The sequence below is a fragment of the Salvelinus namaycush genome, chromosome 2 (assembly GCF_016432855.1).
Source record: "Salvelinus namaycush isolate Seneca chromosome 2, SaNama_1.0, whole genome shotgun sequence".
Taxonomy (NCBI): Eukaryota; Metazoa; Chordata; class Actinopteri; order Salmoniformes; family Salmonidae; genus Salvelinus; species Salvelinus namaycush.
Window position 1 is genome coordinate 80,478,192 of NC_052308.1, and position 72,089 is coordinate 80,550,280.

At 45.2% G+C, this 72,089-nt stretch overlaps 1 protein-coding gene and 1 pseudogene across 2 annotated transcripts; both read left to right on the plus strand.

The window, feature by feature from the left end:
- The first annotated feature begins 10,504 nt into the window (after positions 1–10,504).
- Positions 10,505–35,941, plus strand: LOC120019976 (perforin-1-like). 2 transcript variants are annotated; one of them, XM_038963392.1, is made up of 7 exons: positions 10,505–10,610; positions 19,066–19,419; positions 19,515–19,754; positions 21,609–21,825; positions 22,302–22,610; positions 32,395–32,588; positions 34,315–35,941. In XM_038963392.1, the coding sequence occupies exons 2-7, from the start codon at positions 19,073–19,075 to the stop codon at positions 34,751–34,753; spliced, it is 1,746 nt and encodes a 581-aa protein (XP_038819320.1). In that variant the 5' UTR covers positions 10,505–10,610; positions 19,066–19,072; the 3' UTR covers positions 34,754–35,941. The 2 variants fall into 2 exon arrangements, with proteins under 2 accessions (XP_038819320.1, XP_038819329.1); XM_038963401.1 differs by having other exon boundaries at positions 10,605–10,719.
- Positions 11,748–11,876, plus strand: LOC120028585 (annotated as a pseudogene).
- Positions 35,942–72,089: the final 36,148 nt, after the last annotated feature.

The following is a 72,089-nucleotide window of genomic DNA, read 5'->3' on the forward strand; positions in this document are numbered from 1 at the left end:
CAGGTCAAGTTCTGGGGGACTAGATTGTAACCAGGTCAACTCTGGGGGACTAGATTGTAACCAGGTCAAGTTCTGGGGGACTAGATTGTACCCAGGTCAAGTATTATTTTTTACTTTTGAAGAGAAAAAGAAAAGTTTGGATCAAATATATAATTTGCTTTTGACCTTCTAATAACCAAACCCGTGTGTAACAGAAGTCATAATGAAAGTGAAAACATATGGTATCTCTCTACGCACGCACGCACGCACGCACGCACGCACGCACGCACGCACGCACGCACGCACGCACGCACGCACGCACACACGCGCACACACACATACACAGCAGTCTGGACTACATTACTGGATTTGAGGTCGAGGTAGACAGTTTCTGTTCTATAAAAAATAAAATATATATATTTAACTAGGCAAGTTAATTAAGGACAAATTCTTATTTTCAATGAGGGTCTACCAAGAGGCAAAAGGCCCCCTGTGTGGATGGGGGCTTGGACAAGAAGACATCACGATAAGAGAGACACAACAACACTACATAAAGATAGACCTAAGACAACACAACATGGTAGCAACACACGACAATACAGCATGGTAGAAGAACAACATGGTAGCAACACAATGTGGCAGCAGCACAACATGGCAGCAGCACAACATGGTAGCAACACCACATGGCAGCAACACCACATGGCAGCAACACCACATGGCAGCAACACCACATGGCAGCAACACCACATGGTAGCAGCACAACATGGTAGCAACAAAGTGTCTACTGTTTCTGTTTTTTCCAAGAGTTTTGCCGCACCTGTCCCTGACGCCGCACCTTCCAATTGGAGTGATTGTTCCCGCCCAAGCTCGAAAATCGAGTTGTCCGGGCTCTTAGCCTAGCTTGCTTTCTATGCTTCAAAAGCTATGCTCACATTGGCAGTAGGGTCCATGTAGTTAATGAAGTTGGGATACATGTTCGACAGAAACATCCTGTTTCAGTGAGCATGCCAAAGTAAGCTGAATGAAGCCTATGATAGTAGGCTTGTGGGTGTTCATTCCGAGCTTGTTGACATTGTTAGCCAACGAGCGGTCGTGTTTGCGAGTCGCAGAACTACTGATTTCTATTTTCAAAGCTGTGGCAAGTATAGCGTAGTCGTTTTGCATGTGTTACTGTTCCAGACGGATTCACCTTGTCATGTGTCTGTTGAAGATTCGCTTCATCAGGTAAAGCCTGTCCGTATTCGTAGCATTAGGGTTGCCATCCATGGCATCCTCTATGTCTGATAAGAATGTCTCAGTGTCGTTTGGCTTTCCTGGAACGGGGTCAAAGATGCAGAAGTTTTTGACGATTTTGTCAAGGTGATCCCGCCAAGTGAGCGGGGAACATCTGCACCCTCCTGTGGGGAATTGTGGGCCGAAAGGCCAAGAGGAAAAGCCAAGCTTTGGTTTTGTAGGCGTGGAGGTGCCATGTTACTATGGGCCGAATGGCCAAGAGGAAAAGACCGAGGGACCCCTAAGAGAGGTGAAGTCTGAAATCTCCTGTCATCTACATTCCTTCTTACCCTGAGCTCCGGTTGTGAGCTAGGTTTCTTGGTTGGGTAGTCCCGCGATAACGCGTGACTGTTCTGGAATTCCTCCAGATGGTACCTATGGGTGATATTCTGCTGCATCGCAGAGTCCACCTGGGAGCCTAGGGTATTTATTTTAGACACGTGACTGTTCGCACTTGCTCCGTTTGGCCTCATACTTACAGTGGGGCAAAAAAGTATTTAGTCAGCCACCAATTGTGCAAGTTCTCCCACTTAAAAAGATGAGAGAGGCCTGTAATTTTCATCAATGGTACACTTCAACTATGACAGACAAAATGAGAAAAAAAATCCAGAAAATCACATTGTAGGATTTTTAATGAATTTATTTGCAAATTATGGTGGAAAATAAGTATTTGGTCAATAACAAAAGTTTATCTCAATACTTTGTTATATACCCTTTGTTGGCAATGACAGAGGTCAAACGTTTTCTGTAAGTCTTCACAAGGTTTTCACACACTGTTGCTGGTATTTTGGCCCATTCCTCCATGCAGATCTCCTCGAGAGCAGTGATGTTTTGGGGCTGTTGCTGGGCAACACGGACTTTCAACTCCCTCCAAAGATTTTCTATGGGGTTGAGATCTGGAGACTGGCTAGGCCACTCCAGGACCTTGAAATGCTTCTTACGAAGCCACTCCTTCGTTGCCCGGGCGGTGTGTTTGGGATCATTGTCATGCTGAAAGACCCAGCCACGTTTCATCTTCAATGCCCTTGCTGATGGAAGGAGGTTTTCACTCAAAATCTCACGATACATGGCCCCATTCATTCCTTCCTTTACACGGATCAGTCGTCCTGGTCCCTTTGCAGAAAAACAGCCCCAAAGGATGATGTTTCCACCCCCATGCTTCACAGTAGGTATGGTGTTCTTTGGATGCAACTCAGCATTCTTTGTCCTCCAAACACGACGAGTTGAGTTTTTACCAAAAAGTTCTATTTTGGTTTCATCTGACCATATGACATTCTCCCAATCTTCTTCTGGATCATCCAAATGCTCTCTAGCAAACTTCAGACGGGCCTGGACATGTACTGGCTTAAGCAGGGGGACACGTCTGGCACTGCAGGATTTGAGTCCCTGGCGGCGTAGTGTGTTACTGATGGTAGGCTTTGTTACTTTGGTCCCAGCTCTCTGCAGGTCATTCACTAGGTCCCCCCGTGTGGTTCTGGGATTTTTGCTCACCGTTCTTGTGATCATTTTGACCCCACGGGGTGAGATCTTGCGTGGAGCCCCAGATCGAGGGAGACTATCAGTGGTCTTGTATGTCTTCCATTTCCTAATAATTGCTCCCACAGTTGATTTCTTCAAACCAAGCTGCTTACCTATTACAGATTCAGTCTTCCCAGCCTGGTGCAGGTCTACAATTTTGTTTCTGGTGTCCTTTGACAGCTCTTTGGTCTTGGCCATAGTGGAGTTTGGAGTGTGACTGTTTGAGGTTGTGGACAGGTGTCTTTTATACTGATAACAAGTTCAAACAGGTGCCATTAATACAGGTAACGAGTGGAGGACAGAGGAGCCTCTTAAAGAAGAAGTTACAGGTCTGTGAGAGACAGAAATCTTGCTTGTTTGTAGGTGACCAAATACTTATTTTCCACCATAATTTGCAAATAAATTCATAAAAAATCCTACAATGTGATTTTCTGGATTTTTTTTCTCATTTTGTCTGTCATAGTTGAAGTGTACATATGATGAAAATTACAGGCCTCTCTCATCTTTTTAAGTGGGAGAACTTGCACAATTGGAGGCTGACTAAATACTTTTTTTGCCACACTGTAACTGTCATGGTTTGCAAGGAGAGGTCTCGAGTGCGGAGCAAGAGATTCCGTGATGCGATGTCCTCCTTTTGCTCAGAGGTCACTTTTTCCAACTTTCTCACCTGGGAATTTCTCATCGTTCATTAAATCAGTGACTTCAAGGAGTTCTGCTGTTTGTCATCCAACTTGGTCATTGTGTTCATTAACTGATCGTCTTTGGTCTGCAGCTTTTGGAGTAAAACATTATTGCTTTGAGTGGTTTCATTCAAAACTGTTTGCAGGGCGGCATCAATTTGCTTGCCCCTGTTTTTAGCTTGCTTGTCAGATTCATCTAGTTTGTATGGACTTCATTGTATTTATTTTTGGCTAAAACAATTTGTTCCTGTAGAATATGGACTTGGTCAAAAGTTTGTTCACATTCTTTGTCATAAGTGTTAGCCAGGTCTTTCAATTGATCTGTTCTCCAACGCAGTTCCTCGATGAGCAGCATTTTGTATTTTTCGTCTTTTATCGCCAACTTCCTGGTTCTCTCCACCTGTCCCATCATCTCCACAGCTTCCTGCTCGTGCCTCTGCTGGGCACTGAGGTATTGGACCATTGTCCGTCTCTGCTGGTGGGCATAGTTTAGGGCCAAACTGGAGAGAACCTTCACAAGACCTGTGCCTGATGGTCTATTTTGGAGGGCGTCTGTCGCAATTTCTGCAGTTTTTTCAGCCCTTTGGCATAGTAAGGATTTGCATCGCTGCTGAGGTCAGAGATCAATCTTCCGTGGGTGAGGGTTCACTTGTTAGCGGGGGAATGGGTGGCAACTGTGAGAACAAAATTGCAAGATTATGATCTAATGCTATAATTGCGTCAAATGGTTGTTTTATGCAACATAATAGAGGGTTCTTATAACTCTATTGTGGCTGTGTGAACTGAAAGTTGTCCAAAAAAAACATTGCTGCACTTCTGAAGTTTGCAAAAGTGCACTCGGATGTTCCACAGCACTACTGGCAAAATATTCTGTGGACAGATGAAACTACAGTTGAGTTGTTTGGAAGGAACACACAACACTATGTGTGGAGAAAAAAAGGCACAGTACACCAACATCAAAACCTCATCCCAACTGTAAAGTATGGTGGAGGGAGCATCATGGTTTGGGGCTGCTTTGCTGCCTCAGGGCCTGGACAGCTTGCTATCATCGACGGAAAAATTAATTCCCAAGTTTATTAAGACATTTTGCAGGAGAATGTTAGGCTATCTGTCCGCCAATTGAAGCTCAACAGAAGTTGGGTGATGCAACAGAACAACGACCCAAAACACAGAAGCTTCAACAGAAGAAAATATGCCTTCTGGAGTGGCCCAGTCAGAGTCTTGACCTCAACCCGATTGAGATGCTGTGGAATGACCTCAAGAGAGCAGTTCACACCAGACATCCCAAGAATATTGCTGAACTGAAACAGTTTTGTAAAGAGGAATGGTCCAAAATTCCTCCTGACTGTTTTGCAGGTCTGAGCCGCAACTACATAAAACGTTTGGTTGAGGTTATTGCTGCCAAGGGAGGGTCAACCAGATATTAAATCCAAGGGTTCACATACCTTTCCCACCCTGCACTGTGAATGTTTATATGGTGTGTTCAATAAAGACAGGAAAACGTATTATTGTTTGTGTGTTATTAGTTTAAGCAGACTGTGATTGTCTTGTTGTGACCTAGATGAAGATCAGATCAAATTTTATGACCAATTTATGCAGAAATCCAGGTATTTCCAAAGTGTTCACATCATTTTTCTTGCCACTGTATTCTTACCTCTTTGTTGATTGATATCCATTGAATTTTGTCCATTTTCTGTTTTGGAAAATTTGCACAGATATGAAAAGATAGATGGTAGATGGCATCATAAAACAATATTATGTTTTTTCAGGGGTGATCAGCTTGAATATTGCAGAATGTAATCCAAATAATGTAATTGTCTGCATCATTTCCAATTCTCAATTGAGGAGATCTTTACATGTTTCAGTTATGTACCTGCACCTGCTGTCCTTCCAAATTCAAATTCAAATGTTCCAGTTGGGCAGTTAGGTTCCTGCAAGAACCCCCACCAACTAAGGAGGTTCCTCAATGAAGCCCACCTCCTATGGGGTTCTTGGGAGAACCTTTTGGGGGCAATCTTCAGTGCCAAGGATCTTAAAACTTCTTGTCAATAGGGGGGCGCCATTTCGACTTTGTAAAAATTCGTTCCCAAATTAAACTGCCTCGTACTCAATTCTTGCTCGTACAATATGCATATTATTATTACTATTGGATAGAAAACACTCTCTAGTTTCTAAAACCGTTTGAATTATTTCTCTGAGTGAAACAGAACTCATTCTGCAGCACACTTCCTGTCAAGGAGTGAGATTTCTGAAATCGAGGTCTCTGTTTTAGGGTCAGTTTATAAATTCCCATGTAAGCTATGGGGCTACATGCACTGCATACGCCTTCCTCTAGATGTCAGTAAGCGGTGAGAATTTGAATGGAGTGGATTGCACCATCTGGGGCACTATAAAAGCCCGTGGAACGGAAGGTCCGTTCTTTTCAACGGGGCGCCTGGCGCAGGAGGGACATCACAATGGCGTCCTGAAAAGCTTTCGTTTTAGCAGTTCTATATCTCCGGCTCTGATTTAATTTGATTTTTGTCTTAAAAACTTCATAAGGTAGTTAATTTAAACCGACTTATAGCAGTTTATATTAGTTTATTGCGATTTTCTGGATATTCTTTGTCACGCGCTATCACGAGTTGGACACCTCTCTGGCACATAGCTAGCGTTAGCTGCTAATTCTACAGGAGAAGAGGACATCTTTCAACCAAAAGACGATTGTTCTGGAGAAAGGACACCTTGCCCAAGATTCTGATGGAAGCTCGTCAAATAGTAAGAAGTCTTTATGCTGTTAATTCGTATTTATGTTGACAAATGTTAAACAATAATTCCGCCATGATTTTCGGTGCGGTCTCGCTTTAGCGCACGCTGTATGCGCAGTAACGTTAATTTTAAAAATCTAACACAGCGGTTGCATTAAGAACTAATGTATCTTTCATTTGCTGTCCAACCTGTATTTTTTAGTCAAGTTTATGAATAGTTAATGATTAGATTAGGTGCCTCTCCAAGATGGCGCCGGACAGATTGCTTGAAGTTTGGCCACTACTCACATTGTATAACCACGATTTGTGCCGCTACATATGCACATTTTCGAACAAACCCTATATGCATTGTGTAATATGATGTTACAGGACTGTCATCTGAAGAAGTTTATGAAGGTTAGTCAAAAATTATATATCTTTTGCTTGCTTGTTACGATCGCTAACCTTTGCTGCTGGTAAATGGTGTTGTGTTTCTGGCTATTGTGGTAAGCTAATATAATGCTATATTGTGTTTTCGCTGTAAAACACTTAAAAAATCTGAAATATTGGCTGGATTCACAAGATGTTTGTCTTTCATTTGCTGTACGCTGTGTATTTTTCAGAAATGTTTTATGATGAGTATTTAGGTAATTCACGTTGCTCTCTGAAGTTATTCTAGTCGCTTTGGTGAGAGTTGTGATGGTGGCTGCAATGGTAAACTATGATTTATACCTGAAATATGCACATTTTTCTAACAAAACATATGCTATACAATAAATATGTTATCAGACTGTCATCTGATGAAGTTGTTTCTTGGTTAGTGGCAATTTATATCTTTATTTGGTCGAATTTGTGATAGCTACTGATGCAGTAAAAAAATGGTGGAGTAAAAAAAGTGGTGTCTTTTGCTAACGTGGTTAGCTAATAGATTTACATATTGTGTCTTCCCTGTAAAACATTTTAAAAATCAGAAATTATGGCTGGATTCACAAGATGTGTATCTTTCATCTGGTGTCTTGGACTTGTGATTTAATGATATTTAGATGCTAGTATTTACTTGTGACGCTATGCTAGGCTATGCTAGTCAGCTTTTTTACTGATGGGGGTGCTCCCGGATCCGGGATTGGGAGGAATTAGAGGCTAAGGTTCTTTGAAGAACTTTGAAGATCTTTAAAAAAACCATGTTGAACCCTTAAGTTTTTTAGTGTATGTCATATTGTGAATACATCTGGTGGCGATCACGCATCTGGATGCATTCGTGACTCTATTCTACACTCTATTCCACACTCTATTCTACACTCTATTCTACACTCTATTCTACACTCTATTCTACACTCCATTCCACACTCTATTCCACACTCTATTCTACACTCTATTCCACACTCTATTCCACACTCTATTCCACACTCTATTCCACACTCTATTCCACACTCTATTCCACACTCTATTCTACACTCTATTCTACACTCTATTCTACACTCTATTCTACACTCCATTCCACACTCTATTCTACACTCTATTCCACACTCTATTCCACACTCTATTCCACACTCTATTCCACACTCTATTCTACACTCTATTCTACACTCCATTCTACACTCCATTCTACACTCCATTCTACACTCTATTCCACACTCTATTCCACACTCTATTCCACACTCTATTCCACACTCTATTCCACTCTATTCTACACTCTATTCTACACTCTATTCTACACTCTATTCCACACTCTATTCCACACTCTATTCCACACTCTATTCCACACTCTATTCCACACTCTATTCCACACTCTATTCCACACTCTATTCTACACCCTATTCTACACCCTATTCTACACTCTTAGAAAAAAGGGTTTCAAAAGAGTTCTTTGGCTGTCCCGATTGGAGAACCCTTTTCGGTTCCAGGTAGAACCCTCTTTGGTTCTACATAGAACCCTCTGGGGAAAGAGTTCTACATGGAACCTGATAGGTTTCTACCTGAAACCAAAAAACGTTATTTAACCTTTACTTAACACCCATCCCGGATCCGGGAGCATCCTCATCAGTAAAAGCTGACTAGCATAGCGCCACAAGTAAATAATAGCATATAAATATCATGAAATCACAAGTCCAATACAGCAAATGAAAGATAAACATCTTGTGAATCCAGCCATCATTTCCGATTTTTAAAATGTTTTACAGCGAAAACACAATATGTATTTCTATTAGCTAACCACAATAGCAAAAGACTCAACCGCATATTTTCACCATGTTTCTACCGCATTAGGTAGCTATCACAAAACTGACCAAATAGAGATATAATTAGTCACTAACCAAGAAACAACTTCATCAGATGACAGTCTTATAACATGTTATACAATAAATCTATGTTTTGTTCGAAAATGTGCATATTTGAGGTATAAATCATAGTTTTACATTGCAGCTACCATCAAAAATATCACCAAAGCAGCCAGAATAATTACAGAGAGCAACGTGAAATACCTAAATACTCATCATAAAACATTTATGAAAAATACATGGTGTACAGCAAATGAAAGATAAACATATTGTGAATCCAGCCAATATTTCCGATTTTTTAAGTGTTTTACAGCGAAAACACAATATAGCATTATATTAGCTTACCACAATAGCCAAACACACAACCGCATTTATTCACCGCATAGATAGCATTCGCAAAAACCAGCAAAAGATATAAAATGAATCACTAACCTTGACCAACTTCATCAGATGACAGTCTTATAACATCAGGTTATACAATACACTTATGTTTTGTTCGAAAATGTGCATATTTTGAGCTGCAAACCGTGGTTATACATTGTGAATATGTAGCATCGATTCACCAGAATGTCCGGAGCTATTTTGGACACTCATCTAATCTGACCAAAGAACTCATCATAAACTTTACATAAAAATACTTGTTGTATGGCAAATGAAAGATACACTGGTTCTTAATGCAACCGCCGTGTTAGATTTTTAAAAATAACTTTACCATAACAGACAGCTTGCGTTATTGCGAGACAGCGCCCGCCAAAACGGCAGAGAATAGGAATCAACATTTTCCACAGAAATACGAAATAACATCATAAATTGTTCTTACTTTTGCTGAGCTTCCATCAGAATCTTGTACAAGGAGTCCTAGGTCCAGAATAAATCGTTGTTTGGTTTTAGAATGTCCTTTTCTCCTGTCGAATTAGCAACCTTAGCTAGCCATGTGGCGCGAACATGCCCATCTTCTCTCGGTGCAAAGAACGGAAAACTCCAAAAGTCCCGATAAACGTTGAATAAACTGATACAACTCGGTTGAAAAAAACTACTTTATGATGTTATTATCACATGTATCAAATAAAATCAGAGCCGGAGATATCCGCCGTGTATACCGAACGCTTTTCAGAAGCCAATGTCGACGTACTTCGCGCACCAGAGAAGACAAAGTCATTTCCAGACCTGTCACTCCAAAAGCTCTTGTTCGGCCTCAGATCAAGCTAGACACCCCATTCCACCTTCCACTGCCTGTTGACATCTAGTGGAAGGCGTATGAAGTGCATGCATATCGATAAATATTAGGCAATTGAATAGGCAGGCCCTGGAACAGAGCATCGTTTTCAGATTTTTCCCTTCCTGTATGGAAGTTTGCTGCAAAATTAGTTCTGTGTTACTCACAGATATAATTCAAACAGTTTTAGAAACTTGAGAGTGTTTTCTATCCAATAGTAATACTAATATGCATATTGTACGATCTAGAATAGAGTACGAGGCAGTTTAATTTGGGCATGATTTTTTTCCAAAGTGAAAACAGCGCCCCCCTATTGACAAGAAGTTTTAAAGGCTTTTCCAATAGCACCTTTTTTTCTAAGACTGTATGTGCACAGAAATTACGATCAGCTTTTTTAAGGTCGTATTTTGTAACTTAGCCAGCCATGTTGTCATAGAAAACGCTTTCAAATAATGGATGACATTTTCCATTAATATTCTTTTCATGTTACTGAATGTATCAAGAATATTTTTACATTTAGTTATCAAAAGAATGTGGTGAAAAGTAAATGTAAAGGTAAAATGCACATAAAATCAATAGTATAATGTTTGGATTCAGTCTTAAATGTTTTCTCCTCACCTTTAGTTTAATAATTTTCCCATAATCTCCAACGGTTCCATTTTGATTGGTTATGCATTTACTTTCATTATTATTCTGTAAAAAACATTTAAATTTAGCTCTATTATTATAGGCCAATTTCCAACAGTGTAAAGGGTTAAGGACTCTAGCTTTAGGAACGTTTTCTGGGAAAGTTGGTCATAGTCAGAAAGTCAGCTGTTCTGTGTTAAAGTCCATCCCTGGTAGTAGAGAAAAACAGACAGACAGAGAGGAGGGAGAGACAGACTTCATCACTGACTCCAGATCTGAGGACAAACTGAAGAACCACTCACACAAATTCAAACAGGTTGTATAGAGAAGTAGACAGACAGAGAGGAGGGAGAGACATGCTTCATCACTGACTCCAGATCTGAGGACAAACTCGGCTGAAAAACCACTCACACAAATTCAAACAGGTGAGTGGATTTAAAGCCTTTAATGACAAGGTTTAGATTCAGAGGAATCTTTGTCAGATTTCCGACTTCACAGATTTAATTTGTGTTTTTTCACATCACAGTTGTGCATTTCAATTCAATCCAAAATCATTCGAGTGGTGTGACTTTTAAATGTCACTAGCCTATTAACCAAACAAAGGTTTGGCAGTTGTCAGGATAATGGTAAAATGCTAAATATTTCACCTAATCATTGTCTTTTGGTTCAACAGGTGTGTGTGTGTTGTTGAGAAGACTATGTAATCCCAATGATAATTCATAATAATGAGATTCTGTAATTTTAATAATAAGTAATAATACTAATAATATAATTGTTATTCTGTAATTCTGGAGACATCCTGTGGAGAAGTTATAAGACCAGCAGAAAGTCTGTTTTTTAGACTTCTGCCAAGAGTAGGGAGATAAGATTTTCTTGCCAATGAACTTTAGTGGGACTGTTGAAATCCACAAGGACACACAAACTCAAGGTCACACAATGCCCACACAGGCTAATGGCCACATACCCACGCAGTATATATAAACACACAGAATTACATGCACCCCCCCCCCCCCCCCCCCAGCGATGAGCCAAGGTCACACACACTCAAGGTCACACAACGCCCACACAGGCTAATGGCCACATACCCACGCAGTATATATAAACACACAGAATTACATGCACATTTACACGCACGAACAATGGTTGTATGTCGACAGACAAACGGCATCTCAGGGGAAAACATAGGTTCTGGAAAGCCCTTATACTAAATACACACACTCTGACACACACCTATCACAAAAAAAACATACAAATACAGAATACTGAAGGGTTAATGAACAAGTGATTGAGTTATTAAATACGTGAATGAATGATTCAATACATGAATGAGATATTAAATACATGAATGAGTGAATAAATACATGAATGAGTGATTAAATACTCACACACTCACCCCCCCACACAGCGGTGAGACAAGGTCGTAATTCAGGGAGGAAAATGGGGTAGAAAATACACTTGTGGTCATACCACCCTGAACACGTCTGACCTCGTCTGATCTCGTCTGACCTCGGTGGCTGAGCAGGGTCGGGCCTGGTTAGTACTTGGATGGGAGACCACCTGGGAATGCCAGGTGCTGTAAGCTCAAAACAATACATTTATAAAATACATGAATGACCAGAAGTAAAGTAGGAAATAATTTTTGTAGAAAATAATATTTGTTGTTCGATGGGGACGGGACCGGGACCGGGGAGCTTTCACTGAGAGATTATACTGTGGAAGCTCTTGAGTCAGATACAGGGGTCTACACAGTCTACGCAAAAGGAGCTGACAGATCAAATCAAATTGTATTGGTCACATATATACGTGTTTAATTAGCAGATGTTATTGCAGGTGTAGAGAAATGCTTGTGTTTCTAGCTCCAACAGTGCAGTAATATCTAACAAGTAATATCTAACAAGTAATATCTAACAAGTAATATCTAACAATTTCACAACAATCCAACACAAATCCAAAGTAAAGGAATGGAATTAAGAATAGCAATGTCAGAGCGGCATAGACTAAGATACAGTAGAATAGAATACAGTATATGAAATGAGATACGTAAACATTATTAAAGTGACCAGTGTTCCATTATTAAAGTGACCAGTGGTCCATTATTAAAGTGACCAGTGTTCCATTATTAAAGTGACCAGTGTTCCATTATTAAAATGACCAGTGTTCCATTATTAAAGTGACCAGTGTTCCATTATTAAAGTGACCAGTGTTCCATTATCAAAATGATCAGTGTTCCATTATCAAAATGATCAGTGTTCCATTATTAAAGTGGCCAGTGTTCCATTATTAAAGTGGCCAGTGTTCCATGTATTAAGTGACCAGTGTTCCATTATTAAAGTGGCCAGTGTTCCATTATTAAAGTGACCAGTGTTCCATTATTAAAGTGGCCAGTGATTTCAAGTCTATGTATATAGAGCAGCCGCCTCTAAGGTGCTACTGATGGCTTTTTAACAGTCTGATGGCCTTGAGATAGAAGCTGTTTTTCAGTCTCTCGGGTCCCAGGTTTGATGCACCAGTACTGACCTCGCCTTCTGGATGATAGCGGGGTGAACAGGCAGTGGCTCGGTGGTTGTTGTCCTTATATTTTACAACATTGGGCTAATTTTACAACATTGGGCTAATGAAAAAAGTCGAGTGGAGTTCCCCTTTAAATGTATAAAACTCACTAAATGGAGATTGTAACCTCTGAAAACCTTGTACCTTACTTGTATAAATATTAGTCACATACTGTAAATTATGTTTTGTGGTGTCAGGATTTCATGTTATTAGTGTATTGAGTTCTTGAGGTAATATGATGAAACTAGCTTGCTAGCATTTACAGGCTTCGGTTTTCCATGTATATTTAGAGGTTGGACGTTGGCACGTTGGGCGCACAGATTGGTGTCACCTTGTTATTAAGTATGTGTTACACCTGTACTGGCTTGTCATCTCGTTGGTCAGAAGGTTTTTCAACTGTGCTGGCTTGTCATCTCATTGGTCAGAAGGTTTTTCAACTGTGCTGGCACAGGTGATATTGAAGAGCAGCTGGCCCAGTGCTTCAGTAGGCTTGAGAGATGGAGGGTTAACCTTTAGTTGGCTTGAGAGATGTGGAGGGTAACCTTTAGTTGGCTTGAGAGATGTGGAGGGTTAACCTTTAGTTGGCTTGAGAGATGTGGAGGGTTAACCTTTAGTTGGCTTGAGAGATGTGGAGGGTTAACCTTTAGTTGGCTTGAGAGATGTGGAGGGTTAACCTTTAGTTGGCTTGAGAGATGTGGAGGGTTAACCTTTAGTTGGCTTGAGAGATGTGGAGGGTTAACCTTTAGTTGGCTTGAGAGATGTGGAGGGTTAACCTTTAGTTGGCTTGAGAGATGTGGAGGGTTAACCTTTAGTTGGCTTGAGAGATGTGGAGGGTTAACCTTTAGTTGGCTTGAGAGATGTGGAGGGTTAACCTTTAGTTGGCTTGAGAGATGCGGAGGGTTAACCTTTAGTTGGCTTGAGAGATGCGGAGGGTTAACCTTTAGTTGGCTTGAGAGATGCGGAGGGTTAACCTTTAGTTGGCTCTCCCTATTTCTTCCTGGTTTTCGTTTTGCTCCACTTTTTGGTTTGCTTCCTTTTTATGTTTGGTGTGGGTTTTATTTTGTTTACCTTAAGTTTGGTGTGGGGTTTTATTTTGTTTACCTTAAAACTTCTTGTCAATATGGGGGCGCTGTTTCCACTTTGTAAAAAATCGTGCCCAAATTAAACTGCCTCGTACTCTATTCTAGATCGTACAATATGCATATTATTATTACTATTGGATAGAAAACACTCTCAAGTTTCTAAAACCGTTTGAATTATATCTGTGAGTAAAACAGAACTCATTTTGCAGAAAACTTCCTGATAGGAAGTGAAAAATCTGAAATCGAGGCTCTGTTCCAGGGCCTTCCTATTCAATTGCTTGAAATCTATGGATATACATGCACTTCATACGCCTTCCACTAGATGTCAACAGGCAGTGGGAGGTGGAATGGGGTGTCTAGCTTGATCTGAGGTCGAACAAGAGCTCTTGGAATGACGTGACCACAATTTCCTTTGTCTACCAAGGCGCGGGAAGGACATCAGCATTGGCTTCTGAAAAGCGTTCCGTATAGACGGCTAATATCTCCGGCTTTGATTTTATTTGATACATGTGATAATATCATCGTAAAGTATGTTTTTTCAATATAGTTTTATCAGATTATTCAACGTTTATCGGGAGTTTTGGAGTTTTCCGTTCTCTGCGTTAGGTGAAGATGGACATCTTCGCGCCACTTGGCTAGCTAAGGTTGCTAATTCGACAGGAGAAGAGGACATTCTAAAACCAAACAACAATTTATTCTGGACCAAGGACTCCTTGTACAAGATTCTGATGGAAGCTCAGCAAAAGTAGGAACCATTTATGATGTTATTTTGTATTTCTGTGGAAAATGTTTAGTCCTATTTTCCGCCCTTATTGCGGGCGCTGTCTCGCTATAACGTAAGCTGTTTGTTATGGTAAAGTTATTTTTAAAAATCTAACATGGCGATTGCATTAAGAACTAGTGTATCTTTCATTTGCTGTCCAACATGTATTTTTTAGTAAAGTTTATGATGAGTTCTTTGGTCAGATTAGGTGACTGTCCAAAATATCTCCGGATAATTTGGTGAATCGATGCTACATATTCACAACGTATAACCACGGTTTGCAGCTCAAAATATGCACATTTTCGAACAAAACATAAGTGTATTGTGTAACATGATGTTATAAGACTGTCATCTGATGAAGTTGGTCAAGGTTAGTGATTAATTTTATATATTTTGCTGGTTTTTGCGAATGCTATCTATGCGGTGAATAAATGCGGTTGTGTGTTTGACTATTGTGGTAAGCTAATATAATGCTATATTGTGTTTTCGCTGTAAAACACTTAAAAAATCTGAAATATTGGCTGGATTCACAAGATGTTTATCTTTCATTTGCTGTACACCATGTATTTTTCATAAATGTTTTATGATGAGTATTTAGGTATTTCACGTTGCTCTCTGTAATTATTCTGGCTGCTTCAGTGCTATTTGTGATTGTAGCTGCAATGTAAAACTATGATTTATACCTCAAATATGCACATTTTCGAACAAAACATAGATTTATTGTATAACATGTTATAAGACTGTCATCTGATGAAGTTGTTTCTTGGTTAGTGACTAATTATATCTCTATTTGGTCGGTTTTGTGATAGCTACCTATGCGGTAGAAAAATGGTGAAAATATGCGGTTGAGTTATTTGCTATTGTGGTTAGCTAATAGAAATACATATTGTGTTTTCGCTGTAAAACATTTTAAAAATCGGAAATGATGGCTGGATTCACAAGATGTGTATCTTTCATTTGCTGTATTGGACTTGTGATTTCATGATATTTATATGCTAGTATTTACTTGTGGCGCTATGCTAGGCTATGCTAGTCAGCTTTTTACTGATGAGGATGCTCCCAGATCAGGAATGGTGATGAAGTAGAGGTTAAGTTTGGTGTGGGTTTATATTTTGTTTACCTTAAGTTTGGTGTGGGGTTTTTATTTTGTTTACCTTAAGTTTGGTGTGGGGTTTTATTTTGTTTACCTCTTCTTGGGCAAATTTAGTGGGTGCTCATAGTGGGTGTCTATTTGGTCCCAGTTGTTGTTGATTGTCAACTTCCAGTGGACACCTCCATGAGTGTCTTTCAGAACCCCTCCTAGAACCCCAGCTGTTTCGTTTTGGTTGTCAGTGACTCTTTGTTAGTTTCCCCTTCTGTTTGAGCGACACGTTTTGGATTCTTGCGGGGGAACGTAACAAAATGGAGGCTCGTCCGGGATACTGTTTCCTCTAATCACCTAGTTGAAGCTCTCCCATGCCCAGATATTTTAGTGTTAAAAAATGTAACGGCTGTCCTCGCTGACAGAAGGAGAGGACCAAAACGCAGAGTGGTTAGTGTTCATTATTTACTGAAAGTCAACAAAACACTTCAAAATACAAAACAACCAAGACAAAACCGAAACAGTCCTGTGTGGCACAAAACCTGACACAGGAACAAACACCCACAAAACACACGTGAAACCCAGGCTGCCTAAGTATGATTCTCAATCAGGGACAACGATTGACAGCTGCCTCTGATTGAGAATCATACCCGGCCGAACACAAACATCCCAACATAGAAAATCACACACAGACAAACCCACCCAACTCACGCCCTGACCAACTAAATAAATACAAGACAAAAGAAAACAGGTCAGGAACGTGACAAAAAAAATAATTGGTAGAGTTTCTGTCACTGACATCCAACTGCCCAGAGGGGTTATAAGATAAGAGGAATCATTTTGAAAGTTGCATAAACACACAGGCTAATAATAAAATAAAATCATGGACTTTAAATTAGAAGCATTTTTTGAAAACTCTACATGGGAGATTCTAGATAAATGTACAAAGGCGATTCTGCTCGTCATTGCAAAGCATTATGACATCAAAGCTGCACATGCCCATTCGAAAGCAGTCGTCCAACTGATTTGGTTGAGGAGAAAATCCTTCCAGAGAGGGATGATGATAGAAAGGGTCCAACGGGTGGTAGAGTTCACCCCGTAGACATGCAACTGAGGTAGAACTAAAGGTCAAATGGCAAACTGAAATTAGAGTTGATCACCAGGAAAGGGAAAGAGAATGTGAGGAGAGATTGGAGCAACAGAAATTAAAACTTCAGCAGATGGAAAGGGAAAGAGAACGTTCAACCAGACTAGAACAAGAAGAATGTGTGCATGCCATTTGATTAAAAGAGATGGATCTGGAAGCGCGACGAAAGGAGATAGATCTGGAAGTACTCTGAATCAAGTCAGGCTATCCTGCACCCTCAACAGAGTTTGATCTTGGATGGGAACAGCCGACTTGTACCGCCTTTCAAGGAAAAGGAGGTGGCGTGTATTTTACTCTGAGTGGATTTCCACATCCCAAAAACGGGATATTTAGTCACTGCTCTTCCAAAGTGTTCTTGTGGGAAAAGCTCAGAAAATGTACACCACTTTATCTCTTGACCAGAGTTCAGATTAGCTCAGAAAATGTACTCCGCTTTACCTCTTGACCAGAGTTCAGATTATGACAGTAAAGCTGTAAAGCTGATATCCTGATTTTGATTGGTGGTGTGGTTCTCAAGAGGTATTAAAGACCTTGAGGATTTAAAGACACTCGAGCAGTTCAAGAATTGCCTTCATGAAGGTGTTGCTACCTAAAACGACCTTCTCAAACAAAGCACTCAGTAGTTATCCACACCCCCTAGCCTACCAGTGAAGGGGGTGACATTCATTTTGGGAAATGATTTGGCTGGAGGGAAGGTCGTGCCAAATCCTGTCATTTGTAAGAAATCCAGAGTAGAGGAAACTGATGAGTTATCAGAAATGTACCCTAGAGTGTTCCCAGCGTTACACGTGCTATGTCTAAGAAAGTTGCAGGGAGAAAGTTTGTACAACCCACAAAGTCTAGTGTTGAGGAGGATGTCAGCGATCCCACTATGTTCTATCTGTCTGAGACGTTTATGTGTGATCCTGTTTCGGTCAATCCCCTGAGTTGACCTCTCCTTTCAAAACACCATAGGTGAGTGAGTTTGTAGGACCACTGAAAGAAGTGAGGTTCGCAAAAGTTGATACTGCAAAAATCTTATATCTCCCTCACTAACTGCGGAGAAGTCGGTGGAAACCGGTAGTGATCTTCTGCCTGTGGCCACTACCGTCACCATTGACTATAGTCTTCCTTGAGAGCATAAGGAAAGCCCAATAGACCCTTTACCTGTCGGACAGCTGAGCAACTCAGAGATTCTGGAAAACATTGATGTATTTTTTGCACACCTTCCTCCCAAGGATAAAGGCAACATTGTTGCACTGCTTTTAGAATATCAGGGTTCATTCTCAGATGTGCCAACTCAAACATTGACGTTGGGGAGTCTGCCCAAACCAAACAACATACCTATCGAGTGAATCCTGAAAAGAGAGAGAAACTCCGCAGTGAGGATGAGTTCATGCTTGAGCACAGAATTGTACAACATGGCAACAGTCTGTGGAGTTCACCCTGTATATTAGTACCTTGAACACGAAAACAAATCTGTTGCAGCACCTTAGCGTTATATTAGCACCTAAGGAGGATGGGTCTCTGTGCTTTTGTTCCGATTTTTGGAAACTCAATGCCATTACTAAGTCGGACTCATACCCTTTGCCCAGGGTCGATGATTGTGTTGGTGCTGCTAAGTACACTAGCAAGTTCAATATGCAGAAGGGATATTTGCAGGTCTCTCCGAACGTGCCAAAAATGTCCTGCATTTGTCACTCCTGATGACTTTTCCTACCTTCTACCTTGTCCTCGGGGACATCCTTCATCTCCCTTTCAGTTTTCTGGAACCCTTTTTGTCTCTGCTAGCTGCTCCGGATTTCCGTCGTCCATTTGCTTTGTACACTGATGCCAGCGATGTAGGAGCAAGGGCTGCTTTGTCATTACAGGGTATTGATGAGAATTTTTTTTATTTAATCAATTTTGGAAAGAGGCTGTAACGTAACAAAATGTGGAAAAAGTCAAGGGGTCTGATTACTTTCCGAATGCACTGTATATAGCGCTTTCATTTCAAGTCACAAAGTGCTTCACATCATGGAGTTTAAACAGCCTCTTTCTCCTTCTCTCTCCCCACACCTCTCACTTTCTCTCATCCCTTCTGTCTCTGCCATTTTCTTCCCCACTCCTCTCATACTCGCTCTCCTCCTTTTTCTCTCTCTCTCTACTCCCTCGCCTCCCTCCCTTTAGTTCAGTAATGCCCTTATCAGCCCCTCCCCTCTTCTCCCTTCCTCTTCTCCTTCTCCTTTCTCAACTGGACTCCGCCCTCACCTGTCGTACTGCCAGCCAATCCCAGTGTGACTCCGCACCCTTTGTCCCCGGTCACAACCTGGCAGGGGAGGGGTTTGACGTGGTGACCCTGAAACGTAAAGGGGCCTACCTGATCGACCTGAAGACCTACCTGTCCCCCAGTAAAACCTGTACACTGTGTAGTAACCCCCTACAGGGGGACAAGCTGCAGAAAATACCCCTGTCTGTTGTAGACTGGAGGCCCTACAGCCACTGTACTGAGGATATCTCCAGCCACTCTCATGCCTCTGTCAGGTGAGTAGGATGGTTTCTGACTGTTTACTTGATGGAAATTGGACAGAAACTCTCCTCTGCTCTCCTCACCTATCCTCTCCTCTTCTCTCCTCCAGTAACCTGGCACAGTCCACTACCAACGAGATCTCTACAAAATGGAAGGGGGGTTTGAGTAATGAGGCGAAGGTGTCTGTAAGCGTACCTGTGGGACCGGTGATTGTGAGTGTGGCGAAGGATGTGGGCGCTAGCATAGAGATGGGAGGGTCCCAGTCTGATGTAGCCATCTTTGCCACAACCAAGACCAAAGAGGACCGCCACTCTTTCTTCTCACAGAATCTCTGCTGCCGTCACTACAGGTAAAAATAACAATAATGATTTGTTCAACTTTTATAGCGCTTCCCTTACAGATGCAACATTTCACATGTGATCTTATGTGATCACATGTGACACAAAAAAACGAAACAAAATGTGAAAACAACATGATTTCATGTGATTTTTTTTTTTACAACATGGGGATGCAAAATGTAAAAATGACAACATTTGAGCTACACAAAAACCTCCAGGGGACCATTCAACAGCATCCCAAGGACGTCCTAAAAACGTCCTCGGGGACATCCCTGGAACAAACCAGGAACTAGGCAGTACCTCCAGGGGAACATGACAAAATGTTCTGAGAACATCCCAAAAAAACATCCTTGCGTCCCTGGAAAAAAACTGAGAATTTACTGTGCTGAGTATATAAGATATATTTCCAGAATGGTAGTGGCCAGACCGAAGCCACTCCTCAGTAAAAGGCACATGACAGCCCGTTTAGAGTTTGACAAAAGGAACCTAAGTTTTCTCAGACCATGAGAAACAAGATTCTCTGGTCTGATGAAATCAAGATTGAACTCTTTGGCCTGAATGACAGGTGTCACGTCTGGAGGAAACGTGGCACCATCCCTACGGTGAAGCATGGTGGTGGCAGCATCATGCTGTGGGGATGTTTTTCAGTGGCAGGGACTTGGAGACTAGTCAGGATCGAGGGAAAGATGAACGGAGCAAAGTACAGAGCAATCCTTGATGAAAACCTGCTCTAGAGCGCCCAGGACCTCAGACTGGGGCGAAGGTTCACCTTCCAACAGGACTACGACCCTAAGCACACAGCCAAGGAGTGGCTTCAGGAAAAGTCTCTAAATGCCCTTGAGTGGCCCAGCCAGAGTCCAGACTTGAACCCGATCAAACATCTCTGGCAAGACCTGAATATAGCTGTGCATCGACGCTCCCCATCCAACCTGACAGAGCTTGAGAAGATCTGCAGAGAAGAATGGGAGAAACTCCCCAAATACAGGTGTGCCAAGCTTGTAGTGTCATACCCAAGAAGACTCGAGGCTGTAATCGCTGCCAAAGGTGATTCAACAAAGTACTGAATAAAGGGTCTGAATATATATGTAACTGTGATATTTCAGGGTTTTTTGTATACATTTGCCAACATGTCTAAAAAACAGTTTTTGCTTTGTCATTATGGGCTATTGTGTTTAAAACAATTTTATCAATTTTAGAATAAGGTTGTAATGGAAATGGAAAAAGTCAAGGGGTCTGAATATTTTCATTTTTTTTGTAAGTTGAAAACATTATGTTAAAAGTTCTGTTAATGTTTCATAGTGACTAACAGGGCATCTCGAGAAAATGTGAATCCACATGTGAAAGGTTATGTGTAAAAATCCACATCTGAAGTGTTCAAAAAACACACGGTTTCACATGATTTCACATGTGAAATTGTATCTGAAAAAGAAAGTTGAGCAAAATGTGGAATTTTCCCATGTGTGAAATCATGTGAATTTTCCCATGTGAAATCATGTGAATTTTCCCATGTGAAATCATGTGAATTTTCCATAAGGGTCTTCATTTCATAAAGGCTTTGTTCACACTGTCACCTCAGTTCCGATGTCTTGGCATATCAGATACATATCTGATCTTTTCCCCAATGTGTGAACTGCAACAACAAAAAACACAATGAATCTGATCTTTTGGGTTCCGATTTGTAACACATTCAAGTTTAAGTGGTTTTTCTGTATGTGACCTGCTGTTACCGCGACACCCACCAAAATGTTGAAAGGACCATTGCTTCTGTATGCGATAGTCTGAGAAAGGGTCAACCAATTGTAGATCAAGGTCGTCTCTGTGTCGTATTTTAATTCACATCTGATATGCTAATTCCTGTGTTCCAGTTATCGCACGCCAAACACTCCAACTCTCAGTGATGAGTTCCGTAAGGACATTGATCGTCTGGACTCATACTCTAAGACCTCTAAGGCCCAGTACCGCCGGCTCATAGACACCTATGGGACTCACTACATCCGCCAGGTTGACCTGGGAGGCCGGCTGACGATGACCACAGCAATACGCACCTGTCAGGCTTCACACAGTGGCCTCTCTACAAACCAGGTGACTTACTTAGTCTCAATGCCTGCTGTAATAGAGGACATTTTCCATTAAAGGAAGCTACAGGAATTCAAACAGCAATCTGTAACCATTACGTACCACCAGATCCGTATACTGTTAGAGCAGGGCTCTTGAACGCTGTTCCTGGAGAGATACCCTCCTGTACGTTTACATCTATATAATCCAGGTTTCTCCAACCCTGTTTTTTTGAGAACTATCCTCCTGTAGGTTTTCGCTCCAACCCCAGTTGTAACTAACCTGATTCAGCTCATCAACCAGCTAATTATTAGAATCAGGTGTACTAGATTAGAGCAATAACCTACAGCACAACATTTTTTGTAACTATTTCTAGAAGTTCAGTTACATTCAGAAAATTCCATTGATTAATATTGCCCACGTAGCAAATGCATCACAGTCTTTTATGGAAGAAACCTTAAAGACAACTCTCTGAATATATGGCTCTGTATTCCTTCTCTCAGGTGGAATCCTGCTTGTCCAGGGGCTTCCAGATAAATGTTGGGATGTCAGTTTCCTCTACCGTCCAAAGTTGCTCCAAGGTTCTGGACAACCGTGACTCAAAGACCTCCTACAGCTCTAGCTTCCTCAGCCACCACACCAAGGTGGTGGGAGGCTCTGGTTGGCCGGGGGAGCTGTCACTCAACCGTAACGACTCAGTGGGGTTCCATAGTTGGATGAGAACCTTGAAGAACTTCCCGGACGTAATCTACTATTCTCTAACGCCTCTGCACCTGCTCATACCCAACACGGCTGTCCAGCAGGGAGTGAAGGTAGCCTTTGGTTGTTGATATATTTCCCTCAAATTCATTACTGGACCTTGAAGCCAGTTCCACAGCTTTTTTTCTTTCTTGCCCTCCAATCAGGGACTGATTTAGACCTGGCACACCAGGTGGGTGAAATACTAAGGTCCGGACATACACATTTTTCTAGGTGGCAAAGGTCTGGCTGGATATTGTCATTTTTCGGTCTGTAACAAACCCCCAGCCATGCAACCCCAAAGTGCTCACATCCCTGTTGTTGGCGCAGAGAACATTTTGCAGTTTTAAAGCAGATTTCCTGCCATTCTACACATCTTGTCATGTCTTATGTGTGTTCAAGTGTTACCTGTGACGGGGCCCCCTGGGACCCTCTGGGGGTTGAGGCATAAATACACAATGAGTAACGATAACATGGCTATATACAGGGGGTACCAGTACAGAGTCAATGTGCAGGGGTATGAGGTAACTGAAGTAGATGTGCACATATAAGTAGGGGTAACTAGGCAACAGGATTGACAACAGATAATAAACACAGCATATGTAAATGTGTTAATTAATCAAATGGCCTATTTACATTACCCCCCATGGACTATTTACATTGACCTCCCCCCATGGACTATATACATTGACCCCCCATGGACTATTTACATTGACCCCCCCCCATGGACTATTTACATTGACCTCCCCCCATGGACTATTTACATTGACCCCCCATGGACTATTTACATTGACCCCCATGGACTATTTACATTGACCTCCCCCCATGGACTATTTACATTGACTCCCTCGTTGACTATTTACATTGACCTCCCCCCATGGACTATTTACATTGACCTCCCCCCATGGACTATTTACATTGACCTCCCCCCATGGACTATTTACATTGACCCCCCATGGACTATTTACATTGACCCCCCTATGGATTATTTACATTGACCTCCCCCCATGGACTATTTACATTGACCTCCCCCCATGGACTATTTACATTGACCTCCCCCATGGACTATTTACATTGACCCCCCATGGACTATTTACATTGACCCCCCCATGGACTATTTACATTGACCTCCCCCCATGGACTATTTATATTGACCCCCCATGGACTATTTACATTGACCTCCCCCCATGGACTATTTACATTGACCTCCCCCCATGGACTTTTTACATTGACCTCCCCCCATGGACTATTTACATTGACCTCCCCCCATGGACTATTTACATTGACCCCCATGGACTATTTACATTGACCTCCCCCCATGGACTATTTACATTGACCCCCCTATGGACTATTTACATTGACCTCCCCCCATGGACTATTTACATTGACCTCCCCCCATGGACTATTTACATTGACCACCCCATGGACTATTTACATTGACTCCCCCATGGACTATTTACATTGATCCCCCCTCCATTTATTTTTACACTGCTGCTACCTGCTGTCTGTTATCTATGCATAGTCACTTTACCCATACCTACATGAACAAAGTACCTTGACCAACCTGTTCCCCTGCACATTGACTCGATATCAGCACTTTTGTCTTGCTGACCTTGAGATGTTGTTGTCCTGGTTCCACAATGCCAGGTCACTGACCTCCTCCCTATAGGCTGTGTGGTAAACCGCAGGGTGTTGGGTTGAGTGTGCAGAGATTAACGGAGAGACAGGGAGGTTTTAGTCCACAAACACAACTTTACTAGGCCATAAAATAAACATAACAAAGAAAATCACTTAGGTTTGGCTCGGTCCTTCTTCTCAGCTTCGGCTCTGTGTCGGTCTGTCCCGGTTCTCTCTCGCGGTGTGCCACAGTCCTCCTTTTATGTGGCCTCCACGGCTGGTTGGCACTTTCCCCTAATTACCTCTGATATCCGTGTAGGGGTGCCCAGCTTGTGTACTCCCAGCAGAGGGAGTCAACGTCGCATCACGTACCTCCCCTCTATTACCCCCCCGGGTTAGACCTCCTGGGATACCCAGGAGGGAGGTATGCTCAGGGCTAGGTTTGCATCCCTCCTGGGGAGGGCGTCCCCATTGCCGTACTGGGCCCCCGACCTGTGGATGATGGAGAAAGAGAATCATTCTAAGGACAGGAACCAGGGGTGACACGGTCATTCGTGTCCTTGCCTCTTGCCATCAACATGGGGGCATGGTCTCCTCTTCCTCCCGAGGACGTAATACTTGAGGGTGTCCAGTGCCCACTTCATGGCAAGGCACTCCTTCTCGACAATCGAGTACAACTTCTCTCTCAGGAGGAGCTTCCTGCTGACATACATTATTGGGTGCTCCTCGCCTTCCTGCTCTTGGGACAAAACGGCCCCTACCCCTGTGTCAGACGTGTCTGTCTAGACCAGGAGGTTTATTGAGAAGTCCGGGGTGACGAGTACCGGGTGCAAACATAGGGCATCCTTCAGGGCCTGGAATGCTGCCTCTGTGTCCTCCGTTCATCGCACCATCTGGGGTAGTCGTGCCTTAGTTATGTACCAATCAACTGTAGTAGCCTGCTAACCCCAGGAATGACTACACCTGCCCCTTGGTTCGGGGGACCGGCCATTCCCTAATGGCAGCGATTTTCTTTTTTCTTGGGGCTTCACATTTTCCCTCCCGATCTGATAGTCCAGGTACTCCACCTCGGCGTAGCCCGGCTTGCACTTGTGGGGGTTCACGGTCAGACCTGCATCCCTTAGCGCATCTACAACTGCCTGTAACCTACAAAGATGGGACTCCCAACTGTCACTGTGCACAATTATGTCATCCAAATAGGCAGCCGCAAACTCACTGTGCGGCCGCAAGATGCGGTCCATGAGTTGCTGAAAGGTCGCTGGTGCCCCGTGGAGCCCGAAAGGAAGAACCCGGTAGTGGTATAGCCCCACCGGGGTGTAGAAGGCCGTCTTCTCCTGGGAGGCCGCTGCCAGCGGCAACTGCCAGTACCCCTTCTTCAAGTTTCGGTACCAGCACTATAGGGCTAGACCACCCACTGTGGGACTCCTCCAGTACCCCCATCTCTAGCATTGTCGTCACTTCCCACTGGACCGCCATCCTCTGGGCTTCTGGTATCCGGTATGGCCGTTTACGCACTTTTTCTCCCAGACGTGGTGTTCTTCGGCTTGCAAGCATTTTTCCTCCAAACATAACGATGGTCATTATGGCCAAACAGTTCTATTTTTGTTTCATCAGACCAGAGGACATTTCTCCAAAAAGCTCGATCTTTGTCCCCATGTGCTGTTGCAAACCGTAGTCTGGCTTTTTTATGGCGGTTTTGGAGCATTGGCTTCTTCCTTGCTAAGCAGCCTTTCAGGTTATGTCGATCGATATAGGCCTCGTTTTACTGTGGATATAGATACTTTGTACCTGTTTCCTCCAGCATCTTCACAAGGTCCTTTGCTGTTGTTCTGGGATTGATTTGCACTTTTCACACCAAAGTTTGTTTATCTCTAGGAGACCGAACGCTTCTCCTTCCTTAGAGGTATGACGGCTGCGTGGTCCCATGGTGTTTATACTTGCGTACTATTGTTTGTACAGATGAACGTGGTACCTTCAGGCATTTGGAAACTGCTCCCAAGGATGAACCAGACTTGTGGAGGTCTACCAATTTTTTTCTGAGGTCTTGGCTGATTTCTTTTGATTGTCAAGCAAAGAGGCACTGAGTTTGAAGGTGGCCTTGAAATACATACACAGTTACACCTCCAATTGACTCAAATTATGTAAATTAGCCTATCAGAAGCTTCTAAAGCCATGACATAATTCTCTGGAATTTTCCAAGCTGTTTATAGGCACAGTCATCTTAGTGTATGTAAACTTCTGACCCACTGGAATTGTGATACAGTAAATTATAAGTTAAATAATCTGTTTGTAAACAATTGTTGGAAAAATGACTTGTGTCATGCACAAAGTAGATGTCCTAACCGACTTGCCAAAACTATAGTTTGTTAACAAGAAATTTGTGAAGTGGTTAAAAAACGAGTTTTAATGACTCCAACCTAAGTGGATGTAAACTTCCGACTTCAACTGTAGTTGCCCAAGCTACAAGAGAAAATAACTAGGTACTCAAATCAAATTTTATTTGTCACATGTGCAGAATAGAACAGGTGAAATGCTTACTTACAAGTCCTTAACCAACAAAGCAGTTCAATAAATATATATTTACTATATTTATAGTTTATTTACTAAATAAATGAAAGTTTAAAAAATCTATCAAAAAGTAACACAAGAAAATGACATAACAATAAGGAGGCTATATACAGGGGGTACCGGTACTATATACAGGGGGTACCGGTACTATATACAGGGGGTACCGGTACTATATACAGGGGGTACCGGTACTATATACAGGGGGTACCGGTACTATATACAGGGGGTACCGGTACTATATACAGGGGGTACCGGTACCGAGTCAATAAGGAGGCTATTTACAGGGGGTACCGGTACTATTTACAGGGGGTACCGGTACAGAGTCAATAAGGAGGCTATATACAGGGGGTACCGGTACAGAGTCATTGTGGAGGCTATATACAGGGGGTACCGGTACAGAGTCAATGTGGAGGCTATATACAGGGGTACCGGTACAGAGTCAATGTGGAGGCTATATACAGGGGGTACCGGTACAGAGTCAATAAGGAGGCTATATACAGGGGGTACCGGTACAGAGTCATTGTGGAGGCTATATACAGGGGGTACCGGTGCAGAGTCATTGTGGAGGCTATATACAGGGGGTACCGGTACAGAGTCATTGTGGAGGCTATATACAGGGGGTACCGGTACAGAGTCATTGTGGAGGCTATATACAGGGGGTACCGGTACAGAGTCAATGTGGAGGCTATATACAGGGGGTACCGGTACAGAGTCAATGTGGAGGCTATATACAGGGGGTACCGGTACAGAGTCAATGTGGAGGCTATATACAGGGGGTACCGGTACAGAGTCAATGTGGAGGCTATATACAGGGGGTACCGGTACAGAGTCAATGTGGAGGCTATATACAGGGGGTACCGGTACAGAGTCATTGTGGAGGCTATATACAGGGGGTACCGGTACAGAGTCAATGTGGAGGCTATATACAGGGGGTACCGGTACAGAGTCATTGTGGAGGCTATATACAGGGGGTACCGGTACAGAGTCAATGTGGAGGCTATATACAGGGGGTACCGGTACAGAGTCATTGTGGAGGCTATATACAGGGGGTACCGGTACAGAGTCATTGTGGAGGCTATATACAGGGGGTACCGGTACAGAGTCAATGTGGAGGCTATATACAGGGGGTACCGGTACAGAGTCAATGTGGAGGCTATATACAGGGGGTACCGGTACAGAGTCAATGTGGAGGCTATATACAGGGGGTACCGGTACAGAGTCAATGTGGAGGCTATATACAGGGAGGTACCGGTACAGAGTCAATGTGGAGGCTATATACAGGGGGTACCGGTACAGAGTCAATGTGGAGGCTATATACAGGGGGTACCGGTACTAGAGTACAGGTGGACCGGTACTATATACAGGGGGTACCGGTACCGAGTCAATGTGGAGGCTATATACAGGGGGTACCGGTACCGAGTCAATGTGGAGGCTATATACAGGGGGTACCGGTACAGAGTCAATGTGGAGGCTATATACAGGGGGTACCGGTACAGAGTCAATAAGGAGGCTATTTACAGGGGGTACCGGTACCGAGTCAATGTGGAGGCTATATACAGGGGGTACCGGTACCGAGTCAATGTGGAGACTATCTACAGGGGGTACCGGTACCGAGTCAATGTGGAGGCTATATACAGGGGGTACCGGTACAGAGTCAATGTGGAGGCTATATACAGGGGGTACCGGTACCGAGTCAATGTGGAGGCTATATACAGGGGGTACCGGTACCGAGTCAATGTGGAGGCTATATACAGGGGGTACCGGTACCGAGTCAATGTGGAGGCTATATACAGGGGGTACCGGTACCGAGTCAATGTGGAGGCTATATACAGGGGGTACCGGTACCGAGTCAATGTGGAGGCTATATACAGGGGGTACCGGTACCGAGTCAATGTGGAGGCTATATACAGGGGGTACCGGTACCGAGTCAATGTGGAGGCTATATACAGGGGGTACCGGTACCGAGTCAATGTGCGGGGATTACAGGTTGGTTGAGGTAATTTGTACTTGTACTGTAGGTAGGGGTAAAGTGACTTTGCATTGATAATAAGCAGCGAGTAGCAGCAGTGTAAAAACAAAGGGGGGTGGAAAATGTAAATTGTCCGGGTGGCTATTTGATTAATTGTTCAGCAGTCTTATGGCTTGGGTCTAGAATATGTTAAGGAGCCTTTTGGAGATAGACTTGGGTGACTGTAGTATTTGAAACATTTTTGGGCCTTCCTCTGACACCGCCTAGTATATATGTCCCGGATGGCAGGAAGCTTGGCCACGTGACGCACTGGGCTGTACAAACTACCCTATGAAGCGCCTTACGGTCAAATGCTGAGCAGTTGCCATACGAGGCGGTGAGTCAACCGGTCAGGATACTCTCGATGTTGCAGCTATATAACTTTTTGAGGATCTGGGGACCCATGCCAAATATTTTCAGTCTCCTGAGGGGGAAAATATGTTGTCGTGCCCTCTTCACGACTGTCTTGTTGTGTTTGGACCATGATAGTTTGATGGTGAAGTGGACACCAAGGAACTTGAAATTCCCGACATGCTCCACTACAGCCCTATCGATGCTCATGAGGGCCTCCTTTCCCTTTAGTTCACGATCAGATCCATTGTGTTGCTCACAATGAGGGAGAGGTTGTTGTCCTGGCACCACACTGCCAGGTCTCTGACCTCCTCTCTATAGGCTAATATTTGTCGGTGATCATGTGACTGTTGTGTTGTCAGCAATCTTAATGATGGTGTTGCTGTCGTGGGTGAACAGGGAGTACAGGAGGGGACTAAGCACGCACCCCTGAGGGGCTCCAGTGTTGAGGATCAGCGTGGCAGATGTGTTGTTGCCTACCCTTACCACCTGGGGGCGCCCTGGAAGTCCAGGATCCAATTGCAGAGGGAGGTGTTTAATCCCAGGGTCCCTAGCTTAGTGATGAGCTTTGTGGGGACTATGGTGCTGAACGCTGAGCTGTGGTCAATGAACAGCATTCTCACATAGGTGTTCCTTTTGTCCAACTGGGAGAGGGCAGTGTTGAGTGCGATTGAGATTGCTTCATATGTGGACCTGTTGGGGCGGTATGCGAATTGGATTGGGTCTAGGGTTTCTGGGATAATTGTGTTGATGTGAACCATGACCAGCCTTTCGAAGCACTTAATGGCTAACGATGTGAGTGCTACAGTCTGTAGTCATTTAGGCAGGTTACCTTCGCTTTCTTGGTTACAGGGACTATGGTGGCCTGTTTGAAACATATAGGTTTTACAGACTCGGTCAGGGAGAAGTTGAAAATGTCAGTGAAGACACGTGCCAGTGGGTCCACGCATGCTTTGAGTACACGTCCTGGTAATCCATCTGGCCCCGCGGCTTTGTGAATGTTGACCTGTTTAAAGGTCTTGCTCATATCGGCTTCGGAGAAAGGGTGATCACACAGTTGTCCGGAACAGCTGGTGCTCTCATGCATACTTCAGTGTTGCTTGCCTCGAAGCGAGTATAAAAGGCATTTTGTTTGCCTGTTAGGCTCGCTTCACTTGGCAGCTCGTTGCTGGGTTCCCCTTTGTAGTCCGTAACAGTTTGCAAGCCCAGCCACATTAGACGAGCATCAGAGCCGGTGTAGTAGGATTTGGATTTGGGCCTGTTCTTCACAAAGCAGTATATCCCTAGCGTCGGACTCATTAAATAAAAAATCTTTGTCCAGTTCGAGGTGAGTAATCGCTGTTCTGATGTCTAGAAGCTATTTTCGGTCATAAGAGACGGTAGCAGCAACATTATGTACAAAATTAGTTACAAACGATGCGAAAAAAATTAACAAAATAGCACAGTTGGTTAGGAGCCAATAAAACGCTATCCCCTCCGGCGCCATTTTAAGTGAGAGAGCCATCCTCTGTTTCCTTCCTCAACGAATTCTGCAGAACAACTCGTCAAAACCATATTTGTTTTGGCGACGGTCTTCGTTTTGGCGATGAGACCGCCACTGACACAACTGCCGGTTAAAACTGCCGCTGAGAAACCAGGGGAGACTGAAGTACTAATTGGTGAATGCCTAGGAGAGGAGAAACCACTTGCCTTTAGCTGGTTAGCCTAACTTACCTACCTAGTGTCATGACGTGGTCCTTTCTGGGTGTAGATCGTGCCCCGCCCCCAGACATCACATTAGGTGTCATGGACCGCCCTTTTCTACTGTTACGTATTAAACCCACTCTTGATGAAATTCACTTCAGACTAAGCAAACCCCAGCGTGAGCTGAGGTTGCAAATGGTTGAATTTCTGAGACCAAAACATGCCGGGTGACGCTGATTTAAACTACAACTCTACCAAAGGACAAGAATATTCCACGTGGAGCATTGGCTACACGGCTGGAAATAGTTAAACTCTGACTATCGATCCCTACAGAATAAGAGCAAATCTTAGACATGAATCACTAGTTTGCAGCTAGAAATTACGAAAACTGAGCACGAGAATACAGACAACCGCCGAAACATCTATCTATTAGAACATTTCAGAATGGTCCTCTGGAGTATCCATCCTAACCTCAAAAGACTTTATGACTTCAATGAAAGTTAACCAGAGAGACTCTGTCGACTCTCTCCAGCAGACGGACTGGATTCCAACAGAGAAGACAACATCGACACGCGGGCGTAAATATAAATTGAAATTCCTTTTCGAATGGGTTGCCGTTCATGGGCAAAGGATTAGCATTTCAATTAATATAATTATAGACTGTGTGTAATAATTCCATGTTGTCTTTCCCGCTCTTTCTCAGTCCACACCCTTTCCTTTGTCCACCAAGCCATCATATCGGCTTAGCCCACTAGGGACTCTTTCCTATCATTGTTAGTAACCAATATCTACTGTTTGTTTGTTATGTATTTCTGTGATCATTTAGTTAGTTAGTTAGTTAGTAAATTAGTAATTAAGCCAATTTGTGTATGGATGATTCACAGTAGAGACTGGGTTCGTGCAGATAACCAATAATTTTACGACATTTGAAATGAGACTGACGAGAGGTAAAGAATAATTCATTAATATCAAATCAAATTTCAAATCAAATTTATTTATATCGCCCTTCTTACATCAGCTGATATCTCAAAGTGCTGTACAGAAACCCAGCCTAAAACCCCAAACAGCAAGTCTAATAGAAGTCTAATAGAATACTACTTGATCAGACTAATTGATCAGATATTAGAATATCTGAATATCTGAAGAATTATATTCTGAATATTATTCAGAAAATTATAATTTTTTAATCTGAACATTTTCCGTGGTGCCCCGACTTCCTAGTTAATTAAGTTCACATGATTAGTTTAATCACGTAATAATAATTACACATAGAGAATTGATTTGATAAAATAACAGTCTTCACATTTGATGATTCTAATGACAGGACACTTGCTAACATGGGCTAGTATTTTAAGATATGTACTTATACATGAGGCACTTCAAGGCTATTTTATTCTATTAATTTCTATTGTTATCGGCCAGAGATTCCAAAGAGTTTGAACTTTGGAGAATAAAACCCAGAAGTTTGACGTAACCTGTTGAACGTTGTTTGTTATATAATTCTATTAACTCAGGTGGGTTTGTTTATTGGAGATTCTTGTCTCAGGATGCAGAAATACAACCTACAATCGCGATCTTAGGTTATATGTTATATGTCAATTAATATGTTACATTTTGTTCAAAATACAAAGGAGGCTGTCCAGGATTACCTGAAGGAGAACGCCCTCCCGAAGAGCACCGGGGAACTGTCCTGTGGGGATCGTTACTCTAATCTGGACTCAAACTGCTGCCTCAGGAAGGTCTCACAGGGAAGACTGGTGGTGACGGTGGTCAGAGCCTGGGGACTGTTGGGAGACTACAAATGGATAGCAGGAGTCACTGAAGGGTATGTTATGTTACTGCACAATTTCAGTTCTCTAACAGAGGTGTAGTGGAGGGTAAACACAGGTAAACTGTTCAGTTCTCTACAGAGGTGTAGTGGAGACAGCTCTGCAGAGTGGTCACTAGCTGGGACAGCCACAAAGTCATAAAATCAGATTTTAAACCTAACCTTAACCACACTGCTAACCCTAACCTTAAATTAAGACCACAAATCAATTTTGACTTTGCAGCTGGACTATCTAGCGGAAATAGCTTAGTTCTGCCTCAAGGACATGACTCATCCCAATAATCAACCTGCATCCCTGATCATGCTTGCAGGTGATGGCGACGTTAGTTACCATAGCTCTAGCATAGCAGAAATACGTCATCAGGTCTAACGGTCACATTAGTTTGTCCCTTTCACTAGGTTGTAGTAATGACAGTTTCAGCTAATTAACTAAATTCACCACTCCCATTGACTTGACAAACCCACCCCTGTCTGGTTTGTCGAGTTTGCTTTGTGAGGCGTTTACAGAAGTATTAACCTGTTGAACATCTGGGTTTGAAAACTTTTCAATAGTGTTTTCGGAGCAGATCTGCTAAAGGGACAGAATTCATTTGAGTGGAGCTAACTTTTTTCAACAGAAGTGCTGGTGGCTTGAGCACAGAGCAGAACAACCAAAAAAAAAATATATTTTTAATTATTATTATACAGTAAATGTCAAAAGTTTGGACACACCTACTCATTCCAGGGTTTTTCTTGTGCTAAGCTGTCATCAAGGCAAAGGGTGGCTACTTTGAAGAATCTCAAATATGTAATATATTTTGATTTGTTTAACACTTTTTTGGTTACTACATGATTCCATTTGTGTTATTTCATAGTGTTGATGTCTTCACTATTATTCTACAATGTAGAAAATAGTACAAATAAAGAAAAACCCTTGAATGAGTAGGTGTGTCCAAACTTTTGACTGTTACTTTTTGACTGAACCCTTCTAGGTTCCAGGTAGAACCCTTTTTGGTTCCAGGTAGAACCCTTTTTGGTTCCAAGTAGAACCCTCTGTGTAAAGGATTCTACATGGAATTCAAAAGGGTTATTCAAATGGTTTTCCTATGGAGACAACCGAAGAACCCTTTTAGGTTTTTCTAAGAGTGTACTTTATACACTATACAGGGAATATGGATCCATTTAGGATCACAAGCAATATGTACCAACTGGAGCACCCCCCTCCTCCTACTGGCACAGCTCATTCAATTAGTCAAAAGCTTGATGATTAGTTGACTAATTTAATAAAGTGTGCCAGTTTAGGGTTAAAACATAAATGTGGAACCTGGGGGGGGAATAAGTAGTGGAATAAGTGGGCTACAGTAGTGGAATAAGTGGGCTACAGATTATAACTCGTGTCAAACACATTCCACGGAGGGAAGAGAGACAAGAGACAGAAAAAGAAGAAGACAGAATGACTATGGTGATAAAAGTCCTTTCAACCTTTTACACCAACATGTATCAAACTCATTCCACTAAGGGCCGAGTGTCTGACGGTTTTCTCTCCTCCCTTGTACTTGATTGATGAATTAAGGTCACTCATTAGTAAGGAAATCCCCTCACCTGGTTGTCTTAATTGAAAGGAACAAAAACCAGTATAGACTAGGTCCTCCATGGAATGAGTTTGATCCTCCTCTTGTGGCATGTCATAGTATTTGAATCTTTCCAGTTTGTTTCCAACTTCCTGTTTCTCCACCTGCTACAGGTACGCTGTGGTCACCTACGGTTCCAATTCCCATAAGACCAATGTGATTCCGTCCAACAATCCTGTCTGGAATGCTATCTTTGACATGGGTCCCTTTGACAAAGACCTGAGTCTAAAGGTGGAGGTCTGGGATGAAGATCCTGCGTCTAAAGATGACAACCTGTTGGACTGTACCGTCGACCTCCAGCAGGGGACACACGGACACCGGTGTAACAACGGCGGGGGGGGCTTTTATTTCCTGTACACCCTCACCTGTGACCCTCACCTGACCGGGGACAAGTGTGAAAAATACAAACCTTTCAAAGCCACAGTACACAAACCTTCCACCCCCACAGTACACTCTAATCCACTCTACAGTAAGAGTGTGCATCTCTTTTCTACCTTTTCTGTCCAGAGTTCAGCACTCCTATACCTATGGTTCTTTTACATCTCTGTATAATGTACCCCTCACAACACACTGGAGTAAATTCATTCCAGGCGGTGGGTCTGTTGCCTGTACAGCTCACCAGGAACCACGTTGACAACAAGGGGAATCATTAGAATATGTTTTCCCCTGGGTGGTACTCGGTGCATCTTTCCCCCCCCCCAATCTTCCAATCATGTCTTTATATGTCATGTGTAATCAGGGAGGATATAGGGTTCAGCTGACTATATAATGATTATTCACACCAAAGCTTGTCTATGACCTAAACAAATTACATTGTACCTTATATTTACATGGCGGCTGTCAAACGATTAAAATACTATATGTATAAATATGAAAATTGATAGAGCTACTCTATAGCCACTGCTTTTAACCATTTCTTTATTCAGTCTGGACTAGATGTGGGGTAAAAGTTGACAGTGAGCGACTTCTTTAACACCCAATGCGAAGACTCACTTTAAATGTTTGACATGATTCTAATGGAGATGAAGGTTTGAAAACCTCTAAAGTCAAAGATGTCTCTGGTTTTGATCATGTGTTCTTTAAAACACTTAATGATATTTAAACATCACCAATAACACATCAAATGAATCTATCCATAAACCAAGGTATCATCCCAAGGGAATGGAAGTCAGCTGCTGTTACCACCATGTTCAAGTCTGGAGATTGTTTTAAGGTCAATAATTATAGACCTAGAAGTATTTCACCAATTGTTTCAAAGGCTGCAGAGAGAGTGTAGTTGCTGAGAAATTGACTGGTCCCTTGAATACTAGTGATTTCTCATTGTAACCCATGCAATTCGACTTCAGAAATGGTCTTTTTTGGAGAAGGTTTAAATACAAATTTGACAAAGGTGAAGTGGGAGGAGCTGTGTTTTATATATTTTCTAAAAGCATTTGACACTGTAAATCACAGAATACTACTCTCTAAACTACCAAAGTTACATTTCTCAACCAATGCTTTAAAATGGATGTATTAGTTTATGTGACAGAATACAGTGTTTGAATCAAGCAGAAAGTCTAATTGTCTGGCAACTGCACAATGGGGTCCCACATTGATCCGTTTTAGGGCCTTTACACTTTAGGTTATATATAAAGGACATGCTCCATGTGTAACGGATGTGAAATGGCTAGCTAGTTAGCGGGGTACGCGCTAGTAGCATTTCAATCAGTTACGTCACTTGCTCTGAGACTTTAAGTAGGGTTTCCCCTTGCTCTGCAAGGGCCGCCGCCTTTGTGGAGCGATGGGTAACGATGCTTCGTGGGCGACCGTTGTTGATGTGTGCAGAAGGTCCCAGGTTCGCGCCCGTGTCGGGGCGAGGGGACGACGTAAAGTTATCTGTTACACATGTGTCGCGGTGTTGACATATAATATGCAGATGATATTGTTATATACACATGCCGCAAGTGAAAAATAATATCTGCCCAGGGACTACAGATAGACAGTTGTCTCAATCTGGCATATTTACAGAACTGTTCATTGATGTGTATTTTCCCTGTTAAATAAATATATTAATCAAATGACTTTAGTTGTGGTGTTGTACTCTCTGACTGTAGGGTTGTGCTGCAGTTACTCAGTCTGTCCTGTAGATGGCAGCACTGCTACAGCTGCAGTAACTCAGTCTGTCCTGAAGATGGCAGCACTGCTACAGCTGCAGTAACTCAGTCTGTCCTGTAGATGGCAGCACTGCTACATCTGCAGTAACCCAGTCTGTCCTGAAGATGACAGCACTGCTAGAGATACATAATCTTTTATGGCATCCATCAGCCACAGATCTAGGAGCAGTTTAACCTATACACATCATAATACGAAGAGGGAAGGAGAAAAAGTTTGGGAAAGAGAGAGGAACGGGAGCAAGAGAGAGGGAGGAACAGAAGGAGACAAGGGGAAGAAGAGAGAGAGGGAGGAACAGAAGGAGAGAGGGGGAAGAAGAGAGAGAGAGAGGGAGGAAGAGCAGGATACAGGGGGAAGAAGAGAGAGAGAGGGAGGAAGAGCAGGATACAGGGGGAAGAAGAGAGAGAGAGGGAGGAAGATCAGGATACAGGGGGAAGAAGAGAGAGAGAGGGAGGAAGAGCAGGATACAGGGGGAAGAAGAGAGAGAGGGAGGAAGAGCAGGATACAGGGGGAAGAAGAGAGAGGGGGAGGAAGAGCAGGATACAGGGGGAAGAAGAGAGAGAGAGGGAGGAAGATCAGGATACAGGGGGAAGAAGAGAGAGAGAGGGAGGAAGAGCAGGATACAGGGGGAAGAAGAGAGAGGGGGAGGAAGAGCAGGATACAGGGGGAAGAAGAGAGAGGGAGGATGAGAGGGGGAAGAAGAGAGAGGGAGGAACAACAGGATACAGGGGAAAGAAGAGAGAGAGAGGGAGGAAGAGCAGGATACAGGGGGAAGAAGAGCGATAGAGGAGGAAGAGCAGGAGACAGGGGGAAGAAGAGAGAGAGAGGGAGGAAGAGCAGGATACAGGGGGAAGAAGAGAGAGAGAGGGAGGAAGAGCAGGATACAGGGGGAAGAAGAGAGGGAGGATGAGCGGGGGAAGAAGAGAGAGAGAGGGAGGAACAACAGGAGACAGAAGGAAGAGAGAGGGAGGGAGGAAGAGCAGGATACAGGGGGAAGAAGAGAGAGAGAGGGAGGAAGAGCAGGATACAGGGGGAAGAAGAGAGGGAGGAAGAGCAGGAGACAGGGGGAAGAAGAGAGAGAGGGAGGAAGAGCAGGATACAGGGGGAAGAAGAGAGAGAGAGGGAGGAACAACAGGATACAGGGGGAAGAAGAGAGAGAGAGAGAGGGAGGAAGAGCAGGATACAGGGGGAAGAAGAGAGAGAGAGGAGGAAGAGCAGGATACAGGGGGAAGAAGAAAGAGAGAGGGAGGATGAAAGGAGGATAGATGCACCAGCAGTTATGCTGGTGCATCAGCTTGAATCTACTAAGAGGCACTTAATTTGACCTGTTCATCTCCCTCTATTAAGAGGACTCTTATTTTGTAAACGTGTCTCTGTACTTTTATTTTGTTTGGTGTCTGTCTGATGCTTTTGCTGTGGGTGGGTTCCAGATACACGAGGGGTGTGTTCAGTTCAATAAACGTTGCATGACAGTTTGTATTGAACCATTAGTTTCCCCTAAACATTGTGCACAGTCCTTTAATGGCCTTTGAGATACATTATGTTTGCTCCATTTGTGAGGTGAGGTGTGACCGCACCAATATGGGTGGTGAGGTGTGACCGGACCAATATGAGTGGTGAGGTGTGACCGGACCAATATGGGTGGTGAGGTGTGACCGGAGCAATTTGGCTGGTGAGGTGTGACCGGAGCAATTTGGGTGGTGAGGTGTGACCGGAGCAATTTGGGTGGTGAGGTGTGACCGGAGCAATATGGGTGGTGAGGTGTGACGTGATTAATATGGGTGGTGAGGTGTGACTGGACCAATATGGGTGGTGGGGTGTGACTTTGACCAATATGGTTGGTGAGGTGTGACCAGACCAGTATGGGTGGTGAGGTGTGACCTGATTAATATGGGTAGTTAAGTGTGACCTGATTCAAATGGGTGGTGAGGTGTGACATGATTGAAATGGGTGGTGAGGTGTGACCTGATTAATATGGGTAGTTAAGTGTGACCTGATTAATATGGGTGGTGAGGTGTGACATGATTAATATGGGTGGTGAGGTGTGACCTGATTAATATGGGTGGTGAGGTGTGACCTGATTAATATGGGTGGTGAGGTGTGACCTGATTAATATGGGTGGTGAGGTGTGACCTGATTAATATGGGTTGTGAGGTGTGACCTGATTAATATGGGTGGTGAGGTGTGACCTGATTAATATGGGTGGTGAGGTGTGACCTGATTAATATGGTCGGTGAGGTGTGACCTGGTTAATATGGGTGGTGAGGGGTGACCTGATTAATATGGGTGGTGAGGTGTGACCGGAGCAATTTGGGTGGTGAGGTGTGACCGGAGCAATTTGGGTGGTGAGGTGTGACCGGACCAATATGGGTGGTAGGGTGTGACGTGATTAATATGGGTGGTGAGGTGTGACTGGACCAATATGGGTGGTGGGGTGTGACTGGACCAATATGGTTGGTGAGGTGTGGCCAGACCAGTATGGGTGGTGAGGTGTGACCTGATTAATATGGGTAGTTAAGTGTGACCTGATTCAAATGGGTGGTGAGGTGTGACATGATTGAAATGGGTGGTGAGGTGTGACCTGATTAATATGGGTAGTTAAGTGTGACCTGATTAATATGGGTGGTGAGGTGTGACCTGATCAATATGGGTGGTGAGGTGTGACCTGATTAATATGAGTGGTGAGGTGTGGCCTGATTAATATGGGTGGTGAGGTGTGACCTGATTAATATGGGTGGTGAGGTGTGACCTGATTAATATGGGTGGTGAGGTGTGACCTGATTAATATGGGTGGTGAGGTGTGACCTGATTAATATGGGTGGTGAGGTGTGACATGATTAATATGGGTTGTGAGGTGTGACCTGATTAATATGGGTGGTGAGGTGTGACCTGATTAATATGGTCGGTGAGGTGTGACCTGATTAATATGGGTGGTGAGGTGTGACCTGATTAATATGGGTGGTGAGGTGTGACCTGATTAATATGGGTGGTGGGGTGTGTCTGGACCAATATGGGTGGTGAGGTGTGACCTGATTAATATGGGTGGTGAGGTGTGACCTGATTAATATGGGTGGTGAGGTGTGACCTGATTCAAATGGGTGGTGAGGTGTGACCTGATCAATATGGGTGGTGAGGTGTGACCATTTAAAATGGCAAAACGTAGCACACTATACAGCAGTCTCAGTGGAACGTACACAGAAACAAAGAACACTGGAACAGAAATTCCTCTAACAGCAGGTCATGTGGACACTGTTCTGACATCAGCAGGCTATCACAGCCTTCTAGGAACGTTTTAACAGGGGAGACCCTAAGCCTGGCTGTCCTCTCTTTCCTCTCTCTGCCTCTGACGGATTTCCCCTCTGTCTGAATGTTTATATATACATAAATATAAATCAAAGTTTATTTGTCACGTGCGCCGAATACAACAGGTGTAGACCTTACAGTGAAATGCTTACTTAATTACCAACTGTGCAATTTTTAAGTGAAAAAATAGGTATTATGTGAACAATAGATAAGTAAAGAAATAAAAACAACAGTAAAAAGACAGTGAAAAATAACGGTAGTGAGGCTATATACAGTAGTGAGGCTATAACAGTAGTGAGGCTATATACAGTAGTGAGGCTATAACAGTAGTGAGGCTATAACAGTAGTGAGGCTATATACAGTAGTGAGGCTATATACAGTAGTGAGGCTATAACAGTAGTGAGGCTATATATAGTAGAGAGGCTATAACAGTAGTGAGGCTATAACAGTAGCGAGGCTATATACAGTAGTGAGGCTATACATAGTAGTGAGGCTACATACAGTAGAGAGGCTATATACAGTAGTGAGGCTATATACAGTAGTGAGGCTATATACAGTAGTGAGGCTATATACAGTAGAGAGGCTATATACAGTAGTGAGGCTATATACAGTAGAGAGGCTATATACAGTAGAGAGGATATATACAGTAGAGAGGCTATATACAGTAGAGAGGCTATATACAGTAGTGAGGCTATATACAGTAGAGAGGCTATATACAGTAGTGAGGCTATATACAGTAGTGAGGCTATATACAGTAGTGAGGCTATATACAGTAGTGAGGCTATAACAGTAGCGAGGCTATAACAGTAGTGAGGCTATATACAGTAGTGAGGCTATAACAGTAGCGAGGCTATAACAGTAGCGAGGCTATATACAGTAGTGAGGCTATACATAGTAGTGAGGCTACATACAGTAGAGAGGCTATATACAGTAGTGAGGCTACATACAGTAGAGAGGCTATATACAGTAGTGAGGCTATATACAGTAGTGAGGCTATATACAGTAGTGAGGCTATAACAGTAGCGAGGCTATAACAGTAGCGTGGCTATATACAGTAGTGAGGCTATATACAGTAGTGAGGCTATATACAGTAGAGAGGCTATATACTATAGCAAGGCTATATACAGTAGCGTGGCTATATACAGTAGTGAGGCTATATACAGTAGTGAGGCTATATACAGTAGTGAGGCTATAACAGTAGCGAGGCTATAACAGTAGTGAGGCTATATACAGTAGTGAGGCTATATACAGGCACCGGTTAGTCGGGCTGATTGAGGTAGTATGTACATGTAGGTATGGTTAAAGTTACTATGCATGTATGAAAACAGAGAGTAGCAGTAGAGTTAAAGAGGGGTTGACGGGTGGTGGGTGGATGGACACAATGCAGATAGTCCGGGTAGCCAATGTGCGGGGGCACTGGTTAGTCGGCATAATTGAGGTAATATGTACATGAATGTATAGTTGAAGGGACTATGCTTATTCGATAAACAGAGAGTAGTAGCAGAGTTAAACAGGGGTTAGGGCCATCACTGGGGTCAAGCTTCATGCTATCCAGGACCTCTATACCAGGCGGTGTCAGAGGAAGGCCCTAAAAATTGTCAAAGACCCCAGCCACCCTAGTCATAGACGGTTCTCTCTGCTACCGCACAACAAGCGGAGTGCCAAGTCTAAGTCCAAGACGCTTCTAAACAGCTTCTATCCCCAAGCCATAAGACTCCAGAACAGCTAATCAAATGGCTACCCAGACTGTTTACATTACCCCCCCCCCCCCCCATCAATGCATAGCCACTTTAAACAACCCTACCTACATGTACATGATTATCTCAATTACCTCGACACCGGTGCCCCCGCACATTGACACATTGACTCTGTACCGGTACCCCCTGTATATAGCCTCCACATTGACTCTGTACTGGTACCTCCTGTATATAGTCTCCACATTGACTCTGTACCGTAACACCCTGTATATAGCCTCCACATTGACTCATTGACTCTGTACCGTAACACCCTGTATATAGCCTCCACATTGACTCTGTACCGGTACCCCTGTATATAGCCTCCACATTGACTCTGTACCGGTACCCCTGTATATAGCCTCCACATTGACTCTGTACCGGTACCCCTGTATATAGCCTCCACATTGACTCTGTACCGGTACCCCTGTATATAGCCTCCACATTGACTCGTTTCCGGTACCCCCTGTATATATCCTCCACATTGACTCGTTTCCGGTACCCCCTGTATATTGTCTCCACATTGACTCTGTACCGGTACCCCCTGTATATTGCCTCCACATTGACTCTGTACCTGTGTCCCCTGTATATTGTCTCCACATTGACTCTGTACCGGTACCCCCTGTATATTGCCTCCACATTGACTCTGTACCTGTGTCCCCTGTATATAGCCTCCACATTGACTCTGTACCGGTACCCCCTGTATATATCCTCCACATTGACTCGTTTCCGGTACCCCCTGTATATTGCCTCCACATTGACTCTGTACCGGTACCCCCACTATTATTATTTACCGGTGCTCTTAATTATTTGTTTTCTTACCCCTTACTTTTTTATTTTTTATTTTAGGTATTTTCTTAAAACTGCATCGTTGGTTAAGGGCTTGTAAGTAAGCATTTCACCTGTTGTATTCGGCACACAATACATTTTGATTTGATTTGATTTGTAACAGAAGAAGGACGTCCTCATAGTAATGGGTGGAAAGGAAGGAGTGGAATGGTATCTAACACGTGGTTTCCTTGATACCATTTCATTTTCTCCATTCCAGACATTATTATGAGCCATCCTCCCCTCACCAGCCTCCTGTGCTGTACAGAAAGTGTCAATTTTGCATTTGGGAAATAATTTTTGATGTGAAATGAAAGTAGAGGGCTTTATGCTTCTAGAACCGTATCGTGATTCGAGAATCGATTCACATTTATATGGAGTTTACCTCTGAACATAGCAAAAGTCTGCTTTCGCAAGACCAGGTAAACGATGTAGCAACCAGAACAACGGGGAATTGTACACGATCAGTGGACATTATCTCTCTCTCCATCTGTCTCTCCTTTTCCCTCTCAGGTTGAGAGTGTGTCTGTGGGTTTGTTTAACTTGGTTGGGTGGTTGTTGATCTTTATCCAGAGCAGGGAGCCTTTACACAATCTACATCATATGTCTATCCATGATATCCCTCTGGTGTTGTTGTGTTTCTCAGTTCAGTGCCTGCAGCTCTGCACGCAATGGGGGAGATGTGGGACTGTTCAGCACAGGTAACACATGAACACAGGCGAACACACACACACACACATACTGTACTTCTGGCATTTGGATCATGATATCAACATGTGTGTGTGTGTGTGTGTGTGTGTGTGTGTGTGTGTGTGTGTGTGTGTGTGTGTGTGTGTGTGTGTGTGTGTGTGTGTGTGTGTGTGTGTGTGTGTGTGTGTGTGTGTGTGTGTGTGTGTGTGTGTGTCCCTGTGTATGTAGGTGTGTGTTCCTGTGTGTGTAGGTGTGTGTCCATGTGTGTGTGGGTGTGTGTCCCTGTGTGTGTGAGTGTCCCTGTGTGTGTCCCTGTTTGTGTCCGTGTGTGTGTGTGTGTGTGTGTGTGTGTGTGTGTCCCTGTGTGTGTGTGTAAAGAATTGGCATTAAACTTTTAAAACGTGTGACCTTTCAATGTGCCATAAACACCTACAAGTCACGATGTTTTCATTTGATTATCAAACTTCAGAAGGCTCCTGTATGCTACCTGGTGACGTTTATACACCAACCGCTTTCAAATCCATATGGCTCCTGTATGCTACCTGGTCACGTTCATACACCAACCGCTTTCAAATCCATATGGCTCCTGTATGCTACCTGTGCACGTTTATACACCAACCGCTTTCAAATCCATATGGCTCCTGTATGCTACCTGTACACGTTTATACACCAACCGCTTTCAAATCCATATGGCTCCTGTATGCTACCTGTGCACGTTTATACACCAACCGCTTTCAAATCCATATGGCTCCTGTATGCTACCTGTGCACGTTTATACACCAACCGCTTTCAAATCCATATGGCTCCTGTATGCTACCTGTGCACGTTTATACACCAACCGCTTTCAAATCCATATGGCTCCTGTATGCTACCTGTGCACGTTTATACACCAACCGCTTTCAAATCCATATGGCTCCTGTATGCTACCTGTGCACGTTTATACACCAACCGCTTTCAAATCCATATGGCTCCTGTATGCTACCTGTGCACGTTTATACACCAACCGCTTTCAAATCCATATGGCTCCTGTATGCTACCTGTGCACGTTTATACACCAACCGCTTTCAAATCCATATGGCTCCTGTATGCTACCTGTGCACGTTTATACACGAACCACTTTCAAATCCATATGTTCATGTGACTGACGGTAATGATGAATGATGGTGTCATATCTTACAGTTTTCTTGGCGTTTTTGTTTTATTTATTTGTTTTATTTATTGTGATCGGCTCATGTTTTACCGGTACGCTGTACCCCCACTATTTATTTTGTCAGTACTCCATACCAGACCAGACCGGATTACTTTCCCCCCCCCGGTTGAGAAGCAGAGTTAGACCTAGAAGATGTAATCTGATCGCGGCTTGTCTGAAATATGTCTTTAAAAGGCAATGTTCCTACGTTCGCGGAAGATGGCGACACGGTCAACGCTGCAGACGTGGCGTCTCAATGAGGAATGGCCTTTAAAATCCAAATTGTCGACAACCACGATCAAATTGACTCCCGGCCTTATAAAGGGTAGAACCAGGAAATATGCCACGACTACAGTATTGTGTGTGTGTTTGACGGACAGGGTTGACGGTTGCTGGACCAGGGTTCTCGTTGCGGTCAGGACTACCCAGGGCTTCCAACTGGCGCAGTGGTCTAAGACACTGCATCTCAGTGATAGATGTGTCACTACAGACAACCTGGATCAAATCCAGACTGTATCACAACCCGCTGTGATTGGGAATTCCATTGTCTAGTTAAATAAAGGTTAAATAAATACCCTTTGAATTCACTATAATAGATTAGGTAAAAGTTTGGCCAAAACCATGTAGATACCAACTCACCCTCATTGCCGCCCATATAAATGTGCCTAAATTTAGGCTAATGTTTATATGTGCATTTTACACTATGTTCTGGTAAAAATCAGACTACAGTATAACGCTTCTATGGATGCCATCCCCAAAACAATGTAATGTCCACCACCCATGTCTAACTCACTAGCTGTGTTACCAGCTTATTTGACAGGGAGTTAGCATTATGCCCCCCCCCCCCCCCCCCCCCCAACATTTTAACACCAGAAAATGACAACTTCTAAATATTACGCAGCGAAAACAGCCGAATAAACATCAGAATTTAGTAACCTCATTATAGGCCCATTAGATAAATATAAAAAAATATATTAAAAAATAATAATAATTTGATTAGATCATTAAATAAATTTGGACGGATTTGACGTATATCCACTTTTTTGGATCAGCTCCTTTGAATGGGTGACTGTGGGTCCTTGTGCTACACCCCACGGGGTTCCATTGATCTCTAGATCAATGGATCAGCCAGACAATAGATCAGCCAGACGTTGACTTCCCTCCTACTTATGTACACAGGGTTTTGTTCTTGTTTTTCTGTGATACAGGAACAAGCTCATTGAGCAGTTGAGTTCCATGATAGCTACAGCCAACACACACACACACACACACACACACACACACACACACACACACACACACACACACACACACACACACACACACACACATACACATACACACACACACACACACACACACACACACACACACACACACACACACACAGGTACAGACATGTAACACACTCAGCTGTTCTGTATAAAAGACCATCCCTGGCTGTAGAGAAAAACAGACAGACAGAGAGGAGGGAGAGACAGACTTCATCACTGACTCCAGATCTGAGGACAAACTCATCTGAAGAACCACTCACACAAATGTAAAGAGGTGAGTGGATTTACAACTGGGACAGAACAGAAAGAACCAGACCTGTAGACTGTCTGCTCCTAATTAATACTTTAAATGGCAACATTTAGATCCAGAGGAAACTTTGTCAGATTTGCAACTTTGCAGATTTACATTTTTTATTTTTTTTTATCTCATAATTGTGTATTTAAATTCTACTAACCAAACAAAGGTTTGAGTCACTAGCTACTTACAGAACAAAGGTTTGAGTCACTAGCCTACTAACAGTACAAAGGTTTGGCAGTTTCAATTGTAGAGATAAAGGTAAACACTATATTTCATCTCCCAATTTTTTTTTTAGTATTTTGGTTCACGTGTGTGTGTGTGTGTGTGTGTGTGTGTGTGTGTGTGTGTGCGTGCGTGCGTGCGTGCGTGCGTGCGTGTCGAGAGAGTGTATATGTAATCGTCTCAGAGATTGTTTGACAGAAGTATTTATTTTGATAACTATTTTATATTTTTTAGTCTCAAAATACCTTAATCTTAGTCACATTTTAGTAATTTCATTAGTTTTAGTTATTATCAGTTGACAAACCTCTGGAGAATTTGAGTGTAGTTAAATCACATTTTGTTTTCATTAAATTATTAATATTGACCTTTTACTTGCTATCGACTCGTATACCATAGTTGGCAACATTGTAACCAATGGCAAGCCATTATTAACCATACAGGAAGTGTGGTGGGAAATGTTGTTGTCTGAAGAGATAGCCTTGCATTGTACATCTTGTGCTTGTTCTCTCTCACTCTATTGTGCTTTGTGCAGGTGACTGTGACCTCCTCAGGCCAATTGGCAGAACAGCCCGTGCGATAACAGCCTGTCACCTGCAGGAACCTACCCATGCCCATGTAGTTTTTTTTTGTGTGGCGGTAGAGGTAGAGAACTGAAGGGATTGGCCGTTCACAGCTCCTGTCAGACCTGTACTTTGTGCGTTAAGTTTGTTGAAACCTCTCTGGCCGTATATATTTCTAAAAAACAATCTTTTAAGTTTGACTACCTGGTGGTAATCTCCCACGACAATTCTGGCATCACAAACAGGATGATTGATTCTGCGCATTCTATGGGAAGGCGTGAGGGAATGTCTCATCTGACGAAAAGACGACGAGGACCCGCCCAGACCACACCTTGACTGTGAACTGCCCAGGAGGAGACATCTCATCAGTGAACAATAGAGGGACACATCTACTGAACTTTCAGTAAGTCAATTTAAATACATTTAAAAAATAAAATAAAAAATAAAACCATTAAAACTAAACCTCCCCTGTCCTCAGTTTTTCTCCACAGAACAAAGGAACAGGATGCCATTTATAACCCCCCACCCCTAGCCTGGGGTTGACCAATCAGAAGTCCTTGCAGTACAACTGGGCCAATGGCCAAATAACAAGTATCCTGCTCCCGACTCAATGTACAGAACGTAGCACGCATAGCTCTGAGTTCACGAGTGACATTCCACAGATTCTAAACAGCTGTTGAACTGAAACCCAACTCCTATTTACATTGACAGTTCACTATTGGCGATTAGTACTCTAGTTTTTAGTCCTCTCATCTTCTGCCTTCTGTATTTATCTTCAAAATATTCTTATGGTAGCCTGTACTGAAGAAGGATTGTCACTTGAAGCAAGAGAACATGGCATCTTCCCCTGCCTGATGAATTGTTATGCCTGGCATCTTCCCCTGCCTGATGAATTGCTATGCCTGGCATCTTCCCCTGCCTGATGAATTGTTATGCCTGGCATCTTCCCCTGCCTGATGAATTGCTATGCCTGGCATCTTCCCCTGCCTGATGAATTGCTATGCCTGGCATCTTCCCCTGCCTGATGAATTGCTATGCCTGGCATCTTCCTCTGCCTGATGAATTGCTATGCCTGGCATCTTTCCCTGCCTGATGAATTGCTATGCCTGGCATCTTCCTCTGCCTGATGAATTGCTATGCCTGGCATCTTCCCCTGCCTGATGAATTGTTATGCCTGGCATCGTTCCCTGCCTGATGAATTGCTATGCCTGGCATCTTCCCCTGCCTGATGAATGTTATGCCTGGCATCTTCCTCTGCCTGATGAATTGTTATGCCTGGCATCTTCCCCTGCCTGATGAATTGTTATGCCTGGCATCTTCCTCTGCCTGATGAATTGTTATGCCTGGCATCTTCCCCTGCCTGATGAATGTTATGCCTGGCATCTTCCTCTGCCTGATGAATTGTTATGCCTGGCATCTTCCTCTGCCTGATGAATTGCTATGCCTGGCATCTTCCTCTGCCTGATGAATTGCTATGCCTGGCATCTTCCTCTGCCTGATGAATTGCTATGCCTGGCATCTTCCCCTGCCTGATGAATTGTTATGCCTGGCATCTTCCCCTGCCTGATGAATTGCTATGCCTGGCATCTTTCCCTGCCTGATGAATTGCTATGCCTGGCATCTTCCCCTGCCTGATGAATTGTTATGCCTGGCATCTTTCCCTGCCTGATGAATTGCTATGCCTGGCATTTTCCTCTGCCTGATGAATTGCTATGCCTGGCATCTTCCTCTGCCTGATGAATTGTTATGCCTGGCATCTTTCCCTGCCTGATGAATTGCTATGCCTGGCATCTTCCCCTGCCTGATGAATTGTTATGCCTGGCATCTTCCCCTGCCTGATGAATTGCTATGCCTGGCATCTTCCCCTGCCTGATGGATGTTATGCCTGGCATCTTCCCCTGCCTGATGAATTGCTATGCCTGGCATATTTCTCTTCCTTGTTGCACGCTGACTGGGAGGTTTCTGAACATCTCCATTGCACTGCTGCTGCCCCCTCATGTGAAGATGACCCAGAATATCAGCAGACATGGACCAAGCAGAAATACCGACTGATGGGATATACAGAGGAGAAGACTTTGTAGCAGCTGACAGATACAGAGAATGGCACGTATGAAGTGTCTGGTTCTGTTACATACTGTAGCTTATCAAAGCTCCTGGAACACAATGGAAAGATGTGGATGTTTGGATGAAGACAGTGATGGAAGCACTGATTGGGTGGCCTTGGAAGAAGAGGGAAGGTGGTCAGCTTCAACAGCAACTCTCTATTCCCCACATTGGGCTACTGCAATGACAATACCAGAGAAAGAACCAATTCCTGTTGAAAGCATGCGTGTGTTATTACAAGATAATTCATACATTGATTGGCTAACAGATATACCTGAAGAACTGTGGGCTCAATCAAAGACCGAAAATGGACGCATGAAAGGAGCTGCACCTGTTGTGGTTATTGCAAAAGGCCTTATAAAGCTCAGTACCCTCTTAGCAAAGAAGCTGAAAAGGGTATCATTGCCATTCATAGTGCGTTAGTTGAAAGAAGAGCTCTGGTTCCTTGTGAGAATTCGCCCTGTAACACATCAATTGTATCTGTTAGGAAAACCATCTGGTGATTATCGTTTTGTGCAAGACCTTAGACTTGTAAATGATGCTGTACATGCTAGAGCACCCCTGGTGCCTAACACATTTACATTTAAGTCATTTAGCAGACGCTCTTATCCAGAGCGACTTACAAATTGGAAAGTTCATACATATTCATCCTGGTCCCCCCGTGGGGAATGAACCCACAACCTTGGCGTTGCAAGCGCCATGCTCTACCAACTGAGCCACACGGGACCACGTGTGTAACACTGTTAGCATGTTATCCCAGGTGCCTCCAGGTAGTTGGTGCCTCACACTGTTAGCATGTTATCCCAGGTGCCTCCAGGTAGTTGGTGCCTAACACTGTTAGCATGTTATCCCAGGTGCCTCCAGGTAGTTGGTGACTCACACTGTTAGCATGTTATCCCAGGTGCCTCCAGGTAGTTGGTGCCTAACACTGTTAGCATGTTATCCCAGGTGCCTCCAGGTAGTTGGTGACTCACACTGTTAGCATGTTATCCCAGGTGCCTCCAGGTAGTTGGTGCCTAACACTGTTAGCATGTTATCCCAGGTGCCTCCAGGTAGTTGGTGACACACACTGTTAGCATGTTATCCCAGGTGCCTCCAGGTAGTTGGTGCCTCACACTGTTAGCATGTTATCCCAGGTGCCTCCAGGTAGTTGGTGACTCACACTGTTAGCATGTTATCCCAGGTGCCTCCAGGTAGTTGGTGCCTAACACTGTTAGCATGTTATCCCAGGTGCCTCCAGGTAGTTGGTGACTCACACTGTTAGCATGTTATCCCAGGTGCCTCCAGGTAGTTGGTGCCTAACACTGTTAGCATGTTATCCCAGGTGCCTCCAGTTAGTTGGTGCCTAACACTGTTAGCATGTTAACCCAGGTGCCTAACACTGTTAGCATGTTATCCCAGGTGCCTCCAGGTAGTTGGTGCCTAACACTGTTAGCATGTTATCCCAGGTGCCTCCAGGTAGTTGGTGTCTAACACTGTTAGCATGTTATCCCAGGTGCCTCAAGGTAGTTGGTGCCTCACACCGTTAGCATGTTATCCCAGGTGCCTCCAGGTAGTTGATGCCTCACACTGTTAGCATGTTATCCCAGGTGCCTCCAGTTAGTTGGTCCCTAACACTGTTAGCATGTTATCCCAGGTGCCTCCAGGTAGTTGGTGCCTAACACTGTTAGCATGTTATCCCAGGTCCCTAACACTGTTAGCATGTTATCCCAGGTGCCTCCAGGTAGTTGGTCCCTAACACCGTTAGCATGTTATCCCAGGTGCCTCCAGGTAGTTGGTCCCTAACACTGTTAGCATGTTATCCCAGGTGCCTAACACTGTTAGCATGTTATCCCAGGTGCCTCCAGGTAGTTGGTCCCTAACACTGTTAGAATGTTATCCCAGGTGCCTCCAGGTAGTTGGTCCCTAACACTGTTAGCATGTTATCCCAGGTCCCTAACACTGTTAGCATGTTATCCCAGGTGCCTCCAGTTAGTTGGTGCCTAACACTGTTAGCATGTTATCCCAGGTGCCTCCAGGTAGTTGGTGCCTAACACTGTTAGCATGTTATCCCAGGTGCCTCCAGGTAGTTGGTGCCTAACACTGTTAGCATGTTATCCCATGTGCCTAACACTGTTAGCATGTTATCCCAGGTGCCTCCAGGTAGTTGGTGCCTCACACTGTTAGCATGTTATCCTAGGTGCCTCCAGGTAGTTGGTGCCTCACACTGTTAGCATGTTATCCCAGGTGCCTCCAGGTGGTTGGTGCCTCACACTGTTAGCATGTTATCCCAGGTGCCTCCAGGTAGTTGGTGCCTAACACTGTTAGCATGTTATCCCAGGTGCCTAACACTGTTAGCATGTTATCCCAGGTGCCTCCAGGTAGTTGGTGCCTCACACTGTTAGCATGTTATCCCAGGTGCCTTACACTGTTAGCATGTTATCCCAGGTGCCTAACACTGTTAGCATGTTATCCCAGGTGCCTCCAGGTAGTTGGTGCCTAACACTGTTAGCATGTTATCCCAGGTGCCTAACACTGTTAGCATGTTATCCCAGGTGCCTCCAGGTAGTTGGTGCCTAACACTGTTAGCATGTTATCCCAGGTGCCTAACACTGTTAGCATGTTATCCCAGGTGCCTCCAGGTAGTTGGTGCCTAACACTGTTAGCATATTATCCCAGGTGTCTCCAGGTAGTTGGTGCCTCACACCGTTAGCATGTTATCCCAGGTGCCTCCAGTTAGTTGGTCCCTAACACTGTTAGCATGTTATCCCAGGTGCCTCCAGGTAGTTGGTGCCTAACACTGTTAGCATGTTATCCCAGGTGCCTAACACTGTTAGCATGTTATCCCAGGTGCCTAACACTGTTAGCATGTTATCCCAGGTGCCTCCAGGTAGTTGGTGCCTAACACTGTTAGCATGTTATCCCAGGTGCTTAACACTGTTAGCATGTTATCCCAGGTGCCTAACACTGTTAGCATGTTATCCCAGGTGCCTAACACTGTTAGCATGTTATCCCAGGTGCCTAACACTGTTAGCATGTTATCCCAGGTGCCTAACACTGTTAGCATGTTATCCCAGGTGCCTCCAGGTAGTTGGTGCCTAACACTGTTAGCATGTTATCCCAGGTGCCTAACACTGTTAGCATGTTATCCCAGGTGCCTAACACTGTTAGCATGTTATCCCAGGTGCCTAACACTGTTAGCATGTTATCCCAGGTGCCTAACACTGTTAGCATGTTATCCCAGGTGCCTAACACTGTTAGCATGTTATCCCAGGTGCCTAACACTGTTAGCATGTTATCCCAGGTGCCTAACACTGTTAGCATGTTATCCCAGGTGCCTCCAGGTAGTTGGTGCCTAACACTGTTAGCATGTTATCCCAGGTGCCTAACACTGTTAGCATGTTATCCCAGGTGCCTCCAGGTAGTTGGTGCCTAACACTGTTAGCATGTTATCCCAGGTGCCTCCAGGTAGTTGGTGCCTAACACTGTTAGCATGTTATCCCAGGTGCCTAACACTGTTAGCATGTTATCCCAGGTGCCTAACACTGTTAGCATGTTATCCCAGGTGCCTCCAGGTAGTTGGTGCCTAACACTGTTAGCATGTTATCCCAGGTGCTTAACACTGTTAGCATGTTATCCCAGGTGCCTAACACTGTTAGCATGTTATCCCAGGTGCCTAACACTGTTAGCATGTTATCCCAGGTGCCTAACACTGTTAGCATGTTATCCCAGGTGCCTAACACTGTTAGCATGTTATCCCAGGTGCCTCCAGGTAGTTGGTGCCTAACACTGTTAGCATGTTATCCCAGGTGCCTAACACTGTTAGCATGTTATCCCAGGTGCCTAACACTGTTAGCATGTTATCCCAGGTGCCTAACACTGTTAGCATGTTATCCCAGGTGCTTAACACTGTTAGCATGTTATCCCAGGTGCCTAACACTGTTAGCATGTTATCCCAGGTGCCTAACACTGTTAGCATGTTATCCCAGGTGCCTAACACTGTTAGCATGTTATCCCAGGTGCCTCCAGGTAGTTGGTGCCTAACACTGTTAGCATGTTATCCCAGGTGCCTAACACTGTTAGCATGTTATCCCAGGTGCCTCCAGGTAGTTGGTGCCTAACACTGTTAGCATGTTATCCCAGGTGCCTCCAGGTAGTTGGTGCCTAACACTGTTAGCATGTTATCCCAGGTGCCTCCAGGTAGTTGTTGTTTTTCGGTAATTGATTTGGTGAATGGTTTCTTCAGTATCCCTGAACAGTCACAGGAGTTGTTCCTGTTTACGTTTCTTGGTAAAAAAAGAATGGACATGAACGTGATGCCTCAAGGCTAGGTTGAATCACCTGCCATCTTTGCCCAAGAAATGGCTCGAAACCTTGAAGGTTTTGTTGTCCCCCGGTGGAAGTATTTTGGTTCAATATGTTGATGATTTGTTGATTTGCTCACAGTCAGAAAATATATCTCACGAGGATAGATTAGAGGCATTTAAAGCTTTGCCTAAACCTGTCACCAAAGCAGCACATGATGTCTTTGTTGGGTGTGTGCTGGTTACTGTTGTCCGTGGTTGAAGGACTGTGCAGAGATAGTTCAACCGCTGCAGGATTGTATTAATGGGAGAAAGATGGAGGCGAGTGAAGTTGCGGTCTGGAGTGATAAGGCTGAGGTGGCATTGTTAAAATTGAAAGAAACATTCATATCTAGCCCTTTCTTGGGCTTGACAGACCATACTGAACCACTCCAACTCTTTGTATCAGAGACGGGTTTGTCGGGTTCACCCAGGGGTCATAAAAAGTGCTGTACCCAAATGTTTGATGTATTAGAAAAAATTTATTATGCTTATGTTTTATTAATAGAAAGGGAGGGGTTAAAATACCCCTCACTCCTTACATTTATAGGGTTTTAGACTACTGATTAACAATAGATATAGTCATTGTAGAAGTTTAGTATTGTTCTACATTTGTATTTTAGTTCTCTCTCTGCCTCATTATAAAGAGGCCCTTAGACAGAACTCTGCAGGGGAGTGAAGGAGATAAGACTAGGTAAACATTCCACAATGGGTCAACTTCGTGGGAAGGGGACATTTACTGCTAAGTGTTTAGCTAACAATAAGGGCCCTGTTTATACAGCTTTGTAGGCATGGTTTTGGTCCCAGGAGTAGAGGATGATGATGTAGGCAGTGACATCACCAGGGCGCGACTTAGCGTTTAATAAAACCACTGGAGACCTTTTGTTTGATGCAGAACTTACTCGGAAACATGCGTGCTATGTTCCTGTTTGTCAACTTCTGTCTGCAATTGCATTAATAAAGGTTTTTGAATGATTTAATTAAAGATATTGTCATAATGCTAATTTCACCAATGAACCAATGATTGACAAAGAAGGACGTAAGGAACGAACCCCAAGAGGTTGTTTCATGTCAGCAGTTTTGACACAGTATTATGGGATATAGACCTGTTGGTTATTATTACTGGATACTGTGATCAGATGGAATTGTTTCCTGTTTGAGATCGGTAGTGGCTACTACTGAGGCTGTTTTGGCATGTTCTAATATTGTGGCAATGTCTCCTCTAACAATACCTTACACAGGCAAAAAAAACGTCTAATTTGACACGTGCGAGACTCCTAGACTATCAGAACATATTGTTGACAATGTCCCATGTTACTCTGAAACAATGTACAATTCTTAACCCTTCAACGCTTCTCCCTACAGCAGATGCCGGTGAAGACCATGACTGTGACCTACCCAGTGACGTTGACCGTAGCCCGAGGTTGGACTTGAGAGACACCCCGTTAAGACTAATGACTAATACACCTTTTCCCCAGAACAGGTTGTCCCTGCAAGGAACAGAGGAAGACATTGTAGAGAATTGTGTCTCCCTTAACGGTGTTCTTAAGACTCTTTTCCCCCAGGTGAAGGCATCTTTGCCGAACCTAGCAGGTGGAGCTGAACACTGGTTGAACCCAGGTGATTCCGTGGTGGTCAAAAACTTCAGGAGAAAGAGTTGGAAGGACCCCCGTTGATATCAAGTTCTTCTTCCCCCCCCCCCCCCCACACTGCGGTGAAGGTTGCTGAGAGAGATACCTGGATCCACGTGTCGCACTGCAGACGAGTTCCTGATCCAGGAGAAGATGAGGATTCGCCAGTTCCGGTGCTGCCGTGTGGCCCTCCTCTGCATTAGCACAGGAATGCTAATAGGAACAGTAGGCTGTCTTCTTGTGGGAAACCTGACAGAGGGTCAAATGAGTCCTGAGCCAAAGGGGCAAACACAGGCCCGGAGCAGTGGCCTAGAAGTAGATGGTCACCATAGAAGGAGAGCCCTGCTGGGCCCTCACAACCATGAGGACAATTTGTTCTTATCTAGAGCACAAATGGTTGCCAACCTGACCTCCAAAGGAAAGGACTGTTGGGTGTGTGGGTTGAGTCCATTGAAGGTAGGGGCAGGCCTCCCCCTTGTAGGAGTCCCGATAGGGGTGAACTTCACTATAGCATTGGCAGGAAAAATACCTTTTTATACTATGACCAACAATGTTAAGGTATATAATCAACACAATATATTCTGTTATGTGAGACCAGATAATGTTTCACTCCCACCCATTTCAGTGGCTGGGGTGATGACTGCCCCTTGGTGTATTAGAGGATATGGAGATCACTATTTGGGTGAATTCAAATGTAATTGTACAATGAATATTAATGGATCAAATGCTTGCAATTTAAAGGTGATACAGGAGAATGGTCAGACTGATAAGGAACCGTTTACAATTTGGTTTGACAAACATAGAACAACTCTGAGAGGAGCCCCTAATGGCACCTACTGGTTGTGTGGTAAGACGGCTTACTATAGCCTTCCCCTGAACTGGGGAGGTACTTGTACTGTTGGGTTTGTGGTGACAGCAATGAGAACCGTTCCAAACAATGACAAGAATCTGAAGGCTCTCTTTAGACACTACAGACCTCCTGGAATGAGGAGAGATAAGAGGTCTCTGGCTGACGTCACTCACACTCAGGCACCTGCCTCCAGGTTCTTTGACGGGTTTTTCCCTGGGTATGGAGTTGCAGGGGCCATAGACCAAATCCGTGATATCTCTAGACACATAGAGAAAATTGGCAATGCAACTCGAAATGCCCTCGAACAATTGAACGGGGAACTAAAAGAATTGGCTGAATTGACTCTTCAAAACAGAGAGGCTCTTGACTATCTTTTGGCAGCTCAAGGGGGCACTTGTGCGATTATTGGCGATGAATGTTGTACTTTTGTCCCAGGTCGCTCTTCTAAAATGACTGATATTGCCGAATACATTGCCACTGTTGCTAAAAATAATTCCCCACAACTAGAGTGGACGCTTGCAACTTGGTTGGAATCCCTGTTTGGAAGTTGGGGATCACAAATTGCCCAATGGGCTGCAGTGTGTGTTTTTTGCTTAGTCTGCATAATTGTATTAACATGCTGTAAGGCTATCTAACACGCTCTAAGGCTATCTAACACGCTCTAAGGCTATCTAACATGCTGTAAGCCTATCTAACATGCTCTAATGCTGTAAAGCTATCTAACATGCTGTAAGGCTATCTAACATGCTGTAAGGCTATCTAACATGCTGTAAGGCTATCTAACATTCTCTAAGGCTATCTAACATGCTGTAAGGCTATCTAACATGCTGTAAGGCTATCTAACATGCTGTAAGGCTATCTAACATGCTGTAAGGCTATTCTCCCTGGCTAATAAGGTCTCAGCAGAAATCATGTTTAATGCTCTTCAAGAGGATGGTGACGCTGGATGAGCTTCCCTTTTCCCCCTGTAGATATAGACGATGAGTAATAACTGAAGCTGGAGGAGCTTCCCTTTCCCCCCTGTAGATATAGACGATGAGTAATAACTGAAGCTGGAGGAGCTTCCCTTTCCCCCTGTAGATATAGACAATGAGTAATAACTGAAGCTGGAGGAGCTTCCCTTTTCCCCCTGTAGATATAGACGATGAGTAATAACTGAAGCTGGAGGAGCTTCCCTTTCCCCCCTGTAGATATAGACGATGAGTAATAACTGAAGCTGGAGGAGCTTCCCTTTCCCCCTGTAGATATAGACGATGAGTAATAACTGAGGGTTGTTTTTGTTTGACAAGTTTAGAAGGTTTAAAGTTGAGTTAATCGTCTATATTAACACCATTGTGGTAAGGGCTATGGAAACAATGGTTAAACATTGAGCTATAAATACCTTGTGTATGTGGGTGTATTTTTTGATAGATTCACTCCCGTTGACAGAAGTATAACCTTGACTGTAGATTTTAGCTTAATTATGATGATAGTATTTCCATAAATGAACTTATGTAATGAAGCATGCGTGTACCTGTATGAAAGGAAGGTCTTAATTTAAACCATTCTACTGCCATGGTTTTACAAGTGTTAGACTTATGGAATACGGGTAAGTTATCATTTAGATTGTACAACCCAGAATGAAGGGTTTGAAAGGATAAAGTGGCATTTTACGAGTTGATTTCAGTGTTTTGATAGAACCTCCTTTGATAGTTTAAAGCCATAATCTAACGCTCACCTTAACATTTTACAATAGTAATAACTATCACAGAGTAACTTATCACAGAGTGATAAGAGAAGGTGTGGTGGGAAATGTTGTTGTCTGAAGAGATATTGCATTGTACATCTTGTGCTTGTTCTCTCTCACTATATTGCGGTTCATGCAGGTGACTGTGACCTCCTCAGACCAATCGGTAGAACAGCCCAGAATATTTTCTGGAAGTTAAGATAGGAGACATTTGGTTAATTTGTTATAATTGTCTCATTAATAGATTTTGTCAGAAAAAAATAGGTCGTTGACAACAATTTTTTATGTCATAGTTATTGTTGACAAAATGAACACTGTTTGGCAGGGCATTATTTTTTATTTATTTTATTTTACTAGGCAAGTCAGTAAAGAACAAATTCTTATTTTCATTAACTGCCTAGGAACACTGGGTTAACTGCCTTGTTCAGGGGCAGAATGACAGAATTTTACCTTGTCAGCTCAGGGATTTGATCTTGCAACCTTTCAGTTACAACTCAAACGCTCTAACCACTAGGGTACCTGCTACTGTTAACTTCTCTGGGGCCAATAGCCAGGGAAATACAGCGAGCCATATTCAAATAACATGATATAAAAATCTAACTTTCATTAAATCACATACGTAAGATACCAAATTAAAGCTACTCTCGTTGTGTATCCAGCCAACATGTCAGATATCAAAAAAGCTTTTCGGCAAAAGCATAAGATGCTATTATCTGATGATAGCACATCAGTAAACAACAGAGTAGCATATTTCAACACTGCAAGCACGACACAAAACGCAGAAATAAAATATATATCATGCCTTACCTTTGACGAAATTATTTTGTTGGCACTCCAATATGTCCCATAAACATCACAAACGGTCCTTTTGTTCGATTAATTCAATCGATATATATCCAAAATGTCAATTTATTTGGACCGTTTCATCCAGAAAAACACTGCTTCCAACTTTCGCCAAGTCACTACAAAATATATCAAAAGTTACATGTAAATTTACCAAAACATTTCAAACTACTTTTGTCATACAACGTTAGGTATTTTTAAACGTTAATAATCGATCAATTTGAAGACGGGATGATCTGTGTTCAATACAAAACGAAACCAAACTGACGCAACTTTTTACATAACGTGATTCTCTCCAAAAATGTACTTCATGTGACCCTCATTTACGATAGCCCTACTTCTTCAGTACACAAAGGAATAACCTCAACCCATTTCCAATGACTGGTGACATCCAGTGAAAGCGGTAGAAACTGCAAGAAAGTCCATTAGAAATCTGGTGTCTCTAAAAAATCTAATTGAAAAGACAGTGACATCAAAAAAATACAAATTCTGAATGGTTTGTCCTCAGGGTTTTGCCTGCTGCATAAGTTCTGTTGTTCTCACAGACATGATTCAAACAGTTTTAGAAACTTCAGAGTCTCAAGATTAAGGTGCAAGCCAAAACACGTCTTACTGTGTGTTCAATTAAGACATATTGCTATGAGATTAAGACAAATCAAACAAAGCTTCAATTCAAGTAATATTCAGCTAACATTCAAGTAAGCATTTTCCATTAAACATGTCAAAATAAATGTTTTAATTAAGTTCATCCAGGTCCCAGAATGTCGGGAGATGCCTTCTTTAAAATCTGCCACTAGGAGCAACCATGAGCGCTATTACCATCAAGTAGGCTTGGGTTTTCCTAGGGGGTTGTGGACGGGGATGGTGGATGTGAGTAAGCCTGAGATCCGGCTCCAAGGGCGTGTTCAATCCATGTGCTATGCACCCCTTTTTTTCTGGTTTTAACCCAAACCTTAAAGGAGTCGTTCACTATTTTACAACTTCATGTTAGATGGTTCCTCACCCTGAATGTCTAAGGACCAGGAAAAACTGTCCATTACCAACTTAGCCAATGCTAGCTAAAAATCACTGGAAGTCACTGTGAGCATGTTTTTTTTTTAAATGGCCAAATCACCTTTAACTTTAACCCAAATAAGGATTTGATTTCAGGGCATTTGGACATTATTTTTTAAAACATGCTCACATGACCCGATCACTTCCATTGATTTTTAGCTAGTGATGGCTAAAGTTAGCTGAAGATTCTAAAGGTAGTCAAAATAAAATGTAGTCGCGGATTTCAGTTTCTCCTGGCCCATAGACGATTTTCAGGATGAAACATCAAGTTGATAACATCAAGTTGTAAAATAGTGAACTACTCCTTTAACCCTAAACTTAACCTTCAAAAATGTGACGTTTAAAATTAATAAATATTCTTCGGGATAGCCCTGTTTTTTTAAATTTTCGCCTAAATGACATACCCAAATCTAACTGCCTGTAGCTCAGGACCTGAAGCAAGGATATAAATATTTTTGGTACCATTTGAAAGGAAACACTTTGAAGTTTGTGGAAATGTGAATTGAATTTAGGAGAATATAACACAATAGATCTGGTAGAAGAAAATACAAAGAAAAAAACAACCTGTGTTTTTTTACCACCATCTTTGAAAATGCAAGAGAAATGTCTCTGTTATAGCCATCACTCTGGTTGTAACTCCGATAGTGTCCACAAGATGGCAGCAGTGTATGTGCAAAGTTTCAGATGGATAACTTGGAGTATGACTGATCCTCAATACTTTTTGTAGCCATATTATAAGTTCAACATTTGCAAAACAACCAGTTTTCATAACTTCATAATTTACTTCATAACTTCATAACTCTGAATATCCTTGTAATATTTGTCCAAAGGCATGCTGTTGTACAAGGTTAAAAGCTACATTTTACTCCCGTAAAGCCCAGCCCATTGGCTATCTAGCTAGCTTTGTTTGACCCCGATTGGTGATTATTTGACAAAGATACAGTCATTCAAGAGATGGCCGCCCTCGTCATCTGTGTGCCATGAAGTCGTCGCTCTCTGACCAAATATGGAGTCCTATAGGATATACTACACCCCTAATGAAATAGTGAAGTCTTGTTACCTTCTAGGATCTCTGAAGAATAGATACAAACGTGATTTGACTCGTTGAGAAACAACGCTTAGGGTGAGATTTTCACAGATTCCTTTCTTTGCAAATTGAACGAGTGGAGATACAAAATCTATCGTGCATGCTATATGGACCTTTTTAGGATACGAAAAATGATTTTATCTAACAAGACGACACTTCATGTTATCTCTGGGACCCTTTGGATGATAAATCAGAGCAAGATTTCAGAATGTAAGTACACATTTCACCTTCAGAGGTGAATTTATCAAACCTATCGCGGTGAAAAAACTGTTTTGTTTGTTAGGAGCTCTCCTCAAACAATAGCTACTGTAAATGGCATTTTTTCGCAGTAATAGCTACTGTAAATTGGACAGTGCAGTTATATTATTACGAATTTAAGCTTTCAGCCGATAGAAGACACTTATTTGTACCGACATTTGTTGTTTCTCTAAAATCTGTGATCTTGATAATGCGCTGAATGATTCACAACTGTCCCGTTGACGGGACGCCGATCCTAAAGAAGTTTCAAACGTCGGATTCTGCAGTGTGTCTGTGAGAGCTTGTTGTAAAGTTACTGGGCCATGACAATATCAGTTGATATGTCCTTTATTTTTGTTTTGCAATGGGTGTGAAATGTATTTCTAGGTTTGCTTAGTGTAAAGGCCCCGTGTAGTCAAAATGTAATTTCCTGTGTTTTGTATCATATTGTACAACAGCTGATGAAACTAACACTGTAAAGTGTGAAAAAATGAGTTATTTCCTGATAGTTTCTAGTTGAAAATACGATGTAGACAGGAGCTTCTAATCAACAGGTTTGCATGGGTGGGAGATTCGGCTTTCCATGGTGACATCACCATGCGGTAAATTGGTTAAAAAAACAATATCAAAGAGATTTCCAAACTTCTCTGCCAATAACAGGTTTCCACTCAGACAACTCCCAGACAGTCAGCAAAATTCTAGCTTGAGAAAGTTTTTTGCCAAAAAGCAATTTTTGCCCTATTTAATAGAACTCTATTACAGTAAGGTACTTCATTGCTACACAGTAATGATTTTGAAATTGATGAAAAAAAGCTGTTTTGGACCTTCAAACTCTCTTCTCTCTCTCCCCTCTCTTCTCTCTCTCCCCTCTCTTCTCTCTCTCCCCTCTCTTCTCTCTCTCCCCTTCACCTCATCAGGAGGGTTAGAACATTTGAAAATTGATTTTAAAGAACTGATTTTAGCGTGAAAAGACTCCCCAAAAATTGCCAATAATTTCAGGTCCACTGTAGCTCTGCTGGAGTCACTTTTATAGATAACTTTGACACCTTCTGGAAACAGAAGATACTCTACAGGAATGACGGAGTCCATCCAAATCATTTTTGCTCCTGGACTCTGTCCACACATTTCAAGGCTGAGTTGAAACAATGACTGATAAATGGTCCAAGACCAGCTCAGTTAATCCCTACCATTGTAACAATGACTGATAAATGGTCCAAGACCAGCTCAGTTAATCCCTACCATTGTGACAATGACTGATAAATGGTCCAAGACCAGCTCAGTTAATCCCTACCATTGTAACAATGACTGATAAATGGTCCAAGACCAGCTCAGTTAATCCCTTCCATTGTGACAATGACTGATAAATGATCCAGGACCAGCTCAGTTAATCCCTACCATTGTGACAACGAGTCACCATAATGCTGCATCAAATGTACATGATCTTAAGGGCATTGGCAAACACAATGAAAGAGTTAATTTATGTACCCCTAATTTCACCAAATACATCTGTGTATCCTAAAGCTATTTTAAGCAGTAATCATGAGCCTATAGACCAGAGTTACACTGTTAGCACGGTGTGCAATAGTAGGGGGACCACTTTATGCAGCTCACCCTGCACCATCAGCTCCAACGTTGTAACGGCATTCCTCCTCCTCTTCATACGAAGAGGAGGAGTAGTGATTTGACCAAAGTGCAGCGGGTTGTGAATACATAATGATTTATTAAATCAAACGATGAAACACGAAAACAAACACTTGGAAGGATTTTACAAAATAACAAAACGGAGTAGACAGACCTGGACATGGAACTTACATAAAATACACGCAGAACTCACGAACAGGAACAGACTACATAAACCGAGACAGTCCCGTGTGGCGCGACAAACACTGACACGGACGACAATCACCCACCAACAAACAGTGAGAACAACCTACCTTAATATGACTCTCAATCAGAGGAAACGTCAAACACCTGCCTCTAATTGAGAGCCATACCAGGCAACCCAAAACCAACATAGAAACAGAAAACATAGACTGCCCACCCAAAACTCACGCCCTGACCAATAAACACATACCAAACAACAGAAAACAGGTCAGGAACGTGACAGAACCGCCCCCTCAAGGTGCGAACTCCGGGCGCACCCCTACAACTCAAGGGGAGGGTCTGGGTGGGCATCTGTCCGCGGTGGCGGCTCCGGCGGTGGACGAGGGCACCACTCCACCACTGTCTTTGTCCCCCTCCTTAGCGTCCTTTGAGTGGCGACCCTCGCCCCCGACCATGGTCCAGGAACCTTCACTAAGGCCCCTCCTACATAGAGGAGACAGCTCAGGACAGAGAGGTAGCTCAGGCCAGAGAGGTAGCTCAGGCCAGAGAGGTAGCTCAGGACAGAGAGGTAGCTCAGGACAGAGAGGTAGCTCCGGACAGAGAGGTAGCTTAGGACAGAGGGACAACTCTGTACTAATGGCAGCTCCGGACTGAGTGGCAGCTCCGGACTGGGTGGCAGCTCCGGACTGGGTGGCAGCTCATGACTGGGTGGCAGCTCATGACTGGAGGGCAGCTCATGACTGGAGGGCAGCTCATGACTGGAGGGCAGCTCATGACTGGAGGGCAGCTCATGACTGAAGGGCAGCTCATGACTGAAGGGCAGCTCATGACTGAAGGGCAGCTCTGACTGAAGGGCAGCTCATGACTGTAGGGCAGCTCATGACTGTAGGGCAGCTCATGACTGTAGGGCAGCTCATGACTGTAGGGCAGCTCATGACTGTAGGGCAGCTCATGACTGTAGGGCAGCTCTGGCAGCTCCTGACTGGCTGGCGGCTCTGGCAGCTCCTGACTGGCTGGCGGCTCTGGCGGCTCCTGACTGGCTGGCGGCTCTGGCGGCTCCTGACTGGCTGGCGGCTCTGGCGGCTCCTGACTGGCTGGCGGCTCTGGCGGCTCCTGACTGGCTGGCGGCTCTGGCGGCTCCTGACTGACGGACGGCTCTAGCGGCTCCTGACTGACGGACGGCTCTAATGGCTCGGGACAGACGGGCGGCTCTAATGGCTCGTGGCAGACAGATGGCTCAGAAGGCGCTGGGCAGACGGATGGCTCAGAAGGCGCTGGGCAGACGGATGGCTCAGAAGGCGCTGGGCAGACGGATGGCTCAGAAGGCGCTGGGCAGACGGATGGCTCAGAAGGCGCTGGGCAGACGGATGGCTCAGAAGGCGCTGGGCAGACGGATGGCTCAGAAGGCGCTGGGCAGACAGATGGCTCAGACGGCGCTGGGCAGACAGATGGCTCAGACGGCGCTGGGCAGACAGATGGCTCAGAAGGCGCTGGGCAGACAGATGGCTCAGACGGCGCTGGGCAGACAGATGGCTCAGACGGCGCTGGGCAGACAGATGGCTCAGACGGAGCTGGGCAGACAGGCAGTGCAGAAGGCATTGGGCAGACGGCCGACTCTGACCCGCTGAGGCGCACAGTAGGCCTGGTGCATGGTGCCGGAACTGGAGGTACCGGGCTGACGGCACGCACCTCAGGGCGAGTGCGGGGAGAAGGAACAGTGCGTACAGGGCTCTGGAGACGCACAGGAGGCTTGATGCGTGGTGCCGAAACTGGAGGCACTGAGCTTGAGACACGCACCACAGGGAGAGTGCGTGGAGGAGGAACAGGGCTCTGGAGACGTACTGGAAGCCTGGTGCGTGGTGTATGCACTGGTGGTACTGAGCTGGGGCGGGAAGGTGGCGCCGGATATACCGGACCGTGTAGGCGTACTGGCTCCCTTGAGCACTGAACCTGCCCATCCCTACCTGGTTGTATGCTCCCCGTCGCCCGACCAGTGCGGGGAGGTGGAATAACCCGCACCGGGCTATGTAGGCGAACCGGGGACACCATGCGTAAGGCTGGTGCCATGTAAGCCGGCCCAAGGAGACGTACTGGTGGCCAGATATGTAGAGCCGGCTTCATGGCACTTGGCTCAATGCTCAATCTAGCCCTACCAGTGCGGGGAGGTGGAATAACCCGCACCGGGCTATGCACACGTACAGGAGACACCATGCGCTCTACTGCGTAACACGGTGTCTGCCCGTACTCTCGCTCTCCACGGTAAGCCCGGGAAGTTGGCGCAGGTCTCCTACCTGACTTCGCCACACTACCCTTTAAGCCCCCCCCCAAGAAATTTTTGGGTAGTACTCACGGGCTTTTCGGGCTTCCGTGCTAGACGCGTCCCCTCATAACGCCGGTTCCTCTCTCCGGTTTCCTCCGCTCTCCGAGCTGCCTCCAGCTGTTCCCATGGGAGGCGATCCTTTCCAGCCAGGATCTCCTCCCATGTGTAGCAACCCTTACCGTCCAAAACATCCTCCCATGTCCATTCCTCCTTCTTGCGCTGTCGTTGCTGTCCGTTAACCCGCTGCTTGATCTGGGTTTGGTGGGTGATTCTGTAACGGCATTCCTCCTCCTCTTCATACGAAGAGCAGGAGTAGTGATTTGACCAAAGTGCAGCGGGTTGTGAATACATAATGATTTATTAAATCAAACGATGAAACACGAAAAAAAACACTTGGAAGGATTTTACAAAATAACAAAACGGAGTAGACAGACCTGGACATGGAACTTACATAAAATACACGCAGAACTCACGAACAGGAACAGACTACATAAACCGAGACAGTCCCGTGTGGCGCGACAAACACTGACACGGACGACAATCACCCACCAACAAACAGTGAGAACAACCTACCTTAATATGACTCTCAATCAGAGGAAACGTCAAACACCTGCCTCTAATTGAGAGCCATACCAGGCAACCCAAAACCAACATAGAAACAGAAAACATAGACTACCCACCCAAAACTCACGCCCTGACCAATAAACACATACCAAACAACAGAAAACAGGTCAGGAACGTGACAGAACCGCCCCCTCAAGGTGCGAACTCCGGGCGCACCCCTACAACTCAAGGGGAGGGTCTGGGTGGGCATCTGTCCGCGGTGGCGGCTCCGGCGGTGGACGAGGGCACCACTCCACCACTGTCTTTGTCCCCCTCCTTAGCGTCCTTTGAGTGGCGACCCTCGCCCCCGACCATGGTCCAGGAACCTTCACTAAGGCCCCTCCTACATAGAGGAGACAGCTCAGGACAGAGAGGTAGCTCAGGCCAGAGAGGTAGCTCAGGCCAGAGAGGTAGCTCAGGACAGAGAGGTAGCTCAGGACAGAGAGGTAGCTCCGGACAGAGAGGTAGCTTAGGACAGAGGGACAACTCTGTACTAATGGCAGCTCCGGACTGAGTGGCAGCTCCGGACTGGGTGGCAGCTCCGGACTGGGTGGCAGCTCCGGACTGGGTGGCAGCTCCGGACTGGGTGGCAGCTCATGACTGGGTGGTAGCTCATGACTGGAGGGCAGCTCATGACTGGAGGGCAGCTCATGACTGGAGGGCAGCTCATGACTGGAGGGCAGCTCATGACTGGAGGGCAGCTCATGACTGAAGGGCAGCTCATGACTGAAGGGCAGCTCATGACTGAAGGGCAGCTCATGACTGAAGGGCAGCTCATGACTGAAGGGCAGCTCATGACTGTAGGGCAGCTCATGACTGTAGGGCAGCTCATGACTGTAGGGCAGCTCTGGCAGCTCCTGACTGGCTGGCGGCTCTGGCAGCTCCTGACTGGCTGGCGGCTCTGGCAGCTCCTGACTGGCTGGCGGCTCTGGCGGCTCCTGACTGGCTGGCGGCTCTGGCGGCTCCTGACTGGCTGGCGGCTCTGGCGGCTCCTGACTGGCTGGCGGCTCTGGCGGCTCCTGACTGACGGACGGCTCTAGCGGCTCCTGACTGACGGACGGCTCTAATGGCTCGGGACAGACGGGCGGCTCTAATGGCTCGTGGCAGACAGATGGCTCAGAAGGCGCTGGGCAGACGGATGGCTCAGAAGGCGCTGGGCAGACGGATGGCTCAGAAGGTGCTGGGCAGACGGATGGCTCAGAAGGCGCTGGGCAGACGGATGGCTCAGAAGGCGCTGGGCAGACGGATGTCTCAGAAGGCGCTGGGCAGACAGATGGCTCAGAAGGCGCTGGGCAGACAGATGGCTCAGACGGCGCTGGGCAGACAGATGGCTCAGACGGCACTGGGCAGACAGATGGCTCAGACGGCGCTGGGCAGACAGATGGCTCAGACGGCGCTGGGCAGACAGATGGCTCAGATGGCACTGGGCAGACGGATGGCTCAGACGGAGCTGGGCAGACAGGCAGTGCAGAAGGCGTTGGGCAGACGGCCGACTCTGACCCGCTGAGGCGCACAGTAGGCCTGGTGCGTGGTGCCGGAACTGGAGGTACCGGGCTGACGGCACGCACCTCAGGGCGAGTGCGGGGAGAAGGAACAGTGCGTACAGGGCTCTGGAGACGCACAGGAGGCTTGATGCGTGGTGCCGAAACTGGAGGCACTGAGCTTGAGACACGCACCACAGGGAGAGTGCGTGGAGGAGGAACAGGGCTCTGGAGACGTACTGGAAGCCTGGTGCGTGGTGTAGGCACTGGTGGTACTGAGCTGGGGCGGGAAGGTGGCGCCGGATATACCGGACCGTGTAGGCGTACTGGCTCCCTTGAGCACTGAACCTGCCCAACCCTACCTGGTTGTATGCTCCCCGTCGCCCGACCAGTGCGGGGAGGTGGAATAACCCGCACCGGGCTATGTAGGCGAACCGGGGACACCATGCGTAAGGCTGGTGCCATGTAAGCCGGCCCAAGGAGACGTACTGGTGGCCAGATATGTAGAGCCGGCTTCATGGCACTTGGCTCAATGCTCAATCTAGCCCTACCAGTGCGGGGAGGTGGAATAACCCGCACCGGGCTATGCACACGTACAGGAGACACCATGCGCTCTACTGCGTAACACGGTGTCTGCCCGTACTCTCGCTCTCCACGGTAAGCCCGGGAAGTTGGCGCAGGTCTCCTACCTGACTTCGCCACACTACCCTTTTAGCCCCCCCCCAAGAAATTTTTGGGTAGTACTCACGGGCTTTTCGGGCTTCCGTGCTAGACGCGTCCCCTCATAACGCCGGTTCCTCTCTCCGGTTTCCTCCGCTCTCCGAGCTGCCTCCAGCTGTTCCCATGGGAGGCGATCCTTTCCAGCCAGGATCTCCTCCCATGTGTAGCAACCCTTACCGTCCAAAACATCCTCCCATGTCCATTCCTCCTTCTTGCGCTGTCGTTGCTGTCCGTTAACCCGCTGCTTGATCTGGGTTTGGTGGGTGATTCTGTAACGGCATTCCTCCTCCTCTTCATACGAAGAGCAGGAGTAGTGATTTGACCAAAGTGCAGCGGGTTGTGAATACATAATGATTTATTAAATCAAACAATGAAACACGAAAACAAACACTTGGAAGGATTTTACAAAATAACAAAACGGAGTAGACAGACCTGGACATGGAACTTACATAAAATACACGCAGAACTCACGAACAGGAACAGACTACATAAACCGAGACAGTCCCGTGTGGCGCGACAAACACTGACACGGACGACAATCACCCACCAACAAACAGTGAGAACAACCTACCTTAATATGACTCTCAATCAGAGGAAACGTCAAACACCTGCCTCTAATTGAGAGCCATACCAGGCAACCCAAAACCAACATAGAAACAGAAAACATAGACTACCCACCCAAAACTCACGCCCTGACCAATAAACACATACCAAACAACAGAAAACAGGTCAGGAACGTGACAGAACCGCCCCCTCAAGGTGCGAACTCCGGGCGCACCCCTACAACTCAAGGGGAGGGTCTGGGTGGGCATCTGTCCGCGGTGGCGGCTCCGGCGGTGGACGAGGGCACCACTCCACCACTGTCTTTGTCCCCCTCCTTAGCGTCCTTTGAGTGGCGACCCTCGCCCCCGACCATGGTCCAGGAACCTTCACTAAGGCCCCTCCTACATAGAGGAGACAGCTCAGGACAGAGAGGTAGCTCAGGCCAGAGAGGTAGCTCAGGCCAGAGAGGTAGCTCAGGCCAGAGAGGTAGCTCAGGACAGAGAGGTAGCTCAGGACAGAGAGGTAGCTCCGGACAGAGAGGTAGCTTAGGACAGAGGGACAACTCTGTACTAATGGCAGCTCCGGACTGAGTGGCAGCTCCGGACTGGGTGGCAGCTCCGGACTGGGTGGCAGCTCCGGACTGGGTGGCAGCTCCGGACTGCGTGGCAGCTCATGACTGGGTGGCAGCTCATGACTGGAGGGCAGCTCATGACTGGAGGGCAGCTCATGACTGGAGGGCAGCTCATGACTGGAGGGCAGCTCATGACTGGAGGGCAGCTCATGACTGAAGGGCAGCTCATGACTGAAGGGCAGCTCATGAATGAAGGGCAGCTCATGACTGAAGGGCAGCTCATGACTGAAGGGCAGCTCATGACTGTAGGGCAGCTCATGACTGTAGGGCAGCTCATGACTGTAGGGCAGCTCATGACTGTAGGGCAGCTCATGACTGTAGGGCAGCTCTGGCAGCTCCTGACTGGCTGGCGGCTCTGGCAGCTCCTGACTGGCTGGCGGCTCTGGCAGCTCCTGACTGGCTGGCGGCTCTGGCGGCTCCTGACTGGCTGGCGGCTCTGGCGGCTCCTGACTGGCTGGCGGCTCTGGCGGCTCCTGACTGGCTGGCGGCTCTGGCGGCTCCTGACTGACGGACGGCTCTAGCGGCTCCTGACTGACGGACGGCTCTAATGGCTCGGGACAGACGGGCGGCTCTAATGGCTCGTGGCAGACAGATGGCTCAGAAGGCGCTGGGCAGACGGATGGCTCAGAAGGCGCTGGGCAGACGGATGGCTCAGAAGGCGCTGGGCAGACGGATGGCTCAGAAGGCGCTGGGCAGACGGATGGCTCAGAAGGCGCTGGGCAGACGGATGTCTCAGAAGGCGCTGGGCAGACAGATGGCTCAGAAGGCGCTGGGCAGACAGATGGCTCAGACGGCGCTGGGCAGACAGATGGCTCAGACGGCACTGGGCAGACAGATGGCTCAGACGGCGCTGGGCAGACAGATGGCTCAGACGGCGCTGGGCAGACAGATGGCTCAGATGGCACTGGGCAGACGGATGGCTCAGACGGAGCTGGGCAGACAGGCAGTGCAGAAGGCGTTGGGCAGACGGCCGACTCTGACCCGCTGAGGCGCACAGTAGGCCTGGTGCGTGGTGCCGGAACTGGAGGTACCGGGCTGACGGCACGCACCTCAGGGCGAGTGCGGGGAGAAGGAACAGTGCGTACAGGGCTCTGGAGACGCACAGGAGGCTTGATGCGTGGTGCCGAAACTGGAGGCACTGAGCTTGAGACACGCACCACAGGGAGAGTGCGTGGAGGAGGAACAGGGCTCTGGAGACGTACTGGAAGCCTGGTGCGTGGTGTAGGCACTGGTGGTACTGAGCTGGGGCGGGAAGGTGGCGCCGGATATACCGGACCGTGTAGGCGTACTGGCTCCCTTGAGCACTGAGCCTGCCCAACCTTACCTGGTTGAATGCTCCCCGTCGCCCGACCAGTGCGGGGAGGTGGAATAACCCGCACCGGGCTATGTAGGCGAACCGGGGACACCATGCGTAAGGCTGGTGCCATGTAAGCCGGCCCGAGGAGACGTACTGGAGGCCAGATATGTTGAGCCGGCTTCATGGCACTTGGCTCAATGCTCACTCTAGCCCGGCTAGTGCGGGGAGGTGGAATAACCCGCACCGGGCTATGAACACGTACAGGAGACACCATGCGCTCTACTGCGTAACACGGTGTCTGCCCGTACTCTCGCTCTCCACGGTAAGCCCGGGAAGTTGGCGCAGGTCTCCTACCTGACTTCGCCACACTACCCTTTTAGCCCCCCCCCAAGAAATTTTTGGGTAGTACTCACGGGCTTTTCGGGCTTCCGTGCTAGACGCGTCCCCTCATAACGCCGGTTCCTCTCTCCGGTTTCCTCCGCTCTCCGAGCTGCCTCCAGCTGTTCCCATGGGAGGCGATCCTTTCCAGCCAGGATCTCCTCCCATGTGTAGCAACCCTTACCGTCCAAAACATCCTCCCATGTCCATTCCTCCTTCTTGCGCTGTCGTTGCTGTCCGTTAACCCGCTGCTTGATCTGGGTTTGGTGGGTGATTCTGTAACGGCATTCCTCCTCCTCTTCATACGAAGAGGAGGAGTAGTGATTTTACCAAAGTGCAGCGGGTTGTGAATACATAATGATTTATTAAATCAAACGATGAAACACGAAAACAAACACTTGGAAGGATTTTACAAAATAACAAAACGGAGTAGACAGACCTGGACATGGAACTTACATAAAATACACGCAGAACTCACGAACAGGAACAGACTACATAAACCGAGACAGTCCCGTGTGGCGCGACAAACACTGACACGGACGACAATCACCCACCAACAAACAGTGAGAACAACCTACCTTAATATGACTCTCAATCAGAGGAAACGTCAAACACCTGCCTCTAATTGAGAGCCATACCAGGCAACCCAAAACCAACATAGAAACAGAAAACATAGACTGCCCACCCAAAACTCACGCCCTGACCAATAAACACATACCAAAGTGGAGGCTATATACAGGGGGTACCGGTACAGAGTCAATGTGGAGACTATATACAGGGGTACCGGTACAGAGTCAATGTGGAGGCTATATACAGGGGGTACCGGTACAGAGTCAATGTGGAGGCTAATACGGGGTACCGGTACGAGTCAATGTGGAGCTATATACAGGGAGTACCGGTACAGAGTCAATGTGGAGGCTATATACAGGGGGTACCGGTACAGAGTCAAGTGGAGGCTATATACAGGGGTTACCGGTACAGAGTCAATGTGGAGGCTATATACGGGGGTACCGGTACAGATCAATGTGGAGCTATATACAGGGGGTACCGGTACAGAGTCAATGTGGGAGGCTATATACAGGGGGTACCGGTACAGAGTCAATGTGGAGGCTATATACAGGGGTACCGGTACAGAGTCAATGTGGAGGCTATATACAGAGGGGTACCGTACAGAGTCAATGTGGAGGCTATATACAGGGGGTACCGGTACAGAGTCAATGTGAGACTATATACAGGGGGTACCGGTACAGAGTCAATGTGAGGCTATATACAGGGGTACGGTACAGAGTCAATGTGGAGGCTATATACAGGGGGGTACCGGTACAGAGTCCATGATGGAGGCTATATACAGGGGGTACCGGTACAGAGTCAATGTGGAGGCTATATACGGGGGGTACCGTACAGAGTCAATGTGGAGGCTATATACAGGGGGTACCGGTACAGAGTCAATGTGGAGACTATATACAGGGGGTACCTACAGAGTCAATGTGGAGGCTATATACAGGGGGTACCGGTACAGAGTCAATGTGGAGAGGTATATACAGGGGGTACCGGTACAGAGTCAATGTGGAGGCTATATACAGGGGTACCGGTACAGAGTCAATGTGGAGGCTATATACAGGGGGTACCGGTACAGAGTCATGTGGAGGCTATATACAGGGGTACCGGTACAGAGTCAATGTGGAGGCTATATACAGGGGGTACCGGTACAGAGTCAATGTGGAGGCTATATACAGGGGGTACCGGTACAGAGTCAATGTGGAGGCTATATACAGGGGGTACCGGTACAGAGTCAATGTGGAGGCTATATACAGGGGGTACCGGTACAGAGTCAATGTGAGGCTATATACAGGGGTAACCGTACAGAGTCAATGTGGAGGCTATATACAGGGGTACCGGTACAGAGTCAATGTGGAGCTATATACAGGGGGTACCGGTACAGAGTCATGTGGAGGCTATATACAGGGGGTACCGGTACAGAGTCAATGTGG

Coding starts and splice junctions, on each gene's coding strand:
- LOC120019976 (XM_038963392.1), top strand. CDS start 19,073: ATGCCCTTATCAGCCCCTCCCCTCTTCTCCCTTCCTCTTCTCCTTCTC. Junction 19,420..19,514: donor CACTCTCATGCCTCTGTCAG/GTGAGTAGGATG, acceptor TCTCTCCTCCAG/TAACCTGGCACAGTCCACTA. Junction 22,611..32,394: donor CTGTCCAGCAGGGAGTGAAG/GTAGCCTTTGGT, acceptor CAAAATACAAAG/GAGGCTGTCCAGGATTACCT.